This window comes from Rhododendron vialii, chromosome 1a, assembly GCF_030253575.1.
Source record: "Rhododendron vialii isolate Sample 1 chromosome 1a, ASM3025357v1".
Taxonomy (NCBI): domain Eukaryota; kingdom Viridiplantae; phylum Streptophyta; class Magnoliopsida; order Ericales; family Ericaceae; genus Rhododendron; species Rhododendron vialii.
This window is the reverse complement of record NC_080557.1, coordinates 42,979,267-43,051,355: the sequence shown is the minus strand read 5'-3', so window position 1 is coordinate 43,051,355 and position 72,089 is coordinate 42,979,267. Positions and strand designations below refer to the sequence as shown.

Here is a 72,089-nt window from a genome sequence, read left to right as displayed (position 1 = left end):
AAAAGACAAGCCCTAAACCAAAAAAGAAGAAAAAGAGAAAGGGATTACAGTGCTAAAAAACAGAACAAAGGGAACTCAAGGGGTAGCAAAGACTTCCAGAAGTGTCGATGATGAAACGGTTCTTTCTATGCTTTGCTGAAGTGTAGATACTCTATGGACGCTATAAAACACTTAAGCAAAGATGAAATACCTTTGAATTAGGAGTCTGATTTCCAAATCAAACGTAAAACGTGTTTTAGCCTTAGTGGCTTCGACGATTTTTGTAGTCCTCTAATTTCTACCCAGTTTTCTTGAACGAAATGCAATTATATTTGTGGTAGGATTCAGCAATCTTTTAGTGCTTTAAAAACTTTACTTTTTGATATAAAATGGGTCTTGATCCGATAGAAAATGAGAAACAATCACGCATTTTGCCAGAATGAATCATGTTTTGACCCATCAAGGGTAAAATGGTCACTTAGTTTGATGTACAAATGATTTTTGATTGGAACTACTTGGTCTTGAAAAAAAATTGGACAAGCTTTCTAGCGGTCCAAACCACACGCAAATTGGAGTTTGAGAGTGTCTGGAGCAAATTTGCAAACTTGGACTTCTTGTGAATGTTCATGTTGCACCCGGGGCGCATTGAAGGGCGCCTGGGTACATAGAATTGCGCCTAAGGCGCATTAATGCCGCAAAAAATACCGAACTTTGCGGACTTGCCCCGAACGCTTCCGAACTCCAATTTGCTTGTGGTTTGAACCATTAGAAAGCTTGTCCAATCTACTTTCCTACTGAATCAATTTTGATGAAAAATAATTTGCGCCTCAAAATACATTACCATTTTACCCTTGATTGGTCAAAAAATAAGTCATTTCATTATAACATTCGTATCGCTCTCATTTTAAATCGGATTAAGACAGATTATATAACAATAAATAAGGTTTTGATTGTATTTAAAGATGATGGAAACGAAAAATTAAAATAATAATATTTTATTTATGAAAAGTTTGTCAAAAGGAGATTGATTCAAAGATCATCGGTGCGACAAAGGCTAAATTATGTTTCTGCGTCCATTTCCGCATTCTAAGTTCCATTCGATTCATACATCCCTTGTTCTAGGGTACTCCTTCATTTTGCAAGAGTGTCCACAAGGTTCGTAAAGCTCCCCACACTTCATTAACTAATTAGAAACCATTTCATCATCAGGATTCACCCAAGGCGAGGCATGTGGTGAAGGTGAGAGATAACTTGAGGGAGTCGAGCTCAAAGGGGTGCTCCTCTTGAGTGTTTTTTTTTTTTTGTAATGTTATTGCGTATGATCCACTAGTAGTTAAGTTGCTCTCATCAAGTCGTGCGTGAGTGTTTGGTTTGGATCCTGGATGCACAACAGGAGTCCACTCAATGAGCTTTAGTACAAGTTTGATTTGGTAAGTTGCTTTTCATTAAGAAAAAAAACAAACCAAGAAACATGGACCAATGGGATATTGGATACCCTTAAGAGTCTAACATAAATACCTGCAATGTACAAGACAGGCCCCAAACCAAAACAAAAAGAAGAAAGGGATTATAGTGCTAAAAAGCAAAACAAAGGGAACTCAAGGGGACACAAAAACTTCCTGAAGTGTCGATGATGAAACGGTTCTTTCTACGCTTTGATGTAGTGTGGATAATCAATGAATGCTGTGAAACACTTAAGCAAAGAAGAAATACCTTAGAATTAGGAGTCTGATTTCCAAATGAAAAGTAAAACGTGTTTTAGACTTAATGGCTTCGACGATTTTTGTAGTTGTCTTGTTTCTACCCAGTTGTCATGAATGAAATGCAATTATTTTTATGGTTGGATTTGGCAATCTTTTAGTGCTTTAAAACCTTTATTTTTTGATGTACAATGGGTCTTGATCCAATAGAAAATGAGAAATATACACGCATTTTACCAGAATGAAACAAATTTTGACCCATCAAGTGTAAAATGGTCACTTATTTTGATGTACAAATGATTTTTGATTGGAACTACTTGGTCAAGAAAAAAATTGGACAAGCTTGCTAACGGTCCAAACCATGCGCAAATTGGAGTTTGGGAGTGTTCGGAGCAAGTTTGCAAAAATGGACTTGGTGTGCATGTTCATGTTGCGCCTGGGGCGCATTGAAAGGAGCCTGGGCGCATAGAATTGCGCCTGACGGGCACTAATGCCGGAAAAAATACCAAACTTTGAGGACTTGCCCCGAACGCTCCCAAACTCCACTTTGCGCGTGGTTTGAACCATTAGAAAGCTTGTCCAATTTACTTTCCTACTGAATCAGTTTTGATAAAAAATAATTTGCGCCTCAAAATACATGACCATTTTACCCTTGATCGGTCAAAAAATATGTCATTTCATCATAACATTCGTATCTCACTCATTTTAAATCGGATTAAGACAGACTATATAACAATAAATAAGATTTTCATTGTATTTAAAGATGATGGAAACGAACAGTTAAAATAATAATATTTTTTTTATGAAAAGTTGGTCAAAAGGAGATCGATTCAAAGATCATCGGCACGACAAAGGCTAATGTATGTTTCTGCGCACATTTCCACATTCTAAGTTCCATTCGATTCATACTTGCCTTGTTCTAGGGTACGCCTTCATTTTGTAGGAGTGTCCACAAGGTTCGTAGAGCTCTCCACACTTCATTAACTAATCAGAAATCATTCCATCATCAGGATTCACCCAAGGCGAGACTTGTGGTGAGGGTGAGAGATAACCTGAGGGAGTCGAGCTCAGAGGGGTGCTCCTCTTCAGTGTTTTTTTTTTTTTGTAATGTTATTGCGTATGATCTACTAGTAGTTAAGTTTCTCTCGTCAATTCGTGTGTGATGTTTGGTTTGGATCCTCAACGCACAACACGAGTCCACCCAATGAGCTTTGGTACAAGTTTGATTTGGTAAGTAGCTTTTCATTAAGAAAAAAACAAACCAAGAAACATGGACCAAGGGGACATTGGATATCCTTGAGAGTCTAACACAAAAACCTGCCATGTACAAGATAGGCCCCAAACCAAAACAAAAAGAAGAAAGGGATTACAGTTCCAAAAAATAGAACAAAGGAAACTCAAGGGGTAGCAAAGACTTCCTGAAGTTTCTGAAAAATTAGGGTTCTCTAATAATCCGTAAAAAAACCTAACAGTATGAACACAAATCACTAAGTAAAATTATTAGCAAAAGCTACGCAAAGCAATCAATCACACAACGCAGAGATATACGTGGAAAACCCCAGAGTGGGTAAAAACTACGGGAAGGAATCAAATCACCATAATCATTGTGCAGTTACAGATATACCTATCCAAACGAAGTAAATCCTCACAACATTCTAAGTACCACCTGCCGAGTCGCACGTACACTACACCCAGTGATCTTGATCGTTATCGACCTTAAGTCCAGAAGCCTTCCAAAACCAAATCAAAATCTCCTTTAGGAATGGGTCGCCAAAGAACCCAGTTGCATGTCCCTTTTTACCTTACTGCCGCCGCACCTTTCTTTTGCCAATGACCGTGTATATGTAGTGTGTGGCTTGCCCAATCTTGCTGCCCGTTTTCCTTTTTATATGGCTTAGTCAAACCCTAGGAGGAAAAGCACATGTCCATAAATAGACTTCTAATTGGACCCGTTTTTTCTTTCCACGTTGCTTTTCTATTAACAGAAGATACCGATTGTAACTAGATTGATCCGTCTTCGCCAAAATCAATCTCGCTGTAGTCGACCTCCTTTTTTTTATCTAATACGCTCACTCGGAATTACAAATAATGATTCCTTCCACTTTAATCCTATACAGACTCTTAGCCTATTAAAAATAATAAAATTACAATTCGATAAAAATGATGTGCTTTGTCAAATGGAATTGCTAATACACAAAGTCTCCGGAATATGGTCCTTACAATCTCCCCCTTTGGCACTTCCATGACAAAACACACTATAATGAATAATTAACGAACTGAGATCGAGTTGTAGAGAAGCTGCAAACAAAACTCAAGATCCAAACACATTAGAACAATAAGCAATGTACTCCCCTTTTTATCCTTCTCCCCCTTTTTGACATGGAATGACAAAGGGCGAATATGATAAACAATAAAACAATAATTGCAAGTATCGGAGAATTAATCAATGAGTGACCAATAGAAGCAGCTAAAGAAAAGATTTAAGTGAAGCCTGAATACTAGCATAATGGCTTATTTCAATAGTAGAATGAAGGACTAGCGACACACAAAATCTAAAAAAATAAAACTAAACTAAATGCTAAAAGAGAATGAGAAATGTGAATATACGAGCATGAGATAGTTTTATCGCATGTATTATATCATAAGATGAGATGAAAAAGACATCCAAATTTTAAGGTACTGCTTAATGATATAACACCATGCAAGGTAGAAGGAATGCAACACACCGTGATCATCGACATGAGAGGAAAGTGTGTGTATGCATCCATGACCAAAAAATTCAGCAACTCAAAACAGGGCCAAGATGCTCAAGTGCTTAGGTTTATCTAGTGACTCCCCCTCAACAAGATACACCTCTTTAGGTTCGATATACAAGTCACAGATAATTAATCACAAGCTCCCCTTCAACAACAGGCAGTTGTTTAATAAGTAATCAATAGAAATTCAAACCATATTTTTACTTTTACCCCACCGCTGTTTGACACGAATATTAAGAGTAAGAATACCTTATACCCAATGCCCAGTTACTAAGCAAATGGTCCAACATGGGTGCCTTCACAAGGTCTATCCATTTTTTTTACGCGAACGCTTAGAGAGAGTACCTCACCCCAATTGTCTGGTTACTTGATGAACGCCCAGATAAGCAAAAGCCAAGATATTTATTATCTTTTCCTCTCTTTTTTTTTTTTTGGAATAAATGAGGGCTCTATTAACAGAAACCAAAAAAAAAGGTGGTCACGGCTCAGGGAAGACACAAGATAAAAACGAAGCATATGAGAAGAGTGATCCCTATTTGGGAACCTGACCAATAGCCATGGATGAGTGTACATAATGTCAAATACTCATGATATATTAACATTCAAACTTAATTGTAGTGAGAATACCATGAAAGAAGTGCAATAAGACTATGGATGAATATGTTCATAACCAATGATATTCAACTACGCATCAAACACTATATATCATGCTCATTCCACACGACACTCAAAAAAATATAATTTTTTTGAAATTTTTTTTAAGACAAACAAAATAACTACGAAACAAAAGAAACACAAAAACTATGAAACTCCATAACTCTAGGCAATGAGATATGCATGAACAATTAAACCTAGGTTATGGAACCACGACCTAGCCTCAAAAGGCAAGGTCAACCTCTCCAGATGAACTATATTCATCTAGAGAGTCAAGGTCATCATCAGCTTCAAAACCAAATCAATTTTACGAACCCAAATCTGTCTCATTTTGGCCTTTCCAATATGAGTCTTTTTATTGGTCATGGGCTTTGAATTTACCTTTGTAAAATTAGCATGCGAAGACATCCTACGTTCAGGCCCTTGAAAATATTTCCCATGGCTATTCATGTTATAGTAGCGGGGAGGAGTCTTATGGTAGCCATAAAGGGCAAAGCAGTATGGACGAATATGGCCTCTAATTCCACAGTGATGACAAGTGGGCACAAAATAATTACGACCATAAGGACGAGCTACATGTGCATGTGAAGTGTATGACTCATGCATCTTCCTACAATGCAGTCTAATATGGCCAGTCATACCACAATAATGACAAGTAGGAACAAATTTATTAACAATAGGAGTAAAAATGTGAGAATTATCAATATTAATAACCTTAGATTTTACCTCATTGCGCTTGGGATGTCTGTTTACCTCTGTTGCCATTTGCTTCTCTGTCATAGGAGAATTAATCATGTTCTACATGTCATTCGCATTAGTCTTCTTACCTTGACGTTTAGTTTCATTTCTCCGTATCGAAGACGTTGCATGATAACCAAGCCCCGAACGATCGCTAGGTCGTCGTTGGATGGACAAAATATGATCCAACACTTTGGTCCCTGTCTGTGTGTCATCCTCTAATTTACCTTTAGATTTGGAGCTAGCTGTTAAAGCTTTGTTTTTCTCAAGAAGGAGCTCAATTTCTTTATTTCTCTCATCCCTTTCTTGAGTGCGTTCATTCAAAATATTCTCTAACTTCTTAACCTTATCAGAAAGCTTTCCACTCGTGTCTATCAGTTTTTTACTAAAAACATGGAGTTTGTTGTAATTTTCTCTGACCTCATCTATGTCATCACAACTATCCGCCTCGCTATTATTTGTTTTCGAATCACTCGATTCGGAATGACCATGTGAATTTAAGGTTACTCCAAAAGCCAAAAAATTTCCTTTATCATTTTTATCGGCCCCCTGTTCTTCAATCGATTCATCAGAATCACTATCATCCCACGTTTTAGTGACAAGAGCCTTCTTTTTCATTTTATTTATAAACTCTTGGGCGTAATGACCAAAACCATAGCACTCGAAATATTGTGGTCCCTCAGGTGGTCCTTTTCCCTCCCTTTTTTTTTTCCAAAAAATTTCCCTTTTCCTTTATCATTTTTCTTTTTCGTACTATTTTTAAATTGTTTGAAAAATGCTTTCATCTCCTCAAGATCGACATCACTATCACTATCTGAACCTTTCTTATATTTTTGAGTACTTTTAAAAGCAATCGGAGTCTCCGAAGGTTTTACTTTGGGTTTAACAGGTTTAGATTGCAATAGGTTAGCCTCATAAGTTTAGAGAATCCCAACGATTTCTTGAACAGATTTTCTTTTAACTTTTTCTTACCCTCTCCTTGACCTGATGTGGGTGTGGTGTTACTTCATAAAACCCGAAGGTCAAGGGTTCAAGGCTTGGTAAATGACTGGCTTAAATGAATTTTAAATCTAGGAGGTAAGGAGCACAAAAATTTCTTAATAATATGAAAAGAAGGAATTGGCTCACCTAAGTTCTCGCAGCTATTGACGATGGCGATGAGCTTGGAGTAGAATTGTTGAAGGTCTCTTCCTCTTGCATTTTGATGGTCTCAAACTCTGTGGTAAGCCTTTGCAACTTAGACTACTTAAAAACTTCTATCCCTTCGTGGCAAGTAACCAGAATATCCCAAAACTCTTTTGCAATTTCACAGTTAGCTATTTTCCTGTGCTCATTTATGTCAACAACAGCAAATAAAATATCAAGTGCACGATTATTAGACTGAAGTAAGGGTTTTTCTGTGGTTGATAACTCAGATGCGGTTTTTTGAACCGGCTTGTCCTCAACAATTTTCATGGGTCGAATGTAACCCAAATACATGAGTCCCAAATTTCTTCTCTGGCTAATCTCATTATAGCCTTTATTCTAGATTTCCAGTAATCAAAATTATCAGCATCAAGTATAGCCATATTCTAGACATGTGATTCATGTTCATATTCATGATGGATCTGCTCTAGAATAAAATAAATTCTAACGGAAGGAGCAGCCCACTTTGATACCAATTGAAAAACCAGGGTTCCCTAATAATCCATAAAAAAACCTAACAGTATGAACATGAATCACTAAGTAAAATTATTAGCAAAAACTACGCAAAGCAATCAATCACACAACGCAGAGATATACGTGGAAAACCCCAGAATGGGTAAAAACCACGGGAAGGAATCAAATCACCAAAATCATTGTGCAGTTATAGATATACCTATCCAAACGAAGTAAATCCCCACAACATTCTAAGTACCACTTGCCGAGTCACACGTACACTGCACCCAGTGATCTTAATCGTCAACGACCTTGAGTCCACAAGCCTTCCAAAACCTAATCAAAATCTCCTTTAGGAATGGGTCGCCAAAGAACCCAGTTGCATGTCCCTTTTTACCTTACTGCCGCCGCACCTTTCTTTTGCCAATGACCGTGTATATGCAGTGTGTGGCTTGCCCAATCTTGCTGCCCCTTTTCCTTTTTATATGGCTTAGTAAAACCCTAAAGCACATGTCCATAAATAGACTTCTAATTGGACCCGTTTTTTCTTTCATCGTTGCTTTTCTATTAACAAAAGATACCTATTGTAACTAGATTGATCCGTCTTTGCCAAAATAAATCTCCATGTAGTCGACCTCCTTTTTTATCCAATACGCTCACTCTGAATTACAAATAAAGATTCCTTCCACTTTAATCCTATACAGACTCATTAGCCTATTAAAAATAATAAAATTACAACTCGATAAAAATTATGTGTTTTGTCAAACAAAATTGCAAATACACAAAGTCTCCGGAATATGGTCCTTACAGTTTCGATGATGAAACGGCTCTTTCTACGCTTTGATGTAGTGTGGATACTCTATGAACGCTGTGAAACACATAAGCAAAGAAGAAATACCTTAGAATTAGGAGTCTGATTTCCAAGTGAAACGTATAACGTGTTTTAGTCTTAATGGCTTCGAAGATTTTGGTAGTTGTCTTGTTTCTACCCAATTGTCATGAACGAAATACAATTATTTTTATAGTTGGATTCGGCAATCTTTTAGTGCTTTAAAAACTTTATTTTTTGATATACAATGGGTCTTGATCCAATAGAAAATGAGAAACATACACGCATTTTACCAGAATGAATCAAATTTTGACCCATCAAGGGTAAAATGGTCACTTATTTTGATGTACAAATGATTTTTGATTGGAACTACTTGGTCAAGAAAAAAATTGGACAAGCTTTCTAACGGTCCAAACCATGCACAAATTGGAGTTTGGGAGTGTTCGGAGCAAGTTCACAAAGTTGGACTTGGTGTGCATGTTCATGTTGCGCCTGGGGCGCATTGAAGGGCAGCTGGGCACATAGAATTGCGCCTGAGGCGCATTAATGCCGCAAAAAATACCAAACTTTGTGGACCTACCCCGGACTCTCCCGAACTCCAATTTGCGCGTGGTCTGAACCATTGGAAAGCTTGTCCAATCTACTTTCCCACTGAATCAGTTTTGATGAAAATAATTTGCACCGCAAAATACTTGACCATTTTACCCTCGATCGGTCAAAAATATAAGTCATTTCATTATAACGTTCGTATCTCTCTCATTTTAAATCGGATTAAGACAGATTATATAACGATAAATAAGGTTTTCATTGTATTTAGAGATGATGGAAACAAATAATTAAAATAATAATATTTTATTTAAGAAAAGTTGGTCAAAAGGAGATCGATTCAAAGATCATCGGCGCGACAATGGCTAAAGTATGTTTCTGTGCCCATTTCAAAATTCTAAGTTCCATTCTATTCATAGTTGCCTTGTTCTAGGGTACTCCTTCATTTTGTAGGAGTGTCCAGAAGCTTCATAGAGCTCTCCACACTTCATTAACTAATCAGAAATCATTCCATCATCAGGATTCACCCAAGGCGAGACTTGTGGTGAGGGTGAGAGATAACCTGAGGGAGTCAAGCTCAGAGGGGTGCTCATCTTCAGTGATTTTTTTTTTAATGTTATTGCGTATGATCTACTAGTAGTTAAGTTTCTCTCCTTAATACGTGTGTGAGTGTTTGGTTTGGATCCTCGACACCCAACACGAGTCCACCCAATGAGCTTTAGTACAAGTTTGATTTGGTAAGTAGCTTTTCATTAAGAAGAAAACAAACAAAGAAACATGGACCAAGGGGACGTTGGATATCCTTGAGAGTCTGACACAAAAACTTGCCGTGTACAAGACAGGTCCCAGACCAAAACAAAAAGAAGAAAGTGATTACAGTGCCAAAAAATAGAACAAAGGGAACTCAAGGGGTAGCAAAGACTTCCTGAAGTTTCGATGATGAAACGGTTCTTTCTACGCTTTGATGTAGTGTGGATACTCTATGAACGCTGTGAAACACATAAGCAAAGAAGAAATACCTTAGAATTAGGAGTCTGATTTCCAAGTGAAACGTATAACGTGTTTTAGCCTTAATGGCTTAGACAATTTTGGTAGTTGTCTTGTTTCTAACCAGTAGTCATGAACGAAATACATTTATTTATATGGTTGGATCTGGCAATCTTTTAGTGCTTTAAAAACTTTATTTTTCTATATACAATGGGTCTTGATCCAATAGAAAATGAGAAACATATATGCATTTTACCAGAGTGAATCAAATTTTGACCTATCAAGGGTAAAATGGTCACTTATTTTAATGTACTTATGATTTTTGATTGGAACTAGTTGGTCAAGAAAAAAATTGGACAAGCTTTCTTACGGTCCAAACCATGCGCAAATTGGAGTTTGGGAGTGTTCGGAGCAAGTTCGCAAAGTTGGACTGGGTGTGCATGTTCATGTTGCGCCTGGGGCGCATTGAAGGGCGGCTGGGCGCATAGAATTGCGCTTGAGGCGCATTAATGCCGCAAAAAATTCCAAACTTTGCAGACTTGCCTCGGACGCTCCCGAACCATTAGAAAGCTTGTCCAATCTACTTTCCTACTGAATCAGTTTTGATGAAAAATAATTTGCGCCTCAAAATGCATGACCATTTTACCCTCGATTGGTCTAAAATATAAGTCATTTCATTATAACATTCGTATCTCTCTCATTTTAAATCGGATTAAGACAGATTATATAACGATAAATAAAGTTTGCATTGTATTTAAAGATGATGAAAACGAACAATTAAAATAATAATATTTTATTTACGAAAAGTTGGTCAAAAGGAGATCGATTCAAAGATCATCGGCGCGACAATGGCTAAAGTATGTTTCTACGCCCATTTCCACATTCTATGTTCCATTCGATTCATAGTTGCCTTGTTCTAGGGTACGCCTTCATTTTGTAAGAGGGTCGAATAGGTTCATAGAGCTCTCCACACTTCATTAACTAATCAGAAATCATTCCATCATCAGTATTCACCCAAGGCGAGACTTGTGGTGAGGGTGAGAGATAACCTAAGGGTGTCAAGCTCAGAGGGGTGATCCTCTTCAGTGATTTTTTTTTTGTAATGTTATTGCGTATGATCTACTAGTAGTTAAGTTTCTCTCGTCAATACTTGTGTGAGTGTTTGGTTTGGATCCTCAACGCACAACACGAGTCCACCCAATGAGCTTTAGTACAAGTTTGATTTGGTAAGTAGCTTTTCATTAAGAAGAAAATTGTTACACTCCATCCCACATTGGAAGTCTACATGGATGATCTTGGCCATATAACAAACCTTGTGGGCTACTACTAGTACCTTGTGCTTAAACGGAGATTGAATACGGCACCTGTTCTTTCATTGCCGACAGATGGTGGTAACTTTGTTATTTACAGTGATGCATCTCTCCAAGGCTTGGGTTGTGTACTTGTGCAAAATGATAGAGTGATAGCTTATGCCTCTCATCAATTGAAGGTGCATGAGAGAAATTATCCGACACATGATTTGGAGTTGGCAGCAGTTGTGTTTGCACTTAAGATATGGAGACATTATTTGTATGGGGTGACTTGTGAGATTTACACTGATCATAAATGTTTGAAGTATATTTTCACTCAAAAAGAACTTAACTTGAGGCAAAGGCGATGGCTTGAGTTGTTGAAGGATTACGACATTAGTATATTGTACCATCCGGGAAAAGCGAATGTAGTGACAGATGCATTGAGTAGAAAATCATCAGGGGGGTAGTTTGGCATTTTTGACAGTTCAACCGCATTTGATAGAGGACATTAGAAGATTGCAAGTAGAGGTTGTACGACATGGAGATGGTGCTATATGCAGTCAGTTGATAGTGAAACCAAATTTGTTGGATAGAATTCGAGTAGCTCAACAAGATAACCCTTGGTGTAAGAAAATTTTGGAGGGCATGTTGAAGGGCGAAAGTAGAGGGTTTACCTTGGGTGAGGATGGAGTACTTAGGTTTGGGGATCATGTTTGTGTACCGGGTGATTGTGGTTTGAGGATAGAGATTATGGCTGAGGCTCACAGTTCTAGATATAGTATTCATCCAGGTAGCACTAAGATGTATAAGGATCTACGAGAGCATTTTTGGTGGAATGGAATGAAAAAGGTCATTGCAAGGTATGTGGCGCAGTGTCTTATTTGTCAACAGGTTAAGGTAGAGCATCAAAAACCAGCAGGAAAACTTCAACCTTTACCGTTACCTGAGTGGAAGTGGGATCATATCTCTATGGATTTTGTGTCTGCGTTGCCTAGTATGAGCAGTGGGCACGATGCAGTTTGGGTTATAGTTGACCGACTTACTAAGTCCGCTCATTTTATTGCTACTAACATGACATATAAGTTGGATCGTTTGGCGCAGTTATATGTGAAGGAGATTGTTAGACTCCATGGCGCACCTGTATCGATTGTGTCAGATCGTGATCCTCGTTTTATGTCTAAGTTTTGGGGTGCATTGCAGGCTGCGATGGGTACTCATTTACTTTTTAGCTCTGCCTACCAGCCACAAACTGATGGTCAGAGTGAGAGAACTATTCAGACTTTGGAAGATTTATTGAGAGCATGTAGCTTAGAGTGGAAAGGAAATTGGGATGATCAATTACCGTTGATGAAATTTGCGTACAATAACAGTTACCATTCGAGTTTAGGAGTAGCACCTTATGAGGCTTTGTATGGACGAAAATGCAGATCCCCTATTTGTTGGTATGAGCTCGGAGAAAGGTGAATTTTAGGACCTGACTTGGTGGAGGATGCAACCCAAAATATTGCCACTATTCGGGAAAGACTTGTAACATCTTAGAGTAGACAGAAAAGTTATGCGGATAATCGTAGAAGGGACTTGGAGTTTGCAATTGGAGATATGGTGTTTCTTAAGGTGTCCCCATGGAAAGGAGTTATTCGGTTTGGTAAAAAGGGAAAGTTGAGTCCTCGTTATATTGGGCCATTTGAGGTTTTGGAAAGGATTGGTGAGGTGGCTTATTGTTTGGCATTGCCGCCTAATTTGGCTAAGGTTCATAATGTTTTTCATGTGTCGATGTTGAGAAGCATAGTCCATCCCATGTTATTGATTATGAACCACTTCATGTTCGGGATGATTTAACCTATGATGAGCAACCCGTTGAGATTCTTGATACGAAGGAGAAAGTGCTTCGCAACAAAACGATTCTACTAGTCAAAGTTTTGTGGCGCAACCATGCGGTTGAAGAAGCCACTTGGGAGCGTGATGAGGAGATGCGCGAGAAGTACCCGCATTTGTATGAATGAGGTTAGTATGCAATTTCGAGGATGAAATTTATTTTAAGGGGGGAAGGATGTTACGGCCTAGAATTTTATTTAATTTATTAATTATATTGCCATTTTAATAATTGGGTGTTGTGTGGTCGATCCCAATTAATTATTTTTGCGTGTGCAACGGGTGCAACTATCGATATTATAACTACAAGGGTATGAGCTTAATTAACCATAGTAATTTAGTTTTTACCTCAGTTAGAATTTAGATATTTTGTTTAACTAAATAGCTATAATTTAGCGTGCAGTGTGAGTAGTGGGTGGTTTTAAGAGTAATACTTAAAGCTATATGTTATACGCTGAGTAGGGTTCTACATTGGAGTTGACGTTCTAACGAAAAAGAAAAGAAAAGAAAGAGCCGCACACTGGAATCTAAGGTGATCTTCTAAGGTTATTGCTAAATTCTTAATTTGTTCTTTCTTTTCCGTTGGTTGGCACAGTCATGGAAAACTTGGGTTGGAGAGAACTCTGCATGGCTTTGTGGTGGTAGCACGTGGTGATCTAGTGTTGTGCGTAGGGATTTCGAAGTTGTTTTAGGTATTGGGGAGATTCTTAGTTTAATAATTTTGATACCAATTGCAATATTGATTTCGGAATAAATATTGGTTTTGGACTGATATGAGTACCTGTTCTTTATACATGATTTATTGGTGAACAAAGGTGAGTTTTTTTTTTAAAGGGGTAACAGGTGGTGTCATGGTATTGTTCTTGGAAAACAAAGAAATCCTTGGAGGTTCCGTGGATGGATTTTGGTGGCTGCTGTAGGTATAGTAAATTAAGGTTTTGGGTTGCTAGTTGTCTAGTGGTTTGGGTAATTAGTCTAGGTTAGTTAAATAATCTCTTGGGTGGTCTTTCATTGCTATTGATAGGATGACCCAGTTAGTGATAATTATATTTCTATACGATTCTTTGTTCAGGTTAGCTCATTTTGCGCGATTTGAGTTGCATTACTTTTGGCCCAGGTGAGTGGTTAAGCATGTTACATGCTTGCGAACTTCCCCGTGTCCCTTAAATTATTGTTTAGAAAATTTATGATTGAAATCGGAAACACACAATTGTTTATGTTTGCTTATATTGAATTGGCATGCAGTTTTGTGAAATCGTTTATTGTTTGAATAAATCTTTTTGGTGAGAACTTTGTGGATACTGTTGGGAACATATTTTGGAAAGTCCAGGGAAATTAATCCTCTGTGTGCGGGTGACTCTGGCCATTAGAGAAGAGACCGGGTTAGGCCGGTGACTCTAATGCTCAACGGCTTTCTTTTGCCAGGTCGTTCTTCGGGAAAAGTTCCACGGGCTGCCTACTCGTGGTGACTCAAAGATACGATATTGGATCCAATTATGAGACATTTATACACTGGCATTTGGTTCTATCGATATTGGTTGTGGTTCCCCATTGTTGTTAGAGATTGGTTTGTGATCACCATTGAGATTTATTGGTAAATGATTTATGGCCAAAATTTGTTGGTTTAATGCACACCTTCGTATGCCAAAATACATTATCGTGATAATCTATTTTTAGCCATGTTTTAGAACTGTATTATTATGCATGCTTTACTACTCACTGAGCTTGTCAGCTGACGGATTTATTCCAACTTCTTTTTCGGGCAAGTTGGGAAATTAGGCAAGGACTCTGGCGGCATCTTGGAGATTTCGTTTGTTGACCTCCTTAGGGTGTCTCATCCTAGCTTAATGTCTTTTTTTTCATCGCTTCCGCATTGAAACATTTTGTTAGACATCTAGATTTCGTTATTACTGTTGAATCACTGGATATTATTTGGTTTATGGGATGTTTATACCCCATTCTTTTTTTGTGGAATTTATTGGTTGGGGATGTTCTGAATAAAAAAAAATGAATGTCTGTTTGGAGGCTTGAGAGTTTTTATAAAATTTCTTTTTAGGCTGCTTGTTCTACGAGCTTTAGTCTTGTGGTTCATGGCCGGACACTTCTCATTTTGGGGCGTGACAAAAAAAAACCAAGAAACATGGACCAAGGGGACATTGGATATCCTTGAGAGTCTGGCACAAAAACCTGCCATGTACAAAACAGGCCCCAAACCAAAACAAAAAGAAGAAAGGGATTACAGTGCCCAAAAATAGAAAGGGAACTCAAGGGGTAGCAAAGACTTCCTGAAGTTTCGATGATGAAACGGTTCTTTCTACGCTTTGATGTAGTGTGGATACTCTTTGAACGTTGTGAAACACATAAGCAAAGAAGAAATACCTTAGAATTAGGAGTGTGATTTCCAAGTGAAACGTATAACGTGTTTTAGCCTTAATGGCTTCGACGATTTTGTTAGTTGTCTTGTTTCTTCCTAGTTGTCATGAATGAAATACAATTATTTTTATAGTTGGATTCGGCAATCTTTTAGTGCTTTAAAAACTTTATTTTTTGATATAGAACGGGTCTTGATCCAATAGAAAATGAGAAACATACACGCATTTTACCAGAATGAATCAAATTTTGTCCCATCAATGGTAAAATGGTCACTTATTTTGATGTACAAATGATTTTTGATTGGAACTAGTTGGTCAAGAAAAAAATTGGACAAGCTTTCTAACGGTCCAAACCATGCGCAAATTGGATTTTGGGAGTGTTTGTAGCAAGTTCGCAAAGTTGGACTTGGTGTGCATGTTCATGTTGCGCCTGGGGCGCATTGAAGGGCGGCTGGGCGCATAGAATTGCGCCTGAGGCGCACTAATGCCGCAAAAAATACCAAACTTTGCGGACTTGCCCCGGACACTCCTGAACTCCAATTTTTTGCGTGGTTTGAACCATTAGAAAGCTTGTCGAATCTACTTTCCTACTGAATCAGTTTTGATGAAAAATAATTTGCGCCTCAAAATACATTACCATTTTACCCTTGATTTTGTCAAAAAAATAAGTCATTTCGTTATAACATTCGTATTGCTCTCATTTTAAATCGGATTAAGACAGATTATATAACCATAAATAAGGTTTTCATTATATTTAAAGATGATGGAAACAAAAAATTAAAATAATAATATATTATTTATGAAAAGTTGGTCAAAAGGAGATCGATTCAAAGATCATCGGCGCGACAAAGGTTAAAGTATGTTTCTGCGCCCATTTCCACATTCTAAGTTCCATTCGATTCATACTTGCCTTGTCATAGGGTGCACCTTCATTTTGTAAGAGTGTCCACAAGGTTCATAGAGCCCTCCACACTTCATTAACTAATCAGAAATCATTCCATCGTCAGGATTCACCCAAGGCAAGACTTGTGTTAAGGGTGATAGATAACCTGAGGAAGTCAAGCTCAGAGGGGTGATCCTCTTCAGTGATTTTTTTGTTTTTGTAATGTTATTGCGTATGATCTACTAGTAGTTAAGTTTCTTTTGTCAATACATGTGTGAGTTTTTGGTTTGGATCCTCGACGCACAACACGAGTCCACCCAATGAGCTTTAGTACAAGTTTGATTTGTTAAGTAGCTTTTCATTAAGAAGAAAACAAACCAAGAAACATGGACCAAGGGGACATTGGATATCCTTAAGAGTCTGACACAAAAACCTGCCATGTACAAGACAGGCCCCAAACCAAAACAAAAAGAAGAAAGGGATTACAGTGCCAAAAAATAGAACAAAGGGAACTCAAGGGGTAGCAAAGACTTCCTGAAGTTTCGATGATGAAACGGTTCTTTCTACGCTTTGATGTAGTGTGGATACTCTATGAATGTTGTGAAACACATAAGGAAAGAAGAAATACCTTAGAATTAGGAGTCTGATTTCCAAGTGAAACGTATAACGTGTTTTAGCCTTAATGGCTTTGACGATTTTGGTAGTTGTCTTGTTTCTACCCAGTTGTCATGAATGAAATACAATTATTTTTATAGTTGGATTCGGCAATCTTTTAGTGCTTTAAAAACTTTATTTTTGGATATACAATGGGTCTTGATCCAATAGAAATGAGAAACATACATGCATTTTACCAGAATGAATCAAATTTTGACCCATCAATGGTAAAATGGTCACTTATTTTGATGTACAAATGATTTTTGATTGGAACTACTTGGTCAAGAAAAAAATTGGACAAGCTTTCTAACGGTCCAAACCATGCGCAAATTGGATTTTGGGAGTGTTCAGATCAAGTTCGAAAAGTTGGACTTGGTGTGCATGTTCATGTTTCGCCTGGTGCGCATTGAAGGGAGCCTGGGCGCATAGAATTGCGCCTGAGGCGGATTAATGCCGCAAAAAATACCAAACTTTGCGGACTTGCCCCGGACGCTCCCGAACTCCAATTTTTTGCGTGGTTTGAACCATTAGAAAGCTTGTCCAATCTACTTTCCTACTGAATCAGTTTTGATGAAAAATAATTTGCGCCTCAAAATACATGACCATTTTACCCTCGATTGGTCAAAAAAATAAGTCATTTCATTATAACATTCGTATCGCTCTCATTTTAAATCGGATTAAGGCAGATTATATAACGATAAATAAGGTTTTCATTGTATTTAAAGATGATGGAAACAAAAAATTAAAATAATAACATTTTATTTAAGAAAAGTTGGTTAAAAGGAGATCGATTCAAAGATCATCGGCACGGCAAAGGCTAAAGTTTGTTTCTGCGCCAATTTCCACATTCTATGTTCCATTCGATTCATACTTGCCTTGTTCTTGGGTACGCCTTCATTTTGTAAGAGTGTCCACAAAGTTCATAGAGCTCTCCACACTTCATTAACTAATCAGAAATCATTCCATCGTCAGGATTCACCGAAGGCGAGACTTGTGGTGAGGGTGAGAGATAACCTGAGGGAGTCGAGCTCAGAGGGGTGCTCCTCTTGAGAGTTTTTTTTTTTTAATATTATTGCGTATGATCCACTAATCATTAACTTTCTCTCGTCAATTCGAGTGTGAGTGTTTTGTTTTGATCCTCGATGCACAACACGAGTCCACTCAATGAGCTTTAGTACAAGTTTGATTTGGTAAGTTGCTTTTCATTAAAAAGAAAATAACCAAGAAACATGTTCGAACGGGATATAGGATATCCTTGAGAGTCTAACACAAAAACCTGGCATGTACAAGACAGGCCTCAAACCAAAACAGAAAGAAGAAAGGGATTACAGTGCTAAAAAGCATAACAAAGGGAACTCAAGGGGAAGCAAAGACTTCCTGAAGTGTCGATGATAAAACGGTTATTTCTACGCTTTGATGAAGTGTGGATACTCTATGAACACTGTGAAATACTTAAGAAAGAAGAAATACCATAGAATTAGGAGTCTGATTTCCAAATGAAACGTAAAACGTGTTTTAGCCTTAGTGGCTTCGACGATTTTTTTAGTTGTCTCGTTTCTACCCAGTTTTCATGAACGAACGAAATGCAATTATTTTTATGGTTGGATTCTGCAATCTTTTAGTGCTTTAAAAACTTTATTTTTTGATATACAATGGGTCTTGATCCAATTTAAAATGAGAAACATACACACATTTTACCAGAATGAATCATATTTTGACCCATCAAGGTTAAAATGGTCACTTACTTTGATGTACAAATGACTTTTGATTGGAGTTACTTTGTCTAGAAAGTAAATTGGACAAGCTTTCTAACGGTCTAAACCACGCGCAAATTGGAATTTGGGAGTGTCCGGAGCAAGTTTACAAAGTTGGACTTGTTGTGCATGTTCATGATGCGCCCGGGGCGCATTTAAAGGCACCTAGGCGCATTGAAAGGCTGCAAAAAAATACCAAACTTTGGGGACTTGCCCCGGACGCTCTAGAACTCCAATTTGCGCGTGGTTTAAACCATTTGAAAGTTTGTCCAATCTACTTTCCTACTGAATCAGTTTTGATGAAAAATAATTTGTGCATCAAAATACATGACCATTTTACCCTCAATTTGTCAAAAATCAAATTATTTTTGTAAAACTTTCGTATCGCTCTCATTTTAAATCAGATTAAGACCAATTATATAATAATAAATAAGGTTTTCATTGTATTGAAAGACGATGCAAACGAAAAATTAAAACGTTAAAGTTTTATTTATGAAAAGTTGGCCGAAGAGAGATCGATCCAAAGATCATCGGCGCGACAAAGGCTAAATTTATCCTGGACTGATTTTTAGTTTTTTTAGACATTTTCGCACTCCCCAAATTTTTAACTGCACTCCCTAGGAGAGTGCAAAATTCTATATGGAGTTGATTTTCACACTTCCAACACCCCTTGAGAGTGCGGTTAATAATTTGGAAAGTGCAAAAATCACCCCCTTTTTTTATACAGAGTATACATTTTCTTACTCCCTCCATCCCTATTTAATTGTCCACTACGGTTTTGCGTACATTTTCAACGGTTTATATCTCTCAACGTATATTACGTTTTATATTTTTGAAATCATTATCTTATAGAAAAAATTGAGATCTATCAAACTATATCCATATTGCATATTTTTAGCAATATCCGTCGATAGATATAAGCCGTTGAAAATGCACGCAAAACCATAGAGGACAATTAAATAGGGACAGAGAGAGTAATTAATTTTCTGGTCCAAGAATAGTTCAGTTCTCAATTTTTGATCATGCGACGTGAACCCTCTGCTTGTTAATAAATTAAGAACACTCATTACTCATAATTACAGGGATACATATCATTGACTAACCTAACCTTTTGATGTTTTAGGGTGGCCAGTTTACGTGCACCTCCATTAATCCCCTAAAGACCAACCTAATTGAGCAGTTCATAGCACGACAGGAAAAGAAAAGAGCCGTAACATTGGCTAACCTAACCTACCAAACTTATAAGGAGCTGAGAATCTGATGACCCATGAAGTTCTGTGATCTTGATAATGCCTTCAAAAGGTTGTTGAAAATTTTCACCGATGACCCACCTTTACTGGTGGCCTCAACTGCTTGTTTCTTCCACTCCATCGCCTTCCTCTTCATTGCTTTACCCTCAGCTCCCTCCATCAACTCGCGAACTAGGCTTTCCACTTCTTCCCTCTCTATATCCTCGTTGATCTTCATCCCAATAACCCATCGGTTACAGCTGTACCGGCAGGTCACTTGATGGTCATGACCAAAATACGGCCAACCGATCATAGGCACTCCAGCACAAATGCTCTCAAGCATTGAGCTAGTCCCAAATTGACTCACGAACGCTCCCACTGAAGGGTGGGCAAGAACTTGCTCCTGGGGGCACCATGTGGCTATCAGACCCATTTCTTTAGTCTTTTCCAAGAACTCAAGTGGCAGAGTTGCCAATTGGCCCTTGGCGAAATCTTGTGTAATCATCCAAAGAAATGGCTGGTTGCTATTGCAAATGCCCTAGGCAAACTCACATAGTTGTTGGGGGTCAAGACCGCGAGATCGCCAAATTAAGCTTATGTATACAACTGAATTGGTTTCCATGGAGTCTAGCCATTTCAGCAACGGAATTGGGTTCCAATTTGCACGTGGTTTAGCCCCAAGCGCATTCTCCGAAGTTCACAAAACGGCCAAACTTTGCGGTCTTGCCATAGACACTCCCAAACTCCAATTTTGACGTGGTTTGAACCGTTAGAAAGCTTGTTAAACTTACTTTCTAGCCCAAGTAGTTTGGAACCTAATATTTTTGTACATCAAATGATATGACCATGTTACACTTAGTTGGTTGAAAAACAAATAATTTCGGCAAAACACTCACATCTCCCTCATTTTAAATCAGATAAATACCTGTGATATATCGATAAAGACGGTTTGCAAAGCAATAAAAGATGATGCAATTCAAAAATAAAAATAATAAACTTTATGCTATGAAAATGGGGTAGAAAGCAGGCCACTACTAAACATACAAAAACTGTTTCATCACAAACACAAACACTAAATAGATAAGCGAGCATGGGAAGTGAGACGCTCCCCCATCAAGGTAAGGTAATAGTTCTAAAATAGATATACAGGAATTGGAAGGAGTGCTATCTACACCTAGAAATAGGAGAAAAACATGTTGGACTTCACGTTTGATTTGAGCATAATCAGGAGCCGAGAATAAAGTCAAGATATGAGGAATTCCAAGGGCAAACAGAGGAGCCTCCATTCCTGCTAGAGAATTGCTCCCACTGAATGTAAACACAATCATTGTGTGCATCCATGGATACTAGCAATACCTAAGACGGCGTGCATTGATGGAACATTGCATCGTCCTACCAAATATTTCATTACATCCTTGACATGTCCCTTAATCTGGACTCAAATACTATCCATTGGTTGTATCTTTGGTACTTAAAGCATACTCGCCAAGATAGAAGAACATTGCATCGTCCAACTCAGCTATCAATAAATCGAAATGCTTCAAAAAGGAGTCCAGTGGTAGATTGGTTGGTTTCGCCGAGAATTTAGACGTAAATGAACTAGAACAAAAGAAATGCTAAATATCCCATTTTTAAGATCCTGACATCGGGTGAGTCTGCGACATATCCATCAAAATGAACTTGTTTTCCCAAGTTTCTCTCAAACAGACACAACCCACCAAAATAGAACCGATAGTTGCCATTAGCAACCAAAACAAATACTTACATGGTGCGATAAGTTCGCATCCATGATTAGGACAAAATTGCCCGAGGCATGCTTCAAACCGTGAACATAAGCAGTCCCTTAAATTAAAACTGCATCAAGAACCAGCTCATCATTTTCATTGCAAAAAGAAGAACTTATACACATTACATAATCCGATTTTCTAAGGTCTAGCCCTCGACATCTGCAGTTATAAATGACCAATTACGGGTGTTTACAAGCCAATAATGAGTAAAATAATTGATCATCAAATATAGTTCCAGTGCTACTTACAATACGATCTTCTCCATACGATCTACCCACAATTTGGCAAGTGGTTTTACTGCTTGATACTGTATAAAAAAAACCCAAAGCTTTCTACCTTACCGAGCTCCGTCCTGAAAGAAAGAATCCACCAGCCAAAGATCCACCAGATAATCAAACGCATGGCTTTTGCACTTGGAAATTCGCATGCACAAAAACTTATCCAAACACTCTGAGAAAGCCAGAAAGGAAAAATGATAGCTTTGGTATTAACAAGAATTGATGAAAAAAATTGAATCCTTTAGAATTCGGATGAAAATTGAGGGCCAAAATTCGCAGAGAATTGAGAGAGAGAGTCCAAATCTTCGGGGAAATGGGAACAACGACGACTACTAGCACGGTGGAAAACGAAGTCGCAAACTTAGGCCTCTAGATGCAAACTATTACTCTTGGCCGCAAAATATTGCTTCTGGCCGCGAACTATTGTAAAAGCGCAACTAAAAATCTCGCTTTTCTGTCATTTAAATGACGTTGCTCCTGGACGCTAACTATTACTCTTGGCCGCTAGATATTGCTTCTGGCCGCTAATTATTGCTTCTAGCTGAACTTTATTGCTTATCCTGTTAATTCTGAAAGCGTGAACCTAAAACACGCTTTTCCCTTCTCTTTCTGTTTTTCCCCCTCCTCACCCACGCTCCTCCTCTCGCGCTTTCATTCGTCGCTTTTATTGAAAGCGTGAACTCATTTGTATGTATTCACAACGACAACGGGATTGTTTTGTTCAGCACTGCAGAGCCAGAGGAGGAAATCGGAGCAGAAATCTGGATAAGAGATCTTCCATGTTTTACCCTAGCTAGTTTCTCATCCTTGCTGTTATAGGTAACTAAGGTACCCACTTCAAATAGGCTTTCTTTTTCTTATCAGTCAGTTATCTTGTTCAAAATCCTTCCTGACCTCTGCTGAGCTGAGCCATGCATGTCATCTGAGTTTTGATTTACTCCACATTCTTCATGAATTTAGTTTGTCGTATAAGAGTTAATCACTACCAAAAGCAGTTTGCAATTTTTTGGCCATGATTATGTAGCTATTTGTTTAGGACTCAATTTGATCTAATTGCATTGGGTATTTAATCAGGATAATGATGGTTATTCACTCAGAGGTAGTGTGCAGTTTCTAGTGCTTTATGTTGTTTTATATAGGCCATTATAAATTGGTCAAACTAATGACGGTAATATGAGAATTGCCTATGGACCAATGTGTATTTGTGCGCTTGTTGTGATATATAGATTATTTAAGTAATAAATTGTAGGACCAAAACACACACACGATATGCGAATAGAAAACAGTAAAGAAATCAACGCACAGAATATACGTGGTTCCCCAAAGCCCGGTACGTCCACCGGAAAGAGAGCGGCTGTTGTTCTTATTATCACAGTACGAAACAGAGGGTACGTCTGCTCCACTCGCTCCGCTCCGCTCCGGCATCTGGCTTCTTTCTAGAACTTCTTAGTATCTCTTCATATTAACATATGAGCCACAAGTTCTAACATAAATTGTTGGTGTTGGGAAGGATGAGAATTTGGTATAAAATTCATCTTTTCGACTAACGATTATGTTTTGTAATTTTGTGGGGGTTTCTTTTGTTGGTATTTCTTTTGTTATCCAAATGAATGTTTTCACTTTAGGAGCATATATCTCGGCTCTTGTTTTTTGTTTCTCAGTTGTTAATGGATATGCTGTTTAATTAGGATGAGTAGTAGAATTGGAAGAGTGGGGGCTAACTTCTGTGTTTTGTAATTGTGTGTGGGTGGTTTTCTTGATGTAGAAAAGGGAAATTAAATTAGAAGTCATTGACATGAGGTTGCTTTACTTTGGGGGCATATGTTTTTGGTTTTCTGTTTTTGTTTTTGAACTGTAAGTCGATGTGAAAAAAAGCAACAAAAACCATGTGAATCAAGTGATGCTGCTGGGTTTATTACAACTTAGTAATCACGATTCACAATGATGTTTGATTTTTCACTAAAACCTGCAGGAAGAGCATCGGTGGAATGCAATGGATTCATTTACTATAAGGAGCTTAGATAGAATCAGCATGTTACCAGATTCCATACTGTGCCACATACTTTCATTTCTTCCGATGAAATATGCTGTTAGGACCAGCACTCTATCGACAAGATATCAGTACCTTTGGACTTACATTACCAGCCTTCACTTTGACAATTCTGAACTCTTTACTAATGATATTGGAGAAGCTGAGGCTGATTTGAGTTTCAGGAATTTCGTGAGCACAGTATTGCTTCTCAGTAACGTGTCATGTTTGGAAAAGTTCAGTCTTAAGCTTGAATCATTTTGCAATATTGGCATTGTCAAGTCATGGATCAGCATTGCAATAAAGCGTAACGTTCAAAAGCTAGAACTTGGATACTCACAATTATGTGGAGAGATTCCTATTCAGTTGCCTCAGACAATGTTCATTTGCAAAACATTGGTGGATCTAACGCTGAAAGGAATGGTTTCCCTACAAATTCCTGCTTCGGTTTGGCTTCCCAGTCTTAAGATTCTTAAGATGGAGGACATTATTTATGAAAATGGAGATTCAGCTCAGAAGCTCATCCATGGATGCCCTGTTCTTGAATATTTGGATTTTCATAGGGAGGATGCGAAGAGTGGAGAAGTGTTGAACATTTCTGTGCCCACATTGAAGCGTCTGGAGGTAACCTGTCTAGGTCCTGGTGAGCAGCTTATTTTTAATACCCCGACGCTTGAATACCTTGATCTCACCTGTTATTGGGCGGAGGGTTTTTCATTGGTGAACTTATCATCCTTGTTGGAAGCACGCATCGATATTGATTTGTCCGGCTCAAGACCCATCAATTCAGCCAACGTACTAAAACTTCTTCGTGGAATTGCAAATGTTAAGTTTCTTTGGGTAAGATTTCCACCTGTTGGTTACTATTGAAAGAAAATGTTTCGAAAAATGCTTGCAATGATTGAGGAATTTCTTTTCATGTTTATACTTATAGGACTTATCTATTATGTGAAACCCCATTTTGCCCTGAATATGTATGGATTATAGATATGTTATGTATGTTCGTCAGTGGAGCAAGGAAACAAAGACTTTCCTGCTGCACCTCCACGAGTGAAAAGTTTTGACTAACAGGTTTTTACATTATTCCATGTGTTGTAATATTTGTAAGTTGTCACTGGTGCAGTTTCATGCTGATATTACGGATTATGTTCCGACAACTTTCCATACTCTTCAGAATTTGACACATCTAAGGCTTCTGTGTGGCTTTAACTGTAGAGGATTCAACTTGAATTTTCTGAATGACTTTCTTGGGTGCTCGCCTAATCTCGAAGCACTTGTTCTTGAGGTATGTTGAAAATAATTACAGGATTGTTCTGGCATTGGTTTGCATTTGCTTAATTTTAACAAATAAATCTTTTCATCTTCAGGGAAATAGATTTTCTTCAACCAAATCCTGGAGCCCACCTCTGAGAGTGCCTCATTGTTTGTTATTCAATCTCAAGGAAGTTGAGTTTCTTTACTTACGTAGAGAAAACCGAGAGTTTGAAGTGATAGAATATTTGCTGAGAAATGCAGAAGTTCTGAAGAAAATGACAGTTGATTGTCAGCATTCACATATCTGGCAGATAGCACAAGTTCCAAGGGCATCAAAGACCTGTATTCTTAATCTCCTTTAAAGATGTGAGTCATTATTCTTTTTGTTTTTGGGTATAAACCGTACAAATGCTAATGCCGAGAAATTTCTACTGGATCTCATCTAGAAGGAAAAAGTATAATTGCTCATTATAATGACGAAATTCGGTTTTACCAATTGGGTAAAGTTCACTTACCAATTAGCTCATCTAAGTTCTTCTAATAGTTTTCCACATCTTGTTTGTAAGAGATCCCCTTTGTTTAATTTGCAGGCATGAGGATGAACTTCTTGGGGTTCCTCCTCGGCCCTAGCCACCTCATCGGGTAAAGGTAGATTATTAAGATGACATTTTGCTTTAGACTCTTGAATACGCCTGACTCTTCTTCCATTGAATCTCGTTCGTTTCCGGAAAAGGACCACGGTCTTTCTTTTCATTAGCGACACAGATAAGGTCTCGAGTCACTAATGAAAAGAAAGATCGTGGTCGTTTTTCGGAAACAAACGAGACTCAATGGAAGAAGAGTCTGAAGCGTATTCGAGAGTCTAGAGCAAAACGTCATCTTAATAATCCATCTTTACCCGATGAGGTGGCTAGGGCCGAGAAGGAACCCCAAGAAAACGTTGTAAGAATATTTTCTAAAAACTTCAGAGCTGTAGGATTATGTTCACAATAGATTCACACTAAGGACAATACTTGTTACGTGGCTTCGTTAGTGAACGTTTCCATGAGTCCCTGGTAGTTTAATATGCTGATAAGAGATTATCTTACGGACTTAAATGGAAACGATTGAACATATGGATGCCTATGGAGGTTATCGCATCTATCTCTTTCCAGGACTACATCCTTGAGCCGAACTGTTACAGTTTGGCGTATACCATCACATCACCACAAACGAGGCCCATCAAATGTTGAATCGGGCTATTTTAGAGGTATCTCAGCAAAACCCTTCCCTGCAGGGGGATCAGTTAAGGGTCGTGGTTAAATATAATTTATAGACCGAATTGAACATTACCCGGGCCATGGATTTACATGATAACTTCTTTGACTATAGTAGCGCCATTTATGACATCTTTGATGATAGAAATCTTGGTGAAATGAGAACCGGGTCACGCCCTATACCTGTACCTAATGTGGTACCTGCAGTTGTCCCTGCGATGGACGTAATACCTGCGGAGGATAATGATAACAACTCACAGATGAATGATGCAGACCTATCAGGTGGGTCGACATGTTAAACTTTATTAAACATGTTTATGTTCTGTCATGCAATTATCAGTGTACTTTTAGCAGTTGGCTTCCTTTATAGAATCTTGTTTCTGTCTTGTTGCCTTATTTGGTAGTCTATCTTTATTCATCCTACTATTTGCTCCATTGTTAGACGCATTAACAGGAACGAACTTGGGCCAACTGACCCTCTGGTTGACAATAACAATGCTAGAATGGCTGGGATGGAGTTGATGATGACCAATCTGGTTGGAGTGGTTCAGAATCTGCAGCAACATGTGTTGCCTCCACGACCTCCACCTTCTGCAGGAATGGGACCTCCTTCTCCTCCTCCTCCTCCTCCTCCTCCTCCTCCTCCGCCTTAGGTACCATTTCCTATGGGCTAGGGTGACGAACCGAATGTCAGGAATTTCTCAAGATGGGACCTTAGACTTTTGCTGGGGAATGGATCCAAGGACTGTCAAGTCTTAGATCTCAGCCTTAGAGAAAATTTTCAAGGTCATGCGTTGCCGTGACCATCAAAAGGTTTTTCTAGCAACTTTAGGGAGAGTCTGAGCATTGGTGGACGATGAACAAATCAGCAGACCAAACAGTGAGTTGGGTGCAGTTTCTGGTACTATGTAAAGAGAAGTATATTCCGCAATCCATTCTAGATGTTAAGTCGACGGAATTTCAACATTTGAAACAACGAGGTTTATATGACCGTGACTACTTACGAGGCAGAATTCACTAATCTTGTGGAGCCGCATATCATCAGGAATCATATGCGGTGCATACTTCGCAAGATTAGTGAATTCTGCCTCGTAAGCAGTCATGGTCATATAACCCCGTTGTTTCAGCTGTTGAAATTTCGTCGACGTAGCATCCAGAATGGATTGCAGAATATACTTCTCTTTAATTAGTATCAGAAACTGCGCCCAACTCACTTTTTGGTCTGATGGTCACGACAACGCATGACCTTGAAAATTTTCTCTAAGGCTAAGATCCAAGACTTGAAGTCCTCTCCTTCCATGGCCGGCTAAACTCCTATTCTAGGGTTAGATGAAGGTTTCTTCCAAGTAGTTTGAGTTTTGCTTGTACTTTAAGGTTTATTCATTTGTATCTTATGTTGTATGCCTAAGGATATTTACATTTCTAATGGAGGGTTTGAATGTTTTCCATTACTTGCATACATGATTCAGTATTGATACACGGAGTTGGTTGAGATAGATTATCCTTTATAAGACAAGGCAGTGCTATTAGACGAACCGTACTTAGATACGGCTCGTGCTAGTAAGATGACTTGTACTATGCGAAGATGGTCTATGCCAATCGGTTATTCGGGAATAACTTGAATTGATTTGAATGTATAGTTCTTAACCAGCAAAATCAAGTTATGATGGGAAAACCGGATTCAAAGCCCTAGAAACTTTTTCTATTTGTTTTACAAAACCTCTTCAGCAAAACGTTTGGAAGTATTGTCACCTGTGTCTGTAATAGACTGATACCATTCTTTATTCTCTGTTATCTCTTCCACCTTAGATGTGGTAAATTGCTGCTCTCATTGAAAGATCAAACCCAGATTCTCGGAGAGAAGCCTGAGCTCATAATTCTGGCTCCCATAAGCAAGCCTCATCTGATATTTCTAGCACGATTAAGGGAAGAATATCTGGACTAACAAGAGAAGATGACCATGACATTCATCACCGATGTGGGCACATTCTACTAATATGATCAATTGAAATCCCTCGACTCCGAACTTTTCCCATGTTCAAGCACTCCCTATATAAAGTTGTTAAAAGAGTGTGATCTTCATCGATAGCGAAACAAATAATACTTCAAAGTTTGTCATGCACCATTGAGGCCCAAAACCAGGCCTGGACTCTGGAAGCTTGTGATGGACAATGACAGGCCATGTTAGGCACTGTTTGTTAAGAACAATACTAGAAAAGAGGAGGGGGTAAATTTACACTTACCGCTTGAACTGTAACTCGTTATCACTTTATTCCCCAGCATTATGAAGTTTTACATCACTATCCAAACATGTCTAACAAGGCTCGGCTTGAGTTAGGCAGTGCTAGTCAAGCATGTCGATCAGTTCACTCGACTCTATTGAAAATATTTTGCAAAAATTTGTAGTACTCAACTTGCAACCTTTCCTTAATAGGCATACCAACTTTATGTTAAGTGGTTTGTACACATCCCAAACACCAACTAAACATGAACTTATATGTCTTTCTCTTGTTGTAGATTAACCAATTGTTTGTATACACTCTCTTGTCTACTCATAAGCTGGATGTGGCTACCACTCTCCACCACCAACCCATGCTGCAGCACGGCGATACAATCTGCATCACATATTGTGGACAAGCGGTGGGCTACCATGATCGTGGTCCGGCCTTCCATAAGCCCATCAAGAGCCCCTTGGACCTGTTTCTCCGCTGCCGAGTCCAATGCACTTGTGGCTTCATCCAAAAGCAGGATCGACGGGTCTTTTAAAATCGCTCGGGCAATAGCCACCCTTTGTTTCTGCCCACCAGACAACTGAATCCCCTTGTCACCCACTTGAGATTGGTAGCCTTCAGGCATTCTGCTTATGAAGCCGTGAGCATTTGCCGCTTTAGCTGCTTTCATTACCTCGATTTCTGAAGCATTTCCGTTTGCATACTTTATGTTTTCGTAGACTGTCGTCGAAAACAATGCTGGTTCTTGCTGGACCAGACCGATCTTCTGCCTCAATGATTTCAAATTTAAGTTATTGATATCACATCCATCGATCAAAACTGACCCTGAAATGGGATCATAGAATCTCATGACTAGTTGAATCACAGTGCTCTTACCGGACCCGCTTTGGCCTACAATTGCTAGGCTCTTTCCTGCTAAAACTTGTAAATTCAAGTTCTTGAAAATGGTCACTTCAGGCCTTGAAGGGTAATTAAAACCCACATTTCTGAATTCTATATCTCCCTTGATTTCATTGACAACTTTTGACGCGGGATCATTAGGGTTTATCGCAGTTTTCCTTTGGAGAATATCGAAAACTGAAACAAGTGATTGTGATCCCTTCACAATGTCAGGTGCAAGAGCGAGCGTTTCTGCTACTGAAAGAGCAGTAATTATCAAAACCATGAAAGCCTTAATGATGTCTCCGAAGTTAGAGTCTTGTTGCTTGATCAAAATTGAAGCACACCAAAGGCCGAGAGCATAAGAACAGAATGCGAAAAACTGTGAAATGCCGTATCCAAAACCTGATATGTGTCCGCGCAAAAGTGCTTGCTTGTTTGGTCGGTTTAGTTCAGAGACAAATTGGATTGAGACCTTTTCTTCAGCAGCAAATGCTGCAACAGTGCGAATATTGGAAATGGTTTCATGTGCCACAGCAGTAGCTCTGGAATAGGCTTTGGTATAATCTCCTCCAAAACCCTTAAGAAATAGTTGCTGCAGAGAGAGAAAAAAGAGAGGAAGAATATGAACAGGTACATTTCGATGTTGGTGAACTAGAATACTACTACATGTTAAGTATCATGAGGTTTTAATCAAAGATCAAAAGTTTTGTGTCATTAGATTGTTTTGGCTAGCTTTCAAACAAATACGTAGAAACATCAAGGAAATGACAAAAGAATTTGGGAGCGTACGAGGCTTACTGGAAAAACATAAACGAGCATAAATGTTCATTTCTGCTCAATATCAAAATGATTGAACATCTTGAGGTAGGTGAATAATGGAGGATCAAAAATCAAACTTTAAAGGCCTAGTTGCAACTTGCAGGCCTGTGTAATATAAAAGTACAAATTCTGGTGAAAGGGATAAATAAAAAGCCAGAGTAAAAGATCTTTGAATAAACGGGACTTGGCGGTGACAAAGAAAAATTAATGACTTATTAATCTGTTTTTTCTTCTGCTTGCCAATTTTCATCTGGTTCTAGCTTATTATATTCTCTGACAAATATAAGGTTTTCCTTTTGTCCTCGTACATTTCTCCCGATAAAAAGATAAGGAGAAAGGATGATTATTTGCGTAAGTTGCATAGTATTTCAATGGAGCACTGGCATTTACGATCATGTGTATAAATGGTGTCATAAAAGAAGAAGTTTATGTTTCCCAACCTAAGGGGTTCGAAGACCCACACAAAACTGATCATGTGTATTGTTTAAACAAAGCTCTCTATGGCTTAAAACAAGCTCCCCGAGCTTGGTATGAGAGGTTGACAACTTTTTTGTTGAGTAAAGACTTTGTTAGAGGAAGTGTCGATGAAACGCTTTTTGTCCAGCATAAGGGAAAGCATTTACTTCTTGTTCAAATTTACGTGGATGATATTATTTTTGGGTCTACATCTCCTGCTCTTGTAAATGAATTTTTTGATTTTATGCAAAGCAAGTTCGAGATGAGCATGATGGGTGAGCTTACTTTTTTTCTTGGGGTACAGGTTCGTCAATTTGAACATGGGATTTTTGTATCTCAAACTAAGTATGCCTTAAACTTAGTTAAGAAATTTGGTCTTGACTCTGCTAAACACTCTCATACACCGATGAGCACTACTACAAAATTGTCAAAAGACTTAGATGGCATCTCTATAGATCAGACTCTTTATCGTAGCATTCTCCTAAGAACGTATACCGATTGAGTGGGACAACAACCCTCCCACTACGATGAGATACCGGTGTGACAACAACTCTTTCTTGCAATGTAACCCCTTGTACTATTGGTGTTGAAAAAGTCTTTGTCGGTCCCTCTCCTCTCAATTTTTTTAGAACAATCTTGCTTCTGAGCTTGTGTTCTATTACATAATCCTCTTCTAAGAACCGGGCATTGGGGCTAACGATGACCTTCTTATCTGTAGGACTATAAAACAGTCCACCTTTCGTTCCTCTAGGGTACCCCACAAACAAGCAAACTTCTGTCCTCGATTCTAATTTATCTGTGTTCCCATTCAGCACTTGTGCTAGACTATCCCAAACCCGAACATGCTGCAGACTAGGTTTGCACCCAGTCTACAGTTCTGTGGGTGTAGATGGTACTGACTTAGATGGTACCAAGTTAAAAATGTACGTTGTTGTTTCTAGTGCATGTCCCCAAAATGAAATTGCTAAATCTGAATAACTCATCAATAATCTGACCATATCCATAAGAGTCCTATTCCTTCTCTCTACTACGCCATTTTGTTGTGGCATACCTATAGCTGACAACTGGAATGTAATCCCTTCAGCTGACAAGTAGTCCTTAAACTCTCCCAAGAGGTATTCACCACCATGATCAGATCGTAGTGCCTTGAGACATTTACCCAGACGCTTATCCATTTCTGCCCTATACTCCCTAAATTTTTCAAAGCATTCGGACTTACGGTGCATCAAATAAATGTATCCAAACATTGAGTAATTATCAATCAAAGTGATGAAATACTCAAAATCACCTCTTTGCTTGGACATTCATGGGTCCACACAAATCAAAATGAACCAATTTCAATGGCTCTTTGGCTCTGTAACCTTTTACTGATAAAAAAAGTCTCTTGGTCATCTTACCTTCTAAATAGGATTCACAGACTAGAAGTTCCTCAACTTCCAATGAACCTAAAGGTCCATCCCTGACCATTCTAAAACTCATATTTAGATTAATATGACAAAGGCATAAGTGCCAAAGATACGTTTGGTTCAATTTAGAAGGCTCATTTCTCTTACATGTCATATAATTAGTGTTATTCAATTCATACAGTTGCACTGTAGGAAATATAGGATTAATAAAGTAAAGATTATCTATCAATGAACCAGAATAGATAAAACGTTTATTTAACTTAATAACCAATAAGTTACTAAAATAAACCAAATATCCATCTTTAATCAACTTAGAAACTGAAACCAAGTTTCTTCTAAGTGTGAGAACATAAAGACAATCTCTCAAAATTAAACTCATATTATTACTAAAATTTAAAATAACATTTCCTACTACAACTGCTGCCACTCTCGTAGCATTATCCATGTGTAGATAAATCTCTCCATCACCGAGTCTTCTAGTTTCCTAGAACCCATGCAACAAATTATAAATATGATTAGTGGTTCCCGTATCTACACACCAAGTACTGGTAGATAACACCACTAAACATGATTCAACGACTAGCGAAAAGATCTATCTTGATTATTCACTTTATTGAGATAGAATAGACATTTCTTCTTCCAGTGTTCTTGCTACTTGTAGTGAAAACACTTGCCCGCAGGCTTTTTCACTATACCTTGAGGCGCATAAACTGCCTCCACAACCTGTTTTTTTAGACTTGTTTTGCTTCTTCTTGCCTTTCAGCTTAGAAGTAGAATCCTTTTCCACCACTAATATAAATGGTTTCTCCACACCCACAAGACCCTCAACTGCTTGGAGTTCCTTAAGAAGTTCCGCAAAAGATAAATGCATTTTGTTCATATAATAATTCAAGCGAAATTACTTAAAACTCTCAGAATGTAGTGAGTTAAGAACTAAATCGATTTGGGTTTCCCCATCAATTTTAGCTCCAAGGATCTCTAGTTCATTAAGACGAGCTATCATCTTCAAAATATGATCCTTAATCGGGGTCCCTTTAACATAGGTGATACTCACCAATTTTTATAAAATTTTGCTTTCTGTTCTGTGGCATTCTCATCAGGTCTAGGAGGACACACCTCAGACAGCACAAAATTGTGCTCCTTAGCAGTTAATACAATATCCAAGTTCTTTTTTCAGTCAATATAATTCGATCCAGTAAGTTTCTTTTCTTTGAGAATAATGACAAGTAGATTGAAAGAGCCCATTTTTGAATCTGAAAATCGCATAACAACAATTATGAAGGACATAAAAACTTGAATTTTATTTTAATATTGGTTCCCTCAACCACATGTTAAAAGAAAAACATTGGCAACCCTACACACCATGAAGAGTATGCCTCGATGGGAAGGTCGTCTACGCTTCATCATTCGTGTAGATAGGCACAATCTTTTAATTTTACTATCTAGACACTATACTATGCCAAACAAAATTATATAGCCAATATTGCTTCGGTCCTATAAATAATAATAACAGTGACTCAAATAGAGAGGATATTATTATTTATAACTAAGTGTATACAATTACCTAGCTTTTAGACCTATTGTTCCGTTATGAACCACCTCAGATGGAGAAGTGACCCACACAACAATTATCTTAGAGCTATCCCTTTAGAAAGTTTGTACCGATGATGCCACAATTTATTTTGTCCGATAGGGAGGAAGGTTCTGAAACCAACACCCAAAATTAATTATATCATCTACAGACTAGGAATGGAGACCATGGGATCTATCCAAAATAAATTTTCTCTCCCACTTAGTTATTTAAAAATTTATGAGGGTTATCAAATTTTCAAGTTTGCAAAAAAATGTGATCTAGGTCAAAAGCCAAATATTACCATGTTGTCCCAATATGGTAAACTATCACATATGCAAACAATATAGAAACACAAATAATAAGGAAACACAAGATAAAGAATCCAGCTATTATGGTCAAAGATACAATCCTTAAGCAATAAGGAATCCTTCCAAACTTGAAATCCTTAAGCAATAAGAAGTCCTTCCAAAGTTGAAATCCTTAAGCAATCTTTCCAAACTTGAAATCCTTCAACTATACTTGTTTGGAAGGCTTAGATACTTTGAATCAATCAAGGAAACCAAAATCCAACCGTACTTAGGCAAGAAAATTCGGATGTGACATATTCCCGCTTAAACTGCACAACCTTCAGTATTTTGGATTTGAAATTCAATTATCTACAACTTTTGTGAAGAACAGATTTTCTAATTCCAATGTTTACTAAGTCGAAATAGCCCTGCAATCAGACCTTACGAATCTGGAAAAAATCTGTTGCGAGCCAAACATCTTGAATCTTCTGTATCTACCATCTTCGATCTCCGAATAACCGTCGAATGCTATTACAATAGGATAAACATACATACGTCGATCTTATGCCTCCATTGGAGTTCACATGCTACGTTAATTATTACAACCACGAAAAATAATCGTGGCACCCAATAAATAACACATGCTACGTTAATTATTACAACCATGAAAAATAATCGTGGTACCCAATAAATAACAATAACCATGAAAAAAATTATTGTGGGATCCAATCACATAAAATCAATAAAAATAATGTGACCATAATAGCTGGGTAAGAATGCTGCAAAATAAGGGTTAGCACAGTTCTACGTTCTACCCTCTATAACCTACGGACAACATGGCATGTTTAATCCATACGCGTGATTACAACCTGCTTTGATGCCACTGTTGGGAAACGATTTCCAAAACCCAGTAATAACGCGTACAAATTAGACAACAAAAACCGCAAAACCCTACAAGACGGAATTAGAGTTTTACCACAACTCCTGCGTCACGAATGCTGGCTGAACTTGTTACGACACACCTTGCTGTATGCCACAAATATTGCTCGACCGTACCTTATGATCTTCTACCGTATTTCCCGCACGTCTAGAACACGAACCGAGTGTGGACTCTTTCGCGATCTGTTTGCTCTCTCCAAGTCTGCCTCTATTTACTGAATAATAGAAAAACATCAATCTGATCTAGAGAGCATAACGAGTATATATAGGGCTACGATAGGGACCTAAAGAGTAATAAATCTAGGCTCCCAGTGTAAATAAGAAAACTTAATCCCACCAGAATTCTATTTCTTATTTCACCTAATTATAATTCACCCCACGACAGAATTATAATTGCACTCCCGTCCTTATCTCAATTATATTACGAGCTTCATGATATTAAATACTTATTAATCTCCTCACGTTAAGATTACAGATACCCGTTGATTAAAATAAATTACTAACAACAACTTTATCTAACAGGTCACCTTCATTTCATTTATTTTGGTCGGTTGATAATTGAGTTGTGCGACCTATCGAAGATTACGAATATGCCATTTTTCCTGGTGTGAGTAACTTCTTGCATTGTTAGTATGATATAAAGTTTCTTTGTTGATGAAAGAATTCGAGAAAAAAAGATACTAGTTTTATTTTTTTTTTTTACAGCACTTGCTAGAAGTTAAAGCTACCGAGATGCAAGAAGTTAACAACTAGCAGTTAGATGATGTTAACAATGTTGTTTTGTGTTCATTATTGGATTGGGGTTGTGCACTACTCTATTAAGCCTTCTGGGTATGAAGATTTGATTTGAACAAGCAACTCCAATTTATTTCGTGTCAAGCCATTAGGCTTAAATCCCTACCATCCAAGGCCAGCCCTGGGGAGAGCCCAACAAGCCCCCGGGCTTGGGCAATCCCCCACCACGGGGCAACCAAAAAAAAATCATGAAGTATGTAATAAATATATAAGTTAGCGCATAATACTATATAGGGCGTTTGGCCTAGTAGTAAGGCAATTTTTCCCACGGACTATGCGCTGAGAGTCCCCTTTTCTCGATTTTTGATCAACCCAAGAGGTAGCCAACTTCATCTTTGTTAGTACTAATGTATTAGAAACAAAACATCTTCTTCTTCTTTTTTATTTGTTTAAGCCCCTCCTACTATTACTTTTTTTTTAATTTTTTCATGTGATTTCTACTATTAAAAGTTAAAGGGTTTATTTAGTAAATTAAACTTTGTTGTTGTTGGGCCCGGAGTGCGCAGGAAGTGGTATTGTGTAACCAAATTCACGAGGGCGCTCCGGGCCTAACAGTTATTATAAATATTTTTATGTTTTGGTCAAACTATTTTACTTTCATATTCCTTTTGATTACAATACCTGATACATACAGACATTAAAAAGTCTATATTTATAAATCTTACGCACTTATTTTTAACCTTAGTAGGTTTTTTTGCTAAAAAGGATTTTTACTTGTTTAACTTTTCGAGAGTTAATTTAATTAAATTGTTCAAATTTTCTTCCGATGTGTTCTCAATTGTGTGGTTATAATTAAGGTTTTATTGGGACGATGGTAGTTTCCAAAATGGTGTGTGGTTGTTTATCGATATAGTTGAATATTTCGGTTACAGTTGCTTCGGGGGAGAGGAGTTTTTTTTAGTTGAAGTCAATAAAAACTTAACTTCGGACAATCATGGCACACGAGAGATTAAGTAGATTGGCTATAATCTCATTTGAAAATGAGTGCATGAAAAAGTATGATGACTTAATCAAAGAATTTGCTTTATAAAATGCAAGGAGCAGTTGTTTACTTTGAATCTGATGACTGATCATAGTAATCATAAAGCAATATAACCGGGGTTATATTTTGATTTTGATTTTTTGATATAATTCAAGCTAGCTAAAAGCAAAATGTAACATTGATTTTTTTTTTTTTTTGACTTATATGCATGCCTTTAATTTCTATTTCTTTTAACTTAATAATATATGGACAACCAAACTTGGGGTCGAACTTGGACAACCCAAACATCGGGGCCGATCCTGCTCCCAGCAGTAGATGATGCTGCCAATGTTGGTACAACTCTATTTTAACTTTCTTGGCGAGAAGACTCGTTTTGAACAGAAGTCTCATTATCTTGTCAAGCAATTCATCTTGGACGCAATTTGAACAAAAAATGAAGCCAATTTTTCTGGGACGAAGAGTTTTTGTGTGCAAGATCTGGGCCGGAACTATGTTGGGCCTGGGGTCCGGCTCCCCGAGCGTCCGAGTTTTGAAATTTTTATTTTGTATATATCTAATTTTGAATAATATTGACTAGAGGCCGAGGCACACGCAATATGTGTGCAAGTTGGATTTTCACAATATTTTTGTAAAACTGCTTTCCACTTATTGTTTGATTGAATTTTCACAACAATATTGTGAAAATTCGACTTCCACACGCATCGTGTGTATCCCGACGTCTAATTCCAATAAAGAGACCGGAGCACACACGATACGTGTACAAGTGCAACAGCCTTCATAGAGATTGCACAGCCACACTCACATCTCAAGGGCCTCTTTATTGGCCAGGCACATGTGTTGTTTAAGAAAATTGGTTTTTGGTAAAGATCTTAAAATTGTTTGCCACCCGTTATGATTATCCTAAGCACAAATTTTTTGTTTTACGGAAATCGCCAAACTAATTCAATTTCATCTTTTATGTTGAACAGAGACCGGACACTTGTAATGCGTGTGCAAATTGAGTTTTCAAGACTACCCAGAACAATGAAATTGACATCAAATGAAATAAGAATGTAAAAGTTAAATTAAAATTTAAACTTCACAAGGCGAAACATAAAAAGTAAATCAAGAGAGAGAGAGAGAGAGCCCAGATTGAATAGAAACTTACTTTCTAAAAAAACTGAATCTGTGGGGAGGCGAAACAAAAAACAAACTGTAGAAACTCATATGCCAACACCAGTTATACAAAACTCAAATTGAATAGAAACTTCATATTACCATGGGTTTGAGTTTCTATTCAGATTTTGTGCCACAAATCAAGAAATTGTGAAAAGAAACAAAACTGCAATTGAGTTTAGTAGAGAGAGAGAGAGAGAGAGAGAGAAATTTTAACGTGATTTGAGGGAGTGGTGATAAGGGTGGGTAGTTACAAATTCAGTTTTTTACAAATTTATTTTTTTTGTCTTGTATTGTGTTGGTTTTTTTTAGAGGGCATTTTTGGAGAAGGAAAATACATGACAAAAGGGAGACACCAAAGTGGTGCTCTCCCTTTATATATTAGAATTGATAATTATTCGTGTATAGCTACTTATAATCTTAATAATTTTGGTTCGATTTGATAAAAAATTGGTTATTTTACATTCTCATTTCTTAATTTCTTTCATAAATAAAAATAAGCACGTGATAGTTGATGTAGCTTAAAGAATCATTTCAATGTAAAAATGTGATGAATTGAAAAGCAAAAACATTATAATATAATAAATATATGTTCCGATAAAAACATAAGTCTACCAAGCCGGCCCCCTCGGGTAAAATCCTAGCTCCGCCACTGTACAAGATGACGGAGAGTTGTGCATTTTGTTCATTGTTTGCCCACTGAACACTAAACACAAGATTAGATCTACCAAAATAGAACTGTTTCTTCCAATAGCTCAGACAAACCAGCATCAACGGATGGCAGGGGAGAGAGAGTGTGGCAGCTCGGACTGCCTCGAATTCATCTTTGAGGGCGACTAAAAACGAACAAGGCAAGTTTCTTCTCTGAAGTCTGAACTTGTAGTATAATTCAACATCCACTGTCCACTTTGGTTCCATGAGTGTCAATTCATCCCAAATGATGGACATTTCAGAGTGAAAATCAGAGCCAGATTGTCCTTTCTTTTGTTTCAGATCTCGAATATCCATCTCAAGCTTTTATTTTCTTGAAAAGTTAGTTTGAACATAGCGCCTGGCGAGAAAATCCCAAACTTGTTTTGCAGCCTCAAACTTACCTAGTTGCATGCTAATAGAGACACTAAGGCTCCGATTGTTTGGGCGTAAAATGTTTTCCAGTAAAATATTTTACCTATTGTCGAGTGTTTGGTTATGTAAAAAATGAGGAAAACATTTTACATGTAAAATACTTTCTATTAATTGGCTGAAAATGACTTACCCTTAAATCTTCCGTAAATTATTTTCCAAAATGAACCTGTTGCCTTCTTCTGCGATTCTTACTACTCAGTTTCCTCAATCGTCAATTCTTGACCCACGTTCAATTCTGATATTCTCATATCTCTCCATCGTTTAAGCCCCCCTCTCTCTCTCTACACTATATTGTCGATTTTTGAAAACATTTTTCAAGTGTCAACCAAACACCGAAAAATAAAAGTTTGAAGTTTGTTTTCTGAAAAACATTTTACATCAAAACAAACGGAGCCTAACAGAGTTTTCAATCCAGGTAATGATTTTACTGTTATCCCATTCATCCAATTCCTATTCAAAGGCATCATCCTTTTGATCGTTGGATTTAAAGGGATACGTTTTCTAACCGGTGATACACTTCCACGTGCCTTTTCCTTTCAGAAAACTAAGCATGAGATCATGAGACCAATGGCTGCACTTGCGACTGTCTAATTTGACAGAGATGGTTTGAACAACATCAGATGAGGCCATATTGATAGGAAAAGACTAATGCAAACAGATATCAGGGCAAGGATGCAAGAGTTATACTGATTATCGGGTCTAGACACGTCAAAGAGGGCTTATCAAGGAAAAACAAAGTAGTACTCAGAAGCAATCAACTAACTGAGATTGACTACCCCTAGAATGAGAGACAACCAAGAGAGGAAGACACCAAACAGAACAATGCATGGGCTCTGATACCATGTAAATTAAAGAAGTGCAATATCAATAAATAACTTTTTTTTAAATGCAATATCAAATTATCAATCCCTTTTACTTGTATTGAACTCAATAATCCAGTTTATAGTACAATGACGGATAGGAACGTAATCCTTCAGGATCTTGTAATAGCTAAGGCAATAAATCTAGACTAGACTACATGAGCACACTTAGGCAACAAAGTCACACACAAGTATATCAAAAGATGATATTAGCTAATGATACTGTACATGAAATTCAAAGAAATTTGCTACAGAAGCTGTAGAATTTAACATATATATGCTTCTGTATATACCAATATCTATAATATTCAACCCACTATCTTCCTAACCAGAATTTGAAGTACTTATGTCTCCTTCACCCAATAGCAGTTATCCTTCTTTTTAAGTTTCACACATTCAAACTATTGAACTTGCGAGCTAGCCCCCTAGTGGTTGCATGCTTGTTCCAAATTCATCTAGTCTTAAGGTTTAACTCTTCTAACTCCCACTAACAAACCAACATTTCTTGCCTTTCCTCCACACAAAAATAAAATAAAAAATTTACCATGATCTAACATTATCCATGGCACTGGAAACTTTCACATTTACCGACCGCTAGTGAGTATTGACTCTGTGCTAGATATGGAGGGTACAGAAGACTTCACAATGGATGATGGAAATGACATGACAAATTCAGATGATGCTTCATTACCAAGACCTATTGTACCAATACTTGTGCTGTCAAGAATTATCTCCGGCAACAGGACATCTCCCTCAAGGTATTGAATCACTTGCCGCATGCTGGGTCTTGTCGCTGCATCGGACTTTGAGCAAAGCAGGCCTAGTTTCAAAACCAACTCCATTTCCTCCTCCAAATAATCTCCTCCCAATCTAGAATCACTTGTCTCAAGAATCGCTCCCTCTTTCCATTTCTCAAAAACCCAATCAACCAAAATCACCTCTTTAGGCGACCGTTGTGGCTGTATGGGCCTCCTTCCACAAGCTACTTCAAGTATGAATGCACCGAAAGCAAACACATCAGTGCTTGTGGTTGCCTTTCCGGTTCTAGTGAGCTCTGGTGCAAGGTACCCAATTGTCCCAACCACATGGGTAGTTTCGGGGTTTGCTCCACGATCGTATAATCTAGCAAGACCGAAATCCCCAAGCCTTCCATTTAGATCAGCATCCAATAGAACATTACTAGCCTTCACGTCTCTGTGAAGAACAACTTGTTCCCATTCTTCGTGCAGATACAGAAGGGCAGATGCTACTCCTCTGATGATACGATAACGTTGTTCCCAGACGAGGATTGGCTTTTCATTGCTGAATAAGAACTTGTCAAGGCTTCCATTCGGCATATAATCATAGACCAAGAGCAGCTCTCCCTTTCGCCGGCTATAGCCAAGGAGCTGCACCAAGTTCCTGTGCCTTAGCCTTCCAATGCTAGCAATTTCAGCCACAAACTCCTTCATCCCTTGTTTTGAATCATGGGAGACTTTCTTGACTGCAACTTGTTCCTTCGAAGAGGGAAGTACTCCTCTATAAACCTTTCCAAAACCTCCTGCTCCAAGAAGGTCTTCATCTATGAAACCTCTGGTAGCTTTGAAGAGATCCTTATAGGAAAACCTATGAGGGCCATATTCCCTTTCCCAATCTTCACGTATATCTTCATACTTCTTCCTCCTCAACATGTAAAATGTCCCTGCAATTGTGATAGTCAGCCCAATGAACACTGTTGCTACTGACATTGTAATTCCTAAACCGGGTTTCAGTCTTGGTTTTCTTTGATGAGGAAGTTTAGGAAGTGAAGGAAGCTTTGAAATTTCTAGGCCCTGTGCTTTTCCACTTTTATTGAAGCTCCAACCAAGAATATAGTGGCTCCCTGAAATAACTCCTGTAGCAGCAGAGAAACCAACATACATGGAATCCAACAGAATTGAAGAAAGATTGATGTGTGTTGACAGGAGAGACTGATCCGGTTTGGGACTTGTAATAGGAGCTAGTGTTACATTGAGTACATTCTCAAACCCATCATACTCAATCCAAACATGCATTGGATTCCCACTTATAAGTTCCAAAGTCCGGTTTATCCGTTTTCTGTTGGAGTAATATGTGACGGTTGCAGATACATTTGATACTAAGCTATTAACATCAATTCCAACATGGTTATCATTTATATCATGGAATTCAGGATTTACAATGGAATCGAACTCAATTGCCAACAGATGGTTGGAAGGGAACCCATTGTTAGAAGAATTGAGGAGCCCTAAATACTGGTTTCCCGTGGCATGGGTGAAGTCCGTAGATGGTGAGATGGCGAAGGCCATTCCATGAGAACCCAAATTTGGCATCCCAGGAAAAATTGCAAACACAAAATGGGTGGAAAATGATAGAGCTTGAGGTAATGTGGACGAAGATGTATCAAATCCTATAGGATGCTGGTAGAAAGCACGACCGATTTTATGTGAAGAATTGGTTAGCTGCAAAAGACCATTGGAATGGATTTTTGCAACCCCTTCAAGGCTAATATTGGCTCCATTGAAACCATTGTATGCGAATTGGTTTTCATCTACAGCCATGGCTAGGGGATTCAAACAAACATATAAAAGTATCAGAAAAAAAACTAATACTAGTGTGGAAGTCATTTACCAAATTTCGGGAAAAGCTTCTTGCTTGCAGCAATGGTTGGTCAGTTTTGGTTGGAGATAGATTCTTCTTTGTTATTATACATAAGAGTCTCCTGCCAAGGGTTAAAACGGGCATTTAGGTAGTCAACACCGTTGTGTAGAGGGCAGCAGGTCAGCTAAAGAAACCTAATTTATTGACTGAATGATAATAACTTCACTATGGTTCCAATGTAACAGTCACCACGTCATTCTCCTCGTAGTTATACTTTGATAGAGAATGGAAGACCACACAAACAAACCATAATTTAAATGAAGACTGAAGAAACCAGGACCATCTCTTTTTCAGAGATGGATTAAGGATCACTTTGTGAGCAATGATTCTCATGTTGGATTTGTGAAGCCTGGTTCAGTTTGGTTTGTCACTTGTAAACTATGAAAGGGTTTGACGGGAGGGGCTCTTATCGTGTTAAAATTGAGATGAATATAACCCAAAAAATGCGCAAAATGGAATTTGGTGATAAAGTGGTAGTACGGATTTCGATCCACAAGGACAAGAATTAATTCAACTCTAGAAATTGATTTCTAAATAAATTGAAGAATAAAGATTTGCTGATTTCAATTATAACTAAATTTACTTAAAAGAGAGTTGAGATTTTTTTAGCAAGTGAAAATAAATTTAGGGTATCACATCCACCACTAACTTTATAATCAACGGTTTAAGATTTTTTCACTAATCTTGTTAAATCAATCATTATGTTAGTGATGTATTTTCACTAGTAGCCAAAATGCTATCTTTTGGAATTCTAGTATATGTGAGCAAAGAATAAACCATCGTTGAAAACAATTGTGTAACCTTTGTATTTATACTCAGAAAACCAATACACCTACATATATACACCGTAAATTGAGTTCATTCTCAAACCCGTCATACTTCTATCCAAACGTGCATTGGACTCCCACTTACAAGCTGCAAGCTCCGGTTTATTCGTTCCCTATTGGAGTAATACGTGATGATAGCAGATACATTAATTCCAACATGGTTATCATTTGTATCATTGAATTCAGGATTTGTAAGGGTATCGAGCTCAATTGCCAAAAGATGGTTGGAAGGGAGCCCATTGTTAGAAGAATTGAGGAGCCCAAAATACTGGTTACCCACGGCTGGGGTGAAGTTCATAGATGGTGGTGAGATGGCAAAGTCATTCCCCAACAACTAAGATTGGTTATCTCAGGAACAATGGCAAACACAAAATGGGTGGAAAATGAAAGATCTCTGCGTAACCTGGACGAAAATGTATTAGTAAATCTTAAAGGTGGCAATCCCAATCCATATTTTAGAATTCGTCCAAATCAGCCCACTTATAACCCAATCCAATCCACCCATATTGTATAATGGGTTTATATAGGTTGAACCCATATAAAACCATTATTTCATGGATTTAGGTGGATAAAAAATGGATTCAATATGTGTTAGAATTAAAAGACTCATTCCCTGCACAAGAGTTAACTAATAGCTACTGTTAAGTTAAAATTCTCGCCTCCTGTACCATAAATTCGGTGTTCAACTAAGGTTCCTCTCATGATCAAAAAAAAAACTAAGGTTCCTCTCTCTCTCTCTCTCTCTCTCTCTCTCTCTCTCTCTCTCTCTCTCTCAGATTCCTTCGACTTTAATAAGATACATGTAGTAATTATAAGGCTAACCGTGCGTTAAGGAATTTGAGTTTTTTTATTTTGTCATTATTTAATTTTCGCATTTGTTCATTTAGCGACAAATTTTTAGCCACTGTTGATTCGTTTCGACAAGAAAAATCGAAAAAATAAAAAATTACTGTATGACTTTTACCCAAATATTTTTAAAAATATTCAAGATAAAACTCAAAAAGCCGACTTTTGGGGCTTTATCTTGGATATTACAAAAAATATTAGGATAAAAGTAAAAAAATTATTTTTCCGATTCCTCTCGTCAAGACAAATGAATAAGGGTAAAAAGTTTGTCGCAAAACAAACAAATGTGAAAATTTTTTAATAATAACAAAACGAAAAAATCCAAATAGCCCAAAAAATCCGTAGCGAAACTTAGCCTGAATTCAACAATGAATCAACCAAGAGCTACTTGAGTTTGGAGTCTAGACTAGTAGATCAAGTGCTTCGCAACGGGCGTGTTCCCAAGTTCTCAAAAAATCCGTTACCTCTAAAAACAGGAAAATAATTTTTGAATGCATTTGTGAATGCTATAAATGTAGCACCTATCCCCTTGCTACCATCCCGGGGGGGGGGGGGGGGGGGCCGGGTTTGGATTCGACTCGATCCGTTTCAACCCATTTACTATTTGATCCATACTTAATCCGTCCATATTTGACCCACAACCCGTTTTTACCCGCCCAGACCCGCCCATTTGCTAGCTCTAGTAAATCTTATTAGAAGCTGGTAGAAAGCATGACTGATTTGATGCTTTGAAGTGTTGCTTAGCTGCAAAAGACCATTGGAATGGGTTTTTGCCCCATCAAGCTTTATATGGACTTCATCGAAGCCATTATACACAAACTGGTTTTCATCTTCAGCCATGGCTAGGAGATTCAAGTAAAAAAAAAAAAATAGAAGTATCAGAAAATATTGTGATACTTGTAATTTGTAGGGAAGAGCTTCTTGCTTGCAGCAATGGATGTTTTGAAGCTAGATTCTTCTTTGTCATTTAACATCAGGGTCTCCCTCCAAGGGTAAAACGGGCATTTGAGGAGTCAACACCATTGCATTGAGGGCACCAGGTCAACTAAAGAAAATGAATTTTGTGACTGGATGATAATGACTTCACTGTCAAGACTTGCATAGTAGGCACTACAACTACTAGGTGTGTCCATATTAAATAGAGAGCTAGGTGTGTCCGTATTAAAAAAAGCTAGATGTGTCACGCCCTCGATTTTCGACATAAATAATAAATACTTTTAATAAATAAAGTCTTCACTGTAATACAAATAATACCCCACAAGACCTTTCTGTTCACTGTTCTCAAATAAAATTCAATGAGTACATCCCTGGCTCGAGGCCCGAAGTTATCGAAATACCGATGTCCGAAGAAAATAATATTACAGTTCTAACAAATGTCTTTCCAAAAATACTCCTTTCGAATCAAATACAAATAATCGCATCTTTTATACCTTTGAAAGACATGATCAATAAGCACGATATGCACGCCATGCCAACTTCCAATTTTTTTGTACCTAAAAATGATAGGGTTTGAGCATACACGTGCCCAGTAGGGAAATCTATACGCAAGCTATATGAAAATGCGATGAATCATACACCTAAACTGAGTGATGCGACGAGATACCACAAAGAAACGTGAGTTTTCCACCACAAACGAGCATACTACAACCAGGGGATCATAATTTCATAAAGGTATTCCTAATAGCTCATACGTCAAACTAGAAGCATAAACCAACTCGAATTATCCTAATTAGACCACAACTTATCCTCAACCGTCACTTGTCCATCGCTACGCAATTACTCCATTTTGCCTCGATCTATACGAATATGTGATGATCATGCACCAACAGTGGTAGGTGAGCAACATTATATATGTACAACGAACCCCAAGATGCTAATGACAATGAATATATCTATCAGCAGAACAACACAAACATATCATTGGATTTCCTTTTTGAACATAATTAATTTATCTTTCAATTCTCAAATATTAGCCACTCCATGCAACACGAACTAGTTTCCTTGATTTGTACCGAACAAGAGGCTCAATGAGTAAGGATAGTAATCTAAGTTACAGTTCAAAGTCGAACGACAAGCCAAACTTTAGATTAACAACTTCATCTCTCTTTTCATTTCTCAAGCAACACATGTCATAAGTCTAGCTCAACCAATCAACAATGCGTGATATGTGATGCAAAGCAATGCACCGGGCAATGTCGGGCCCCGTAACCCTCGCCAAGGTCCCACCAAGAAGGTGAACCGGGCTCCGTCCATATTGACGTGAATTCCGGACGGTATTGGGTCCCGTAACCCTCGCCAAGGTCCCACCAATGAGGTGAACCGGGCTCCGTCCATATTGAAGTAAATTCCGGGCGGTGTTGGGTCCCGTAACCCTCGCCAAGGTCCCACCAAGAAGGTGAACCGGGCTCCGTCCATATTGACGTGAATTCCGGGCGGTGTTGGGTCCCGTAACCCTCGCCAAGGTCCCACCAATGAGGTGAACCGGGCTCCGTCCATATTGACGTGAATTCCGGGCGGTGTTGGGTCCCGTAACCCTCGCCAAGGTCCCATCAATGAGGTGAACCGGGCTCCGTCCATATTGACGTGAATTCCGGGCGGTGTTGGGTCCCGTAACCCTCGCCAAGGTCCCACCAATGAGGTGAACCGGGCTCCGTCCATATTGACGTGAATTCCGGGCGGTGTTAGGCCCCGTAACCTTCGTCGACATCCGAAGTTGGATACGACTCCATCCATTGTCCATATGCTATGACATGCCACACCACGATGCATACAAAGTTCGATGTCACACGTAGCCGTAACACTCGAATCATAGGTCCATAAACATCCTTCATTATGCACAATCCATCCATAATCAATCTCACATCCATTATCGAGTTAAAACGATTATACAACATCATTAAAAATTGCATACTCAATATTTTTCAATGATTCCAACGCCAAATTATCACCAACTTACTAATCTTTAAAACCTACAAGGACCCATAACCAATAGGGTCGTTTAACCATAGCTAATCAATGAAAAACACTGCTCAGTGAGCTGCCCAGATTTTCAGATTACAAGGCAATCTTCTACAAATCACTATAAATCGAGTTCTTAATATTTTTGAGTGATTCCAGTCTCAATAGTTGTGCGATTGAACGAAGCTTAAAAGTCACGAAGGAACACTTATCAAATCTGCACTCCAAGGGTGGTTAAACAGGGGTTTACCGAGGCTACATGAATCTGCCTGACAGATTGACATACCTCCACTCAATCGATCATAACTTTTTGTGTACTAAGAGTTTTAAGATGATTCCAGTGGCGAATGAAAGCTGACTTCGAGTTCTTCGAACCGATATAAAGTTTGCATAAAACGGACACCGGACGAGGAAGTTATGGTCGTTCGAAGTGGGCTGAAACCCAGAAAACGAGACAGATTGCAGACCAGTATTCTAGATATCACCATAAATTCAATTCTCAACGGTTTCGAGTGATTCCAGCGGCATTAGAACGGGCTCTAAGTCTACTCTATTTCATACGAAGGAACCAAAATTCAATCATGAGCTTAAGAAGGCGTAAAACCCCAAAAACAAAGACCCTATTTCTGCAGAATTTCGGAAATGGAACAAACAACCTCAAACAACGAAACAAAGCACGATCTAGGTACATAAACACCGTATAAACGCATAACAAGAGTAAGAGATCCCTACCTCATGGGTTTTGAGTAAAACCCGAACCTTTGACCAAGTCAACCGAACTCCCACGTGGTCCGATCATGATTTTTCTTGGATATTCGGAAAGCCCATGCTCCGTAGAACAACTTTAATTCTCGGACTTTGTCCGGAATCTTACTCTAAGAAGATGAAAATAGGAGAGAAGTTGATGGAGGGATGAGGCGAGAGAGAGCCGGAATAGAGTTAGAGAGAGAGGGATAGATGATATGTGTGTGTCGGCTGACATAGAAAAGAAAGAGGAAAAATTATTCCATACTACCCACCCACGCTTGTATACATGCACACACACACTAATAACACTTGTTCCCTTTCACAAATAATGATATCACATTAACCCCAATCAAGTAACCATGCCATTATTCAAATTTCCACAATTTACGCCATTACTCGATAATTTTAATATTTCTTTAAAAAAAAAAATACGGCCCTAAAATACGGGTCTCTACACCCTACCCTTCTTCAAAAAAAATTTCGTCCCCGAAATTCGCTAAAGCGATTCCAACCGAGCAACCAATCACTATGCCAAAAATCATATCACAATTTCACAACCCAAACCTCATCCTTCCTTTTCTATGTGGATATTTCCTCATGTTGTTTGTTCACCAAAAGCCCTCACTAATAGTATGGTCCTACCACTCAACATTTGGTCACAAGTCTCCATCGTCTTTGTCAAATCTTATCCCTAATAGTGTCTCAAGTCCTAACGTCAATACAAGAATCCTATTTTATTTATTTTTTTATTTTTTTTGTTTATTTTAACCAACGTCAACTAATAGACCAATCTTTTTTTTTTTTTTTTTTCCAATCCAGAAAATCCCAAGTAATCTCTACGGTAAAGAAACCATAAAACCTCACAATCTAATGATTGGACCACATAATGCTTATCACTCTTTACTTAGTTATAACACCAATCCATCATAGGTAGACTCCTCACATTTCAAAGCTACTGACATCCCTTTCAACTGTAAGAGTAAACTCGTCTCAAAACGGATCTAACTCTATTGATAATACTAAGGATAGTCATCGACACCAAACAATCATAAGACAAACTACTATTCACAATCCCCAACTCACATCCCTATTTACTTACATAACTCTTTTATCAACTCTGTACAAACCTCTAACGCTCTTTCGTTCAACTAACATTCAAACACACTCAAGGTTCCAACACCATCCTACATTTCTCGTCCTATTCTGTGTCACCACCAACCCTTGTTCTAGAGAACCACACCCACTTTTATCGCAGCATGTCATTTCTACGTAACTCACAAAACACAATCTATTTATATAAACCCACAAATCCACTATTTTTCTTACATTCAATTCATTATATATCACTGATGCTAGCAAAAGAAAAGACATATGCCATATTACAACTAAAAATTAGTTCCTCGTAGCAAATAGCCACGTACTCATCAGTGTCAACACTGCACCATATACTAAGAGTAAATTATGCATCGAGATTACATAACAAGTCAAGCATGTAAGTTAAAGCCAAATAGCAGCACGTGTCACACATGAAATATCTCAATAAACCAACCATACAATTGAATAGCTTACACAACATTGAACATACCCACGTGTTAACAGCTATCCAACGGACTTGCCACGTATCCACGTGCCCACAATGTGTCCATCACTTCAAATTCACGGCTCTAGAAAGCCCAATAGTAATCTCGTTCTTTTCAACCTCACAATAACTTTCGCATTTTTTTTTGTTCACCTATCAATCTCGAATACTCTTGTCAATTAGTCTAATCAAGCCACGTGTTTCCCATTTTCACAATCTCAAATATCGCAGAACAGATACACAACATTAATATTAATCATTTCTCTATCAGCTTTACAATCACACAGCATTTCATCACCCAAATACCTACACAATGTGTACAATAGCTGCACTAACAAACTTTCACTACTATTAATTTTCTCGATACTAAAATTTTAAACACCAATATAAATACAAACAAATTGACAAACCTATCAACATCTCATCACTTAAGAATCAATCTTATTCTAGCAGTCACGCTCACCACCAATTTCGCACCATTCCCACTAAAGACACCAACTACACTCCACTTCATTATTACCCTTAATTGTTCGGCCTCATATCGCCTTTACTTCAAACAATTTTCTTATTTTGCCTTACATTGACCTCTTGACTTAAATCACATCACTATTTTTCTCCTTGTGTCTTATTTTCCCTATCTCCGAATAACACAACTAATATTCTCCTATCGACCCCTCATAACACTACCGTTGCGGCAATCACTACAATGTAACAATGATTACGACAACACCACAGCACATCATTTTTTTCTACGAAATTTCTATATATAAACATCTGTCTCAAACCTATAGATCTTACCCCAAAGTATATCCTAAGTATCCAATTGACTTCCCGAGACTTCCATCTAGAAGGAGCGGTGATCAAGCGCCTCTTCCAACTGGATCTCATCGGTAGTCGCCTGGGTGTCCAGAAGACACTTACCATATCCTAGCACCCTACTTATAACCCTCATTTTCCTATATCAACCTTAGATACATACAACTCCCTAAGCAGGCTCAATTTGCTTCACCCATACTCAGAACTTCAATAACCACCATAACAATTGCAAAATCCAATCATTACCAAAACAAGACATCATCCCTTCGAACACATTCAAGACACTCACTCGCTCAATCCTCTAGCTATGATACATCTCACTCACTTAAAAAAATTTACTCAAAGTATTTAAAACCTAACACGTAATCTGCGCAATTCAAATGAAACACTTCAAACACTTAGCTCACAAACCTCACTTACGGTCTAACGCTTCTATTACATACTAAAAGAAATCCCCTCTCACATGTCGACATCGCCACTACGCGGCATAAGTACTACAACAATCTCAGCCTTTCAGATTCTTTCCCGTCTAACAACTCATCTAAAAAAAAAGCACCTTACTACCGATGGCTCAAGGCCAAAACTACCAATAGTATCGATAACGATAACAACGATCGCAACCATAACCACTACAAGAAGGTCAAACTTTTCTCTTTCTCAGACACGAGCATTAGCTATTCACAGTTTCATGCAGACTTAAATGCAATGCTAGTTCATTGAACACACGTCAGTCATGCAAGCGCACTCATATTTTTGTTAAGATATGCAATGACTTTTTTTTTTTGAACCCACGAGACTAAGTCTCCCCACGGTCTCTAGGTATTCAAACCTAATGCTCTGATACCAATTTGTCACGCCCTCGATTTTCGACATAAATAATAAATACTTTTAATAAATAAAGTCCTCACTGTAATACAAATAATACCCCACAAGACCTTTCTGTTCACTGTTCTCAAATAAAATTCAATGAGTACATCCCTGGCTCGAGGCCCGAAGTTATCGAAATACCGATGTCCGAAGAAAATAATATTACAGTTCTAACAAATGTCTTTCCAAAAATACTCCTTTCGAATCAAATACAAATAATCGCATCTTTTATACCTTTGAAAGACATGATCAATAAGCACGATATGCACGCCATGCCAACTTCCAATTTTTTTGTACCTGAAAATGATAGGGTTTGAGCATACACGTGCCCAGTAGGGAAATCTATACGCAAGCTATATGAAAATGCGATGAATCATACACCTAAACTGAGTGATGCGACGAGATACCACAAAGAAACGTGAGTTTTCCACCACAAACGAGCATACTACAACCAAGGGATCATAATTTCATAAAGGTATTCCTAATAGCTCATACGTCAAACTAGAAGCATAAACCAACTCGAATTATCCTAATTAGACCACAACTTATCCTCAACCGTCACTTGTCCATCGCTACGCAATTACTCCATTTTGCCTCGATCTATACGAATATGTGATGATCATGCACCAACAGTGGTAGGTGAGCAACATTATATATGTACAACGAACCCCAAGATGCTAATGACAATGAATATATCTATCAGCAGAACAACACAAACATATCATTGGATTTCCTTTTTGAACATAATTAATTTATCTTTCAATTCTCAAATATTAGCCACTCCATGCAACACGAACTAGTTTCCTTGATTTGTACCGAACAAGAGGCTCAATGAGTAAGGATAGTAATCTAAGTTACAGTTCAAAGTCGAACGACAAGCCAAACTTTAGATTAACAACTTCATCTCTCTTTTCATTTCTCAAGCAACACATGTCATAAGTCTAGCTCAACCAATCAACAATGCGTGATATGTGATGCAAAGCAATGCACCGGGCAATGTTGGGCCCCGTAACCCTCGCCAAGGTCCCACCAAGAAGGTGAACCGGGCTCCGTCCATATTGACGTGAATTCCGGGCGGTATTGGGTCCCGTAACCCTCGCCAAGGTCCCACCAATGAGGTGAACCGGGCTCCGTCCATATTGACGTAAATTCCGGGCGGTGTTGGGTCCCGTAACCCTCGCCAAGGTCCCACCAAGAAGGTGAACCGGGCTCCGTCCATATTGACGTGAATTCCGGGCGGTGTTGGGTCCCGTAACCCTCGCCAAGGTCCCACCAATGAGGTGAACCGGGCTCCGTCCATATTGACGTGAATTCCGGGGCGGTGTTGGGTCCCGTAACCCTCGCCAAGGTCCCATCAATGAGGTGAACCGGGCTCCGTCCATATTGACGTGAATTCCGGGCGGTGTTGGGTCCCGTAACCCTCGCCAAGGTCCCACCAATGAGGTGAACCGGGCTCCGTCCATATTGACGTGAATTCCGGGCGGTGTTAGGCCCCGTAACCTTCGTCGACATCCGAAGTTGGATACGACTCCATCCATTGTCCATATGCTATGACATGCCACACCACGATGCATACAAAGTTCGATGTCACACGTAGCCGTAACACTCGAATCATAGGTCCATAAACATCCTTCATTATGCACAATCCATCCATAATCAATCTCACATCCATTATCGAGTTAAAACGATTATACAACATCATTAAAAATTGCATACTCAATATTTTTCAATGATTCCAACGCCAAATTATCACCAACTTACTAATCTTTAAAACCTACAAGGACCCATAACCAATAGGGTCGTTTAACCATAGCTAATCAATGAAAAACACTGCTCAGTGAGCTGCCCAGATTTTCAGATTACAAGGCAATCTTCTACAAATCACTATAAATCGAGTTCTTAATATTTTTGAGTGATTCCAGTCTCAATAGTTGTGCGATTGAACGAAGCTTAAAAGTCACGAAGGAACACTTATCAAATCTGCACTCCAAGGGTGGTTAAACAGGGGTTTACCGAGGCTACATGAATCTGCCTGACAGATTGACATACCTCCACTCAATCGATCATAACTTTTTGTGTACTAAGAGTTTTAAGATGATTCCAGTGGCGAATGAAAGCTGACTTCGAGTTCTTCGAACCGATATAAAGTTTGCATAAAACGGACACCGGACGAGGAAGTTATGGTCGTTCGAAGTGGGCTGAAACCCAGAAAACGAGACAGATTGCAGACCAGTATTCTAGATATCACCATAAATTCAATTCTCAACGGTTTCGAGTGATTCCAGCGGCATTAGAACGGGCTCTAAGTCTACTCTATTTCATACGAAGGAACCAAAATTCAATCATGAGCTTAAGAAGGCGTAAAACCCCAAAAACAAAGACCCTATTTCTGCAGAATTTCGGAAATGGAACAAACAACCTCAAACAACGAAACAAAGCACGATCTAGGTACATAAACACCGTATAAACGCATAACAAGAGTAAGAGATCCCTACCTCATGGGTTTTGAGTAAAACCCGAACCTTTGACCAAGTCAACCGAACTCCCACGTGGTCCGATCATGATTTTTCTTGGATATTCGGAAAGCCCATGCTCCGTAGAACAACTTTAATTCTCGGACTTTGTCCGGAATCTTACTCTAAGAAGATGAAAATAGGAGAGAAGTTGATGGAGGGATGAGGCGAGAGAGAGCCGGAATAGAGTTAGAGAGAGAGGGATAGATGATATGTGTGTGTCGGCTGACATAGAAAAGAAAGAGGAAAAATTATTCCATACTACCCACCCACGCTTGTATACATGCACACACACACTAATAACACTTGTTCCCTTTCACAAATAATGATATCACATTAACCCCAATCAAGTAACCATGCCATTATTCAAATTTCCACAATTTACGCCATTACTCGATAATTTTAATATTTCTTTAAAAAAAAAAAAATGCGGCCCTAAAATACGGGTCTCTACAAGATGTGTCCATATCAATGATTGGAATATGACAATTCGGAAAGTCTAAGCTTACCGACCCAAAATCCCGATCGGAATTCCGACGCTCCGCCGGGCACACGTCGGCAACTGGACAGCCGATTTGAGCCGTTCAAAAATTCTAAAAAAAACCGAGTGGGTCTACGCAGGAATAAATAGCATCCGACATGTGTAGATGGCTGATCCAAACAATCCATTTTTGTGTTTGGATCAACCAAAAATGGAGTGCTTGGATCGGCCAAAAATAGAGTGCTTGGATCGGTTACCTACACACGTCGGATGCCGTTTATTCTCGCACGAGCCCACTCGGTTTATTTTTTTAAAATTTTTGGACGGCTCGGATCGTCTGTCCGGTGGCCGGAGTGTGCCTGGCAGGGCGTCGGAATTCAGATTAGAATTCCTCCCGTCAGGAACTGTAGCACCACTCATGACAATTAATATATTTTCAAGACTTTTCGATGACATTAAATACTTGACGAAGGCACTACAACTACTCAGCAGTGAATGGACCAAAAAAAAGAATGGACCAAATGAAATATTTGGACCAAATGAAATAGTATCTTCTTTGATTTGGTGCAGGGGATTTGAAAAAATTTGCATAGAAGTACTTTATTTTATGATCCAAAAACTTGATGTCTTTTTTTAGGACTCTTAGGCTCCGTTCCAGAACACTTTCTTAAAAAATAAGTACTTATTTCACATTTTTAAACTTAAAAATAATATAAATGAAAAATATTTTTTTAATTTTTTTTTCACCGTATAAAAGATCTCAATGAGATCTATCAAACAAGATCCATATTGATAGGAAAATTATTTACGTAAGCACATGATTTTTGAGTTTGAAATTATCTTCTTAAAAAAAAGGTATTTATTTCCGTTTCCGAAACGGAGCCTTAAAACAGAATAGAGGGAGTATTTTTTGCCCTCATCGATGTACTATTGAACCTTTTTGCGTGATTTTTTTTTTTGAACACGTCGGAAAAATTATACTCCCTCCGTTCTTTTTTAAGTGTCCCGCTTCGTAACTCCAACTTATTAAGAAAACATCATCATTACACCTTTCACATCAACTTTTACCTTCATTTTCCCTACTTATCCTCTATGGAGATATCATCATTACACTTTTACTCACTAACTTTTCAAAATGGAATCTACTTTTAGGGACAAAATGGAAAATCCACCAACTTTTACCCACTAATTTTACAAAATGGACACTTATTAAGAAACAACTCAAAATGGAATACTGAACTTTAAAAAAGGGACGGAGAGAGTATTGAAGAGAGTTTGAATGTGAGGTGAAGTTCGAACGATTTTTTTTTTGTTATTAAGTGGAAAACAAATAGAGGGAGGGAATATTTGGGGCCGATATGGATTTTCGTGAGATTTTTTTGTTTATTTCATAAGAATGTACCGTGTGTCTTACGCGTGTTTAGCATATAGCGTAGATATACAGGTTCTCCAATTGGATGAATTGTCAAGCTAAGATCTCAACTGCATCCATTCCCTTCAAACATACGACAATCCACTCATCTGGTTCAATCGAGATGTACCGTTAGTCTACCCATACCATATGGTCGTACAAAAACAAATTATTACTTGTACTACAATTTATCCCTCATCGATGCACTATTTAACCTTTAAGTTTAAAATTGTATTAAAAGAGAATGTTGAATGTTAGGGGAAGTTTGAAAGATTTTTTTTCAAGTTGTTTAAGTGGAAAACGATAGCGGGAGAGAGAATATCAGTGGCCGAGGCGAATTTTTGTGGGAGTTTTTAATTCTTTGTTTAAAAGGAAAGAATGAATGTGCAGTGTGTTACTCACTTACTTAGTATATAGTATAGATAGATTTCGCCATAAAAGAATTGCAGGAGCAATGGTGTGGTTCCGATGAAAATGGTAGGAATGTGTGGGATTGATTGTAGCACCAATTCTGTCCAGTAGAAGTAAAAACGAGAATGATTACACCATGACTTTGACTTCAAGCTTATCGATAGGAAGAATAGAACTCCTGCACTAAAGGGCTGGCATGCACGATTCGAACCATTCTAATGTATTATAATAGTTCACATTTCAAAAGATATCTTGGAGGATTTTTTTTTTAACACACGCCATTAAAAAGGAGTATCTGATGTAAGATACCTTTTGAAATCTAAACTATTAAAAATATTTTTAAATGGCTCGAATCGTGCATCATACCTCTACAGTGCACCCATGCACTACAAGGTCCCCGGTTCCTAGAGTTTTTGTGCGACAGAAGGCCCGAAAGGGAATCACTGCAACAAAAAATACACGCCGCAACTTTTGCTCAGATTTCATACCGAAACAGAAAGTGTTCTGTACTTGTATTAACAGTAAGTCCCAAATTACTAGCTCGCATTAGTTGAAGATCGGATCAAAGGATGTACACTTTGGAGTCGGGAGATCTAGTAGACCAGAAATAATATGCCAGGAACCCATTCCCCTGCTGAAACACTATCAGGATCAAAACATGACGTTGAAGACGTAATGCAAGTAGTTGTAAAGGAAACAAATAACTTAAACCCGGAAAAGAAACACGAACTAGAAAGAAAGCCGAGGAACAAGAACATGCAATGCTCAGTATTCAACAACTGCTGTCTGATGATTAACTTCCAGCTTATTGATGAAAAACAAGGTTTAATAGAGTTATCACTTCACCATGTAACATCATCATTTGTTAATCAAAACATGGGTCAAGAATATATTTTCCAACTTGCTGCTATTTGCAAAGACCAGAAACAATACAGCAGTAGACTCGTTCCACTTCAGCACAACACTGAAGTATGCGCTGTGTCGCAGTTACACCTTGTGTCTTTTCCTTATTCCATAGTAACCCCTTTTGATATAACTCTAAAGGCTTCCAAGAATATTGGAAGTCCACCCATGTCTAGAATTTTCGGGATGAGGCTGAGTTCCGCAAGTTAAGCTTGTACCAAGTTTATCAAACCTTCGAATCTACAGCAAAATGATTAAAAATGTAATCTCGAATTCCTATGCAAACTGTGTAGATAAACGTCATTTTTTAATGTAACTAACCGCACCAGTTGCACTCAATCTCCTACAAGATCATTTCAGCAATGAGAAGACTGATTTATGAAACGATTATCTGGTTTTCATTCATATAAATCCCACACTGCTTTGTTGTCCTCAGTGTCCATCAGTAGAGGTAGTATGGACTGTAAATTTGTTGTATTTATCGCCTTTCACATCACTCTTGAAAATAAGAACCACTTTCTAGTGTACGACGATTGAGAACCTTCAAATATTACCAAAAATTGACAGAGAAGATGTTACATCCCAAAAGACTTGGAACTAAGGAGGAAGAAAGGGGTATCGATACCCCACTCTCCTCTGGACCAGACTCTGGCCAGGTATTGATACCTCGGTCAGGGGTATCAATACCCCCCTTCTATTCTGGACAGATTTAGTTCATTTGTTTCTTCTCATGCCCGTTTGAACTCCGAACACTTCAAACATCTTTTGAATAGCTTCAAATTACTTCCAAATTTGATTGTTCGTACCTCAAAAGATTCATTGGCCAATCGATCTCTTTGGGCTCTCGTCGTAGCTTAGAAAAGTGTAAAAGTAAATGATTAGGATACTCGTACATTATTTACACTTTTAGTTGATTGAAGTAGATGTCGTGGCATGTCTCAATGATCGATATAGACTTATTAAGCATTATGGCGTGACGTAGTGATTGGTGGACGTACCATGGAGTCGTTATTAAATATCGTAAGCTATAAGGTATGACGTGGCGCTTGGTTGGTCGATAGGGGTTTGCCTAGTGGTCCGGAAGAGAATAGGGTAACTCGTATCTTCGTGCTTCATTTTGATAGATCATCCAAGGTTCATTTGGTATTCGTTCTATAGATCCTCGTTTTAAACCTAGCGGATGGTGTGTCGGGGAGTTGTTGTGGGATTGGTACACGACGTAGGGCGTCGTGATAGACTTTGAGGGATTACATGAACTTAAGGTATTTAATAATGTACAAAAGGACATGTTTGTGAGTGTGTAATACATTGAATGATGATGAACGAAAGACAGTGACCTTGGGAAGTATTGTCTTCTTGTTTTCAGATTGTTAATGCATATGTGTTTGTGTGAGTTATGAATTTGAATTGAGGGTCCTGCACGCAAGGTGTGGTAATGCGGAGACTCTAGAGGGCCCACAACGCAATGTGTGGTAATTCGGAAACCCAGGTAGAGAGAACTCACTGTAACGCAAGGTGTGGTAATACGGTTGAATGTCTCGCATGATGAAGTTATGATTGGTTATAGAAGTTCGTGTTATTGTTTGAGTTGTTTATTGCTTGAGATGGTAACTGTCGAACAAAAGAATAAATGATCGATTTTATCAAAGTTTAGAAAAGAAAGGAATTTGGTTTTGGAAAAAGGATTTTTATGAAAAATCCTCCGGTATTCCTAATCGAATCAACGGTTCTGGTATTTGGGCACAAATCAACAGATTTCGGTATTCAAGTGAATCAACAGAGCTCGACCCGTAGAGGTCGAGAGTATTTTTTTGAAATTATTTTAGAAATCAAAAAGGAATGTTTTCTTTTATGAAAAGAGACTTGATGGTAAATGGTAAGGGATGGAAAAGTTAATGGTGGCATTCATTTGTGGGATCTTAAAATGGTTTGAGAAATTATCATGGGTTATTTAGATTGATATGTGTTAAATGCTGCTCCTAGTGGATGTACAAATGATTAGGGATATCTCTAAGACGTATTGAATTTCTTAGTTGTTGTCCGTCAATTCATTATGGTGCCCCTTTGTATCTCTTGTTCGTTTATTGAAAATCATTCATTCCCTTTGCATGTTTCATCGTATTTACATATAGCTTGAGTATAGAATTCTCTACTGGGCTAGTGTAGCTGAACTTATCATTTTCAGGTGTATCTCAAGGACCTTGACGCGAAGTGCATGATATGCATGCTTGATCTCATCTCTTTTGAAAGCCGCCCGAGAAGTGATTTCATCGTCTTTTGTATGATCTCTTGGAAAGATGAAATTGTAAATTCATTTGAAGTTTTTTAATTTTAGATATTATGTAACCTATAAATTTATTGTCTTTAACTAACTGTGAAATTTGAGCCGTAGTGCAAATGTTGTAAATTTTTAAACTGGATTTAGTTTGTAAATAATCATTTGGGAACTCTCTTTGAGGTATTATCTGTAATATGCGAGGATTATTTATTGAAATCGATTATTTATTTATGTTGAAAATCGAGGGTGTGACATCAAATATGTACACAAATTCACCAAACTCGTGATATCCACTCAAATCAGTAAAAGACTCGAAAACCATGGGCCCCAAAAAAACCTAAAAGAGTATAGTTATTAAACTTTGAGCACTAAAAATCAATTACTCCAACTATATACTAATAGAGATCCAACACCCTCTCTCTCTCCACCACCGGGGCCACCACCACCCAACGTCGCCGCACCATCTACGTACCTTTCTATCACCCACCGACACCCACCCCACCCCAAACGACGCCCACGACCGCATTCGATAGATCTGTGGATAAAAATAAAATCAACAACTCTTTAACATTATTTATTAGGCTACTTCAAGATCAAAAACTTAATTACAGTATATAGTGCTTGGCTACTTCTAAATACAGTGGTAAATTTATCCATGTTTATCCGGAAATATAAGTACTAAACATGTTTTAAAAAGTTGATTACGGCATGGTTTGGCTTAAAAAGTCACTTGGATTAATTTTTTTCTTTACTCCAATAGTTTTCCCTTACAAGGTCACCTGTTTTGGCTTAAAAATTTTGTGAATTATTAATTCGTCTCGACGAGAGAAATAAAAAAACAATAATAATGTTCAAAATTTGAAATTTTGTGATTAAAGTCCAAAATTATTTAAAAATTTGTCCGTTTAGCTTACGTTCGTCTTTATTCACGAGATTTTAAATTTGGTTTCGCTTAATTTATTCTCTCTCTCTCTCTCTCTCTCTCTCTCTCAACCAAAACCACTCCACGGCTTCCCTCCCCCATGACTGAACATCTCATGCTTGCTTTTATTAAATATGCAATGACCAGTCACCAACAATTGACACTTGTTCTCCCCACCTTCTCTTGGAATTCTTTGTGTGTTTGCACATATACCTTATTTTGTCTTTTCCTTTTTTATATTACCTCAAACATGTATACAAACCCACCAAACTCGTCATATCCACTCAAATCAGTAAAATACTCGAACGGGGTGTCAAAATCTTTTTTGGAGTAAAAAATAAAGCCTAGTCGTTTTTTCTTTTGGAAACGGTTACGAAATGACCAGTGGACTATCGAAATTTGAACAACAAGGCTTGAATGAGGCCTTAATAGCCCAATCCCGGTATTTTTTAGGTGTCCAAGACAACTACATATGGGCTTTGAGCCTGAGACCCCATGGGCCATGGTGATAATCCGACGTGGATGGGGAATATACATTTTTTTTTTATCAAATGGGAAATATACTTTGGTGCTCAAATAGTTTTTTGATAAGCCAAGTCTCTTAAACAAGATCAAACTCGGAATCGCTTGAACTTTTTTTAAATATTTTGTTTATAATGTTTAATCTTGAGATTTTTATTGTCGAGACAAATCAATATTCTTTAAAAAAAAACAACACAAAACTAACAAATATAGGGGAAAAAATAAGGATAAAAAATTAATACATGAAATTTACGCCAAAAAGGAAGTTGTAAGAATTGTTTGATTTTATTTGTTTACTTATTGCTTTCTTTCTGTTTGAATGGTTAGTGGGGAAGGCATGTTGTGGCCGAAAAATAACCATTGATTTGGATGTGGTTGGATGAAGTTGATTCTCACTACAGATTAGAAAAAATTGTTTTTTTATTAACATTTAAGTCTGAACCTTATTTGATTTTTTTTTTACTTTTTGTAATTATTTATTTATCTTTTTGTCGTAACTTTTGGGATTAATTGTTCATTTTGAAGAGACGAACCAAAAAAGTACCAAAATATAGGCTGATATTTAAATAATTTAAATAATACGATACTTTAGACAAATAAGACAGTTGTTTGATACTTTTTATGTCTTTAGCGAATCTTTTTGGCTTTTGGTAATAATTTTATACTTTTTAAATTGCTCTCATCGAGGTGATTGATTAATCCAAAAACTAACACACAAATCCAATCCAAAAGTCGGAAAAGGCGAATAAAATACATAAAATAAAGAAATAAGTTAAGTTTATGATTATCAAACGAATTTAATTGATTATCATTCAATCAGTTTAAAGACTTTGATTGGGTTATCGATCAACTCTTTACTCCTATTTTACTTCTCAATCCAAACGAGGGAAGAAATTTTTTGGTTAATTTCTTTTTTTCTTTCGGTTGGCACATTAATTTTCTCGTTTCTCTTTTAGTTTCAAATAAACCCGAAATCAAAACACCTCTCTCTCTCTCTTCTCTCTCACACGTACACCTCTGCAACCCCATCTCTCTGTCGCTCCTTCAAAATCCAGAGAACACCACCCCCGCCCTCCCTCTCTCTCTCCACCACTGAAGCCACCAACACAACAGCTGAACCACCCCCACCAAGGTCTCTTCCTTCCGCGTCATTATTTATACACTGCGATTTGCACGATCAAAGACCACAGATATCGCTCTCGATCTCACACTATCTCTCACCGTCTCTCGGATTGCTACAGATTGTGGACTCGGACTGTATTCAATTCTCTCCTACCGAGAAATCGATAGATCTGTTGAGAGTCGTGCTGAGCCTTCGACCGGAGTGGTCGTACGTGACTCCGGTCCAGCAAGACGATGGACCGAACCCGGCTGTGCCAATCGCAAACAAGGAGAAGTTCTCTGAGACGATGGACTACTTCCGAGCTGTTTGGTAGGAGACGATGATTGTTGGTACGTCTCTCTCTCTCTGTTTTGTTTCCTCCACGTCTCCTTCACCTTCTCCGGCTTGGTTGCTTTTTTCGGTAAATTTCAGTTGGGAGTTATGAGTTGCCTACACATGTTTAGATCTCTCACCATGATTTCTGCACACACCGCATGATTTTTTCCACTATGTCCAGTTCTCTCTGTTTGTGTATGTGTGTGATATATATATATATATATATATATATATATATATATATATATATACACACACACACATATAGAGAGAGAGAGAGAGAGAGAGAGAGAGAGAGAGAGAGAGAGAGAGAGAGAGAGAGAGAGAGAGAGACGATTAACAAGATATAGCGAGAGATTTGCCATTCAAGATTTGGCAGAAGAAATCAGATTCGATTTTGATTCGTTGGGGAGAGGAACAGAGAGCAGGTGTATGATTTTACCAAAGCACCCCCACACCAAAACTCAAATAGTAAACTGAGGGTGTCTATGTTCAAAAAAAAAAAACTGAGGGTGTCTGCACACCCAAATCTGCCTGAGCCACCAGTCAGAGCATGCAAATCTATCAAAACACCCTCAGCAGCACTACCCAACCATACACACTCACCGCATGCAAACAAGGGAAAGAATAATGGTCTCGCCCATCCTTCCAACATGCCAATCCACTTTAAGGAAAGCAATAAGGGATTTAGTTATCACTGAAATCAGCAAATCTTTACCGAAGCCGTAGGAAGCCAGTATTTTGGGCTCCTCAATGTTGCTAACAATGAGCTCCCTTCCAACCATCTGTTGGCAATTGAGCTCGATATCATTGAGAATCCTGAATTCAATGATATAAACGATAACCATGTTGGAATTGATGTTTTTCATCTATATTAACGGACAGAATATTAAAAAACCGATATATCATCAACATGTCCCTTAATTCTTCTTTTTTTTTAAATCTAACCACACCACCTCCTATACCAAAAATTGAATCCAAACCGTTGATATTGTAAATTTTGACGAGTACTACATCTATGCCAAAATTAAAGTCAATCAAAAAATGAAAAGCTCATGGTCGAATCAATTTTGTTATGAAATTAAAATTTCAAATTTGAATTTACTAAAAATTAGATCACTGGGTTATTGATGCCTGGTCAAGATGATTTTTTACAGAGATACTCTATTCTTTATTTAATACATTATGAACGACTCAGATTACATTCTAGAGGCGTGTGAGATGCACCTCCGTTAATATGGATGGAAAACATAACGGCAGGAGGTCTATTCGCACATTTTTAAAACTATAGGTAGGTTATGTGGTCAGTTTTGAACCATGAGAGGGGTATCTGCACATGGCGATAACATAGAGGGTGAAAGTGGACTTTGCCCCAAACCAGATCAGTCTCTCATGTCAACACGCATCAACCTTTCTTCAATTCTGTTAGATTCAATGTATGTTGTTTTCTCTGCAGCTACGGGACCAATTTCAAGGAACCACTATATTCTTGGTTTGGAGTTTCAATAAAAGTGGGAAAGCACAGTGCCTAGATATTTCAGAGTTTCCTGCACTTCCTCGTCAAAGATAACCAAGACTGAAAACTGGTCTAGAAATTACAGTGTCAGTGACAACAGTATTCATTGGGCTGACTATCATAATTGCAGGGACATTTTATATGTTGAGGAGGAAAAAGTACGAAGAAATACTTGAAGATTGGGAAAGGGTAAATGGCCCTCATAGGTTTTCCTATAAGGATCTCTTCAAAGCTACCAGACTTGTCCACCGGAATTTTAGACTTTTCAAGAAGGCACAAAATCAACCCATAAACACATAGAGAGAGTAAGAAATCTCTACCTCAAGAGGTTTGAACGAGACCCAAGCGATTGATCGAAGTCCAAACGAGCCCCAGACCTCCAAAGCTCCGAAATCGACCAAGAACTTCCCTCCAAACTTGACCCACAAAATTTCAAGCTCGAGAACGCGATTGGAAGGCCGAAGGGTGGTTGATCTTTGAGGTTCTTGAGGTCTTGGAGGAGTTTTGAGTGAGAGGAGAGGAGAGAGAAATTTTCGGATGAGAGAGAGGAGAGATAAATTTTCGGATGAGAGAGAGAGGGACGGTAGAGAGAAAGAGAGATGGGGAGATATATAATCTCCTACACACACCCACCCTATATATACTCCTATATCCTTTAATCATACACCCACTCCCTCAAGTCTCAATTCTCTCATTCTAACCCCAAATCAAATAACCACCAAATAAACCGTATTCTCCTAATTAATTAATTAATAAATATTTTAAATAATTAAAAAAAAATTACGGGTCTCTACATTTGAGGTAATATAAAGAAGGAAAAGATATATGTGCACGCAAATTAGGCAAAGCGTGTGGATTTTGTTTGTATCTATAAATGTGTGGCATAAAGATAAAAAGAAAGAGGGAATAAGAATGAAAGCACACAAAGAATTACAAAGGAAAGTAGGGAGGACAAATGTTAATTGGGGAAAACAATATTCAGTGACTGGTCATTGCAATAGAAGCAAGCCGGAGATGTTCGGTCACAGGTGAGGGAAGCCGTGGGGTGGTTTTGGTTGAGAAAGAAACAAAAGGAAAAAGTAAATTAAGCGAGAGAGTGGGAGGGAGAGAGATGTGAGGAGTGTCAATGGTAAGAGAAGGAAAAATGGTGGCAAGTAAATAAGGATAGGAGAAGAGGGGGGAAAGTATGTGAAGGAGGATATGAAAATTTATGTAAATATTTAAGGAAGTGGTTGATGGCTTTTCAATAATTAGTTGTTTGTGAATATTGAGTTGTTGGTGTAAAAAATTTGGTTTAGTTGGGTTAGATAAGTTGAGGTACTTGAGGTTGTTACAATGGAAATTACAGACCATGAATCGTAGTTTGTTGTTGTTGATGAAGTGTGTTCTTCTCTTTGTATTGGATTGGTTTGCGATAAATCAAAAGCTTCAGTTAATAGCTATCAACAGAGCTAAAAGAAAGGTGGTTGATTTATATATTTTATGACAAAAGATAATGAAGTGTGATTGATGATCAGTAAAACTCTAAAGCATTGCTCACTTAAATTTGATCAGTGAGTGTGATGAAATAGTTGGCTTCAATCTCCAGAGAAATGAAACTATCAAGGCTTATTTTATAAGCATAAGATAAATCCTCCAATACTTGGTGAAAAAATTGTGCTTGAAATTTCATGTCAGCTACTCCCTCCGTTCCTAATTAAGTGTTCGGCGCGCAAACCTAGGCCTTACAAAAGATGCATATTTTTCGTTAAAAAATCTAATTTTTCCCCACAATCTAATAGAACTCATTGCCATCTATTGATTAGTGAAAAAAAATTAATTTTTTTAACGAAACAAATGTATTTTTTTAAATATCTAGATTTGCGCGCAAGACACTTACTTAGGGACGGAGGGAGTAATTTTTTTTCCACTACCATTGGGTTTAATTGGTGGGTGGTGCTATATGTTATAAAGTTAGCTACAACAATTAAGTTAAGAGATTTGGTGAAATCTTATTTCCCAAAAAAATAGTGTCACAAATGAGTGTGTCGAGCCCCACATGATAAAATTGGTTGAGGGAAAGACTTTTAAAAGGTTGAGATCTCACTTGTGTTTATATGAAGATGTGAATTACATATTGGAAAGAGCTATGGTCAGCACCTAACATTTTATTTGAAAGTGTTTTCACAATATTGTTCTGGTAAATGCGGTGTTGTTTCGCAAAAATATTGTTGCTGATCCACTATGTCCAATTTGCTGGGAATAGATTTGTGGAGCCTTATGCGGGTAAATGATCTCTGTGAAATGAATGAAAGTGATATGTTTGAATAGAGTTGAACCGACGCGTGTAGCGCATCGGCATCACACTAGTTTACTTAAAAGAGAGTTAAGATTATTTTTAGCCTGTGAAAAGACATCTATGTGGATTGTTTAGTTCGCCGTGTTTGGTATGGGGAATACTGGTTTTGAATTGAGAGTTCAGTGTTTGCTTCTTAATTTGGGGAATTATTCAGTCAGATGAGGAGCAGCTCCCTCCTGTCTTTTTCCATTTTCCCTGGAAGATAGGCAGTCTTTTTTTCCTGCGTTGGACTGCCCGTTGGAGACTTATGGAAGAATTTTATTTTATTTTATTTTTCCGTTGCTTTTTGTCCCCAGGAGAGCCCCCTTTCTTGCCTTTCTTTGTTTTTAACGGTCCGAACGTCCGGGTCAGTTTATACGCACCTCAACTAATCCCTTATCCGGATGCAGGTCATTCAAACCATGACTAGAAAATTCACAAGAAATTACTTTCTTGCGGCTTGACTCTAAGAATCAAATCCTCGTCAATTGTGTGGGGATCAAACCCACATACCACCAAACTAACCCTTGATGCTTCCCCTTTCTTGCCTTCCCTGTATGCAATTTATATGGTGGATCAACGACCATATACAATTTATATGGTGCAATTTATGTAAAATTTGACACTCCGGGCCTCTTGTTCATAGTGCACCACGGTTAATATAGTGAATTCCAATTAGCTCTCCCTTTGCTTCATTTCTTTTCACTTTCCTATTTATAAGCAAACTTTTTGTAGAACCCTGCCAAGAGCGCGCGTGCGCGCACACAAAAAAAAAACGCAAATTTTTGTTGTATCACATTATGTAGTTTGTTGGACTGAAGGAGTAAGCAAGTTTTTGAAGCAAAACGGGGGAGGAACTCTAGTTTTTGCTCGATAGAGTAGTGACATGCCTTGCCTTGTCCGGTGACAACCAATCCGCTGGCTAGACCGGTTGAAAGAGCATGCCGTTTTCGGTCATTTTTCGAGGCATTACCTATGGGATGCGAAAGCACGACCAATTGAAGCAAAACGGGGGAGGAAATCTAGTTTTTGCTCAATAGCGTTGTGTCATGCCTTGCTTTGCCCGGCAACAAGCAAGCAATCCGCTTGCCATGCCTTGACTAGACCAGTTGAAAGAGCATGCCGTTTTCGGTGAGTAAGCAAGTTTCTGTTGTGGAATGGCTAACTAGATCATTTCTACCATTTCAGTGTGCTTAATGTTTCAATATGATAATTTTGGAAAAACTTTTATTCAAAAAATAAAATAAAAACTCGCACCTGATTCTGCTTTGAAGGTTTAACTTTACTTGACTGAGAGGGAGGCACTCATGTAGGAAAAAACAGAGCTAGGTGTGTCCACATATTAATGATTGGAATATGACTTTTCGATGATATTAAATATACTTGACGAAGACACTACTCAGCCCGTAGGGCCTGTTAGTTTTTCAAAAAAGAGCATGTTGGTAGGCCTGTTGGTTTTGGGATTTTGGATTTGGATTTTGGGTAATGAGTGAGGAGAGATAGAGAAAATTTATTGGGGACCGTGCGTAGAGATAGAGTCCAAAATTCAAATCCTAAAACGAACAAGGTCAAGTCTACAACTACTCAGCAGTGAATAGACCAAATTATTTTTCCTCTCGAGAGCTGGCCGGCGTGCTTGCTTGGGTTGCTGTTTCCGGCTGATGTTTTCATCCGTGTTACCCGTTCATGGTTTGAGCAAGGGTTCCCTTAGGATCCTCTTCTGCTTCGGCAGTGCGTGTCTTTGATCCTGTTAGTCTGGTGTGCTTTTCGCAGTAACTCGTGTCTTAAATTGAGTAGTTTTGGTTCATTCTTGTGTATTGTGATGAAATCTTTTGTCTTCGGATGTTTGAATGAAATGAATTGCTTGTTGTTTGATAAAATAAATAAATAAATAAAAAGAATTCTCGAGGGTCGAATGTGAGATGTCTTAATAAATAGTACTTGGCCAAAAATCCTCCATATCATTTTTTGACCTCCAGGACACACGTTTTTCAGAACTGAAGTGCTTTGCAAAGTTACTAAAGTACCCTTCTTCCGTTACCTCTTCACCCCTCCACCGACATATCTCCAACTGACGCCCATTCAAGCTAGAGGTGGCTCTATGTAGCCCATTCCATGGTCAACTGTGCGCCCGAACCAAATTTTTTTGTTTAGAATATAAATTATAGTCTAGTCTTTCTTCGAACACTCAACGTAAATATCAATAAACACCTAATTCTAAAAGTCTTGAACACCTAACCCAAAACTAATTGAAAGCTCAATTACAACCCAATTACAGCCCATCAATTCAAGTACGAAGTAATTCATATTTGAACATCTAACACATTATCTCAAATAAAGCTCATAATCATAATAATAAAAAATTGTAAAAATAAGGTGAAAAAATGATTTTATTGGTGTAAGTATTATTCTCTGCGTTCACTCTCCATCTTTATTGTTGATGATGGTCTAAATGTGTTAATTTCGCATTCATGACAATAACTACTCTCTTTTTTTTGGTCTAGTTAGCTTATAAAATTACGAACAAAACTTTATAAAAATTCAACTACATTGCAAAGTCCATTAACTTGAATAATATTCCTTCGAACTTAAGACTACGATATAAAATCTCATCATGTCATTCGAACAACAAATTTTTTAGAAGGTCATCCTCAACGTACTCGCTACAATTTCTTTCAAAAGGATTTTAAATGATTAATATGATGGTTAAACGTTGACACAAAATATGAAAACTCATCTAGGACAACTTTAAAATTTTACCCTCTTCATTCTTGAAACACTGTCTACTACGAAATGCAACAACTTAACTTAACTCTACTAGCTGATGTAGAATGAAACAGTTATCCTTACTTTCTAGTTAACCTCTTCACTGATGATGAAAATTTGAAGAAAACGTTCAGTGATAGTGTAATGATATTTAGTAGCTTGTAAACTACAGTATTAAAGAAACTTGAACTTGGATACATATTTTTATACTTTTTTAAATTTAAAATTTATCTCGTCAGTAACTCCCGACGATCTCCTTGGGCACAATTCCGGCCATGATCTCTCGACTTCAGCGACTTTAAGTGGTTGGAATCGCGGGACAAAGTTGAAGACGGTTTTTGAGAAATCTCAAAGGGTTCGAGCGAGGGATCAAACGTAGGTTTCTGGTCTTCTTCATATTCTCTAGTCTTCTTCATACTATGAGCTAGAGTGTATCGCTTTGTTTTCCAGATATCGGAGAGTGGCCATTGCAAAGCTAAGGAGGTTAGTGAATGCACACTAACTTTCGTAAGTGCCAAAAACAGCCAAAGCATACCCAAAAGTTTAGTGCGAATTCACTAACTTTCAAAGCAAAGCTAAGAAGTGTAGTGAATGCAAACTAACGTTCATAAGTACAAAAAAGGCAAGGCAATGCCCAAAAGTTTAGTGAGCATTCACTAATTTTCAAAGCAAAGCTAAGAAGATAAATATTATTGGAGACCGTACGTAGAGAGAAAAGTTGGAGTCTAGCATCTCAAAACGAACAAGCTCTAACTTTCAAAGCTAAGAAGGTTAGTGAATGAACACTCATTTTGTAGAAATTTTATAGGCTTTCATGAAGTCAACCACAACAACCACATATCCTATTCATCATCAGGATGGTCCCCAAGGTGGGACTTGAAATAATTGGTATGCCAAATTGGGGTGTCTACAGTTGCCCCTCTTTGACTGAACTTGGACGGATCGCGCGACATGTTTAAGTAAGAGTCAAAGCTGTAAAAGCAACTCATTTTGTTCCAACCACTATTCCAAGGTTTTTTTGAAAAAGGTTTTAGTTATGGTCGGGCCGGGAGGCTGCCTACGTATTCCACAAGGGAAATTCAGACCAATCGTAGTTCGAGGCAACCAAAAACAAAAGCGCGGAGCTTTAGAGGAGAAATTTGCCATCGGGTCATACCAAGCCTTCGAGCGATGTACTTGAGCTATGCCAGGATTTTGGCGGAGAGTAGTTGAAGGAGAGCCGAGCTGCCGGGGAAATTCTTGCGGAGAGCATCTTCAGTGTTTTGGGGTAGATCAATACACAGCGGGTGAGTCATTTGCTTTTCATGATCATCCTTACTTTGACTGAGGGGAGCTTGGTAGAGTAGTCTATCCTTGCGAATAAGCTTGATGGAATAGATGTAATTGGGTTGGAATCCAAACCATCCTCTGGAGACGATTGGATGCCGATGTTGAGATATGGGGGCACTAGGCAGAGCCGGTTACAGTCATGAGGCGAGAGCCTAAGGAGTCGGAACTTGACGTGATGTAACTGAGGCGTAGAGCTGGTATCAATCATAAGGCAAGTGCCTGAGGAGTCGGAGCTTGGAGCTTGAAGTGATATAACCGAGGCGTAGAGCCGGTTGTAACCTATTTCAAATGCAAACACAGTGTATATTTGATAGCAAAATGCGCTCAACTAGTGAATCCTATGAGTGTAGCACCAGGTTTCATTCAAGGGAATGCTCAGGCGAAATAAGTCTAGTGACTCACAAACATCATCATAATGCATCAACAAATACAACTCCATGAGGCGTACAAGACGAGAGACGTAATTTTGACTTTTGTGCACTCTATTTGGAATTTAGAATGTAACACTTATTCTATTGCACCTCATGCTTCAAATCGTTGGACATGTGATTAGCTTATGTCAAGTGACATGCAACAAATACATCAACCACTGCAAGCTATATTATTCAAGACACAACGACGTAAGAGGCTTGTGCACATCATTTGGTTAATAGAATGCTGAGAGTAAAATAGGACATACCACATTAAAGGATGCCAAGGGGCAAAATATGTCGAGAGACATTTTGGTTTAAGTTTTAGAAAGTTATTTTTTAGAGTTGAGTGGTAATAAGTGGAGAGAGAGAGAGAGAGAGAGAGAGAGAGAGAGAGAGAGAGAGATTTATTGAAAACTGTGCCGAGAGTAAAAAAGTTACTCCCAAAGTTAGGAACCAAGCGGAGTGATAGTATACCACAATACCCTCTTGACCACCCATTTAGTGTTTCCTACTTGATTAATAAGGATGATCGACTTCACTATTCCTTTTAATTGGACTATTTGTGTGAAATATATATTTTTTATCCGCATGTGAAAGTTCATTATTCAATTAAAGGTATTGTGAAAATTGTTAAACATCATAATATTTCAAAGAATTCCCAAAAAAAAATTGGCTACCTATATGAAACACTTTAAAAATCCTGTAAAAAAAAAAATGCCTTATCTTGACTTTTTATTACATTATGATAATGATAGTATCTTTTTCCTTTAGTAATTATCGAGAACAGCGTATTTTAATGAAGTAAATTATTTTCACTTGAAATAATTTTAGCCTCAAAGTTTTTAAAAAATAAAATTATTATTTTTAACATAAATTAATTTTCAAAAATAAAATTGGGCCTAATTTTTTGTAGGAAAAGAAAGATATACGCTGGTTGGGAAGAAAGGGAGAGGCTTGAGGGGATTTTCTTTCCATTTTGGTTAATTCATAGGGTTTACCTGTTGCACTAGTAACAGGTTATTTGTTAGTAACCTATTGTAACATTTTAAAAGGTCCAAATCATTTTTCAAACATCCAATAGTAATCAATGAGGGTGCATATGATACACACCCAAATAACGGGTGTGTATTGTAGCACTTCCCGTCTGTACGAGCCGTTGCGGAGCACTGGCTTCTGCTAGAGATTTACTAGGTTCTTAGAATGGAACTGGTTGCGTTCAGTTTGGACTTCATTCCTTGAAGATACCTTTTTGTACGAACTTCCAGTTTTCCTTCTTCCTGCATAATTAATATGACAAAAGAAAGAAGAAAAGAGGGAGAGTAGCCTTCACTTTTTGAAGTTCGTTGAAGTTTCAAACGAAGCTCAAATAAGCTACTACTCTGCTCGTCTTACTTATGATATATGAAAAAATCAAATTACTCGAGATCGCCTCGATTAAAGCTCCTTTGAGATTGGCTCGTTGCATAAACAAGCTAAGCTTGAACATATTAAACTAGGAAACGTGAATAATATCACAGAATGGTGGAAATGTTTCCACTTAGGTCTGCAGATGCAGCTTACAACAAGATCAGTGG

The 72,089-nt window shown here is 38.1% G+C and overlaps 5 protein-coding genes across 5 annotated transcripts; 2 read left to right on the top strand and 3 right to left on the bottom strand.

Moving 5' to 3' along the window:
- Positions 1 to 19,893: 19,893 nt before the first annotated feature.
- LOC131331928 (7-deoxyloganetin glucosyltransferase-like) lies at positions 19,894 to 21,211 on the bottom strand. The gene is made up of 2 exons (XM_058365897.1): positions 20,928 to 21,211; positions 19,894 to 20,407 (listed from the first exon to the last, which is right to left on the bottom strand). The coding sequence occupies exons 1-2, from the start codon at positions 21,209 to 21,211 to the stop codon at positions 19,894 to 19,896; spliced, it is 798 nt and encodes a 265-aa protein (XP_058221880.1).
- Positions 21,212 to 22,628: 1,417 nt separating this feature from the next.
- Positions 22,629 to 27,116, top strand: LOC131316824 (F-box/LRR-repeat protein At3g26922-like). Its single transcript, XM_058346279.1, has 5 exons — positions 22,629 to 22,776; positions 23,921 to 24,817; positions 25,101 to 25,262; positions 25,345 to 25,597; positions 26,990 to 27,116. The coding sequence occupies exons 2-4, from the start codon at positions 23,942 to 23,944 to the stop codon at positions 25,591 to 25,593; spliced, it is 1,287 nt and encodes a 428-aa protein (XP_058202262.1). The 5' UTR covers positions 22,629 to 22,776; positions 23,921 to 23,941; the 3' UTR covers positions 25,594 to 25,597; positions 26,990 to 27,116.
- On the top strand, positions 26,571 to 27,140 carry LOC131331921 (uncharacterized). The gene is made up of 2 exons (XM_058365888.1): positions 26,571 to 26,773; positions 26,930 to 27,140. The coding sequence occupies exons 1-2, from the start codon at positions 26,571 to 26,573 to the stop codon at positions 27,138 to 27,140; spliced, it is 414 nt and encodes a 137-aa protein (XP_058221871.1).
- Positions 27,141 to 28,733: 1,593 nt separating this feature from the next.
- LOC131331914 (ABC transporter B family member 14-like) lies at positions 28,734 to 30,409 on the bottom strand. The gene is made up of 2 exons (XM_058365880.1): positions 30,399 to 30,409; positions 28,734 to 30,262 (listed from the first exon to the last, which is right to left on the bottom strand). The coding sequence occupies exons 1-2, from the start codon at positions 30,407 to 30,409 to the stop codon at positions 28,981 to 28,983; spliced, it is 1,293 nt and encodes a 430-aa protein (XP_058221863.1). The 3' UTR covers positions 28,734 to 28,980.
- A 9,782-nt stretch (positions 30,410 to 40,191) lies between these two features.
- LOC131316814 (L-type lectin-domain containing receptor kinase SIT2-like) lies at positions 40,192 to 42,829 on the bottom strand. The gene is made up of 2 exons (XM_058346267.1): positions 42,626 to 42,829; positions 40,192 to 41,678 (listed from the first exon to the last, which is right to left on the bottom strand). The coding sequence occupies exon 2, from the start codon at positions 41,665 to 41,667 to the stop codon at positions 40,582 to 40,584; it is 1,086 nt and encodes a 361-aa protein (XP_058202250.1). The 5' UTR covers positions 41,668 to 41,678; positions 42,626 to 42,829; the 3' UTR covers positions 40,192 to 40,581.
- Positions 42,830 to 72,089: the final 29,260 nt, after the last annotated feature.

Excerpts from the sequence above, each read along its gene's own strand:
- LOC131331928 (XM_058365897.1), bottom strand. The coding sequence starts at position 21,211 with ATGATTGTGTTTACATTCAGTGGGAGCAATTCTCTAGCAGGAATGGAG. Across the intron at positions 20,408-20,927 it reads TTTGTGATGAAACAGTTTTT|CAACCAGCCATTTCTTTGGA; the intron begins GTATGTTTAGTA and ends CATTTGCAATAG.
- LOC131316824 (XM_058346279.1), top strand. The coding sequence starts at position 23,942 with ATGGATTCATTTACTATAAGGAGCTTAGATAGAATCAGCATGTTACCA. Across the intron at positions 24,818-25,100 it reads CAAATGTTAAGTTTCTTTGG|TTTCATGCTGATATTACGGA; the intron begins GTAAGATTTCCA and ends TCACTGGTGCAG. Across the intron at positions 25,263-25,344 it reads TCGAAGCACTTGTTCTTGAG|GGAAATAGATTTTCTTCAAC; the intron begins GTATGTTGAAAA and ends TTTCATCTTCAG.
- LOC131331921 (XM_058365888.1), top strand. The coding sequence starts at position 26,571 with ATGGATTTACATGATAACTTCTTTGACTATAGTAGCGCCATTTATGAC. Across the intron at positions 26,774-26,929 it reads GATGCAGACCTATCAGGTGG|ACGCATTAACAGGAACGAAC; the intron begins GTCGACATGTTA and ends CTCCATTGTTAG.
- LOC131316814 (XM_058346267.1), bottom strand. The coding sequence starts at position 41,667 with ATGTTGAGGAGGAAGAAGTATGAAGATATACGTGAAGATTGGGAAAGG.